Genomic DNA, 55379 nt, shown 5'->3' with positions numbered 1-55379 from the left:
TTTTACTTCCTTGTTTCTTTCTTTCAGATTTTCAACTAAATCCTTCATGTCAACACTTAACGGCACTCCTGTTATGATTCCTTTGCTTTCATTATTTCTTTTTTCACCCACTTTAACAACTGCTCTAATTTTGACTTTACACACCCATCCAAGCTTTTTTGCCTTTTCAACCTGACCTTCAGAATTACAGCCAATCAAAAGATTTCCATCTCTCAGTACTTTAGCATGTTTAATTTCCCCAACATGTGTCTTAAGTGCTATTGTTAGTTTAAGTGGATCAATCTTCTTGACTCCTTCTCCTTCATCAAATCTTATTATAATGTTCAGATTTTGTCTTTTTTGTTCTTCTTTTCCTTCCTCAATTCCTTCAGTATCAGTGTCTTCAGTGCTTTCCTCATTTCCTTTTTTCCTCTTTCTTTCAGCAGCTCGCTGCTTCTTTCCACCCTTTCCCACCAATTCCCACTCTTTATCTTCATTCCGACCACTCCTTCCTTCCTCGTCACTACACTCCATACTATTACAGTCACTTCTTTCCAAATCCAACGTCGTCATGTTCCGAATTAAGTCGCATTTAACACCGAAGTTCAGCGAATCAGTCCTCCTCCTCTCCGTCCCGCCAGCTGCTGCCCAGACCCAGCACCACGCCAGAGCCTCGGTCTCCAGTCCTCTCAGCTTAGATGTTTTTTGGTCCTCTCTTTGTCTGCCATTCTGCTCTCCTTCCCACCTGTTTTCCATTTCCTAATTTCCTCTGGCTGCGCTCTCCCAGCTGTCCCCACTCACCTGTGATTAAGTCACGGACGCCTCTTCTTCTGTATTTAAGCTCTTCCTTCTGCATTGTTCCTCACTGGCTTCTTCCTTGATTCTCAGTAATCTACTCTTCATTAACCTCTGGTATCTATCTATCCTGGCACTTTTTGCTGCTGACCAGTTTTCTTTTGTAAATTTAACCACTAGCCATGCATTCAATGAGGATCTGGTTGTCTTGTCTGCCTTAAACTAGCATAATATGAAAATAGCATTCACTAGTAGGCTTAGAATATTTATTGTTTAGTGCTGCAGGATCTAACATATCCTTACTGGTATAGTGATCTGCTCCTTGTAGATAATTGTAGGCATAGTTGAAAGATGACCTTCAGCGCTCACTGTTCAGATTTTTAATGGGGTGTGGTCTGGCTGCAAATCTTCCCAAACTGTTTGGGGAAACGATAGATGTACTGAAAGCTTGGCGGAGCTTCTGAGGTGTTATGGACATTGGCTCAAACCTTTGGAGGATGAGGCTTGGCTTTCCAGGATCTGTGTGTTTGTACCTTCTTAAATAGCTATGATTATCAAATAGTTTCCATACTCAAAAGTATAAGGACCTTCTAGCAGCACAGCCCAGTTTCTATCTTCACAAAATAGAATTGGAGATCAGAGCTGAACTTCTATAAAATGACTGGTGTACTAGTACCTGATTATAGCGCCAATAATTGCCCTATTATGGAAAATTACCAATCAAAGCCAACCCATGATTTAGCTGTAATTCCCAAATGGGCTGAAAATAAGTGGGAATCCCCCAAAAGGAGGGCTGGGGTCAGGAAGGCCTGGAGGTGTCTGCATCACATCAGGGAAGCCAAGCTTTCCTACTTATCAAATAAATTTAATCAACAGAGAGCACAGTGAGCCATCCAGGATAATCACTTATTGCATTACTGGCCTTTTAACTTGGACAAGATTCTGACTTTTGTGTGTGGGGTGGGGAGGAAAAGCACAAGCTCAACAAAATCTGTAATGAATAAAGGTAATTAACCAAACGGATGCATCGGGAGCAGCTTGCACAGTGCTGATGAGTTGATTCTACAGAGCTCAGCTGCAAACTTTATCTAAAAGCCCTCTGAAACACAAACAGCAGACTGACTGTGTGTTTAGTTGCTCTCTGTCTGGGGTAGTGACCTGATGAAGTAGTTATCACTAATTTCAGTAAATAGCTGGGTAACAGCTTAATTATGAACAGCTTGAAAGAAAACAGGGCAAAGGAACCAGTGCTGTGGTATCACCAGTCTGACTAGAGACTCTCTGATATACATGTGATTAACTTTAATAATCAAGATATCCTGTCCCAAGAACATATTTCAGCAAAGCAGTGGCTGGAAGACGGTTAGGAAGAGGGGAATATTTCTGCTCTAAGTAAATCTAAACATATAGATAAGAGAGTGGGTAAAAGTGATTTAAAGTGGGATTTTTAAAAAAAAAAACTCCCTTCATTTCCATATAACCCACTTACCATATGAGCCTCAGTTAAGGGTAATGAAGGAGTAAACTACTGACTTCCTCCTGTCTGGACATCAGGTTTTCCTGCACAAGAAAAACCGGGATCACAGATTTTAATCACAGACATGTCTCAGCTAGGGGCCTGTTATGGTGGGTGGGCTGCACGTCTTGTTTCTACATCTGTTATTAACTCCATCCACTGTGTGGGTGAACACATGCTAATTATGAGCTTGCACCAAATAATAGAGATCAAATTTACTGAAAGGTTTGTTGAGTGATTACACATTAGGTTTAAAACCAGTCCTTTATCATCTTTGCATGTATCAAACTAATTGCCATCATAACATGTTTCTAGCACAGTTTTACATAATATCTATTTTTATGCACATTTTAACAAAAATTCTGCCAGTCTGAAACTAAAGCATAAAGAATTTAGTGATGCTTTAAAAGCTTTAGCACAATGCCATATTGGTGTCTTTGAACAGATTTACATTATTTTAGCTGCCTTTAATACTGGCTGGTATTCATGCCTTTTGAATTTTTTTAAATCATTCTCTGGCATTGTTACTTGACATTTGCTGGTGTGTAATGGAGCTGTCTTCCATGGGATGCTTTAGAAGTAAATTCATACCCTCCTGGAGAAACTTTCCTTCACCATTTCGATTTGACAGCCTTCCATTTAGTCTAGTCATATTTCTGTTTGATCAGGAGTGATTATCACTTGCGTGTGAGTCGAATGATCTGTAAAAGCATCAGAACCTAAATAAATTGGAAAACGGTGTTTTCCAACGCTTTCAGAAAATACTACACATTCATCATACTATTATTTTGACTGTTTATCTACATACTTCATGAAAATACATAACTACTAAGAAAGCTACACCTATACCAATTTGCTAAGCACATGGGCTTTATGGGTAAAAAGTGGAAATACAAAGTGACAATGGGTACAAAATTGAAGAATCGACTTAGATCCGTATTTATGTGGCATAGTGGCTTAGCAACTCTCCAGTTCAAATTTGGTGTAGTAAAGCTATGAATATCCTCAAAAGTTAAAGAGCTTCTTTGCTATAAAGCTATCTTTGGTACATTGAAAACACTGGTGTACAGATATGCATTAGCTTCCACCCACTAATTTACATTTGAACAGTCCCAACTTTACGAAGTCCAACTTGTCTAATTTCATCAGCTGCCATGGACGAGGCGTTTAATTTTCTCTGCTCATAATGTGAGACTCCAGGGAGCCAGGAGGACCTGCCCTTCACTGATGACTGATTGGACATATTGTGACAGCCATGACAGTCCCCCCTCCCCAAATACTCTGAGGCAATAAAGCCGAGGAGGTGAGAGCGTGTCGCCAGCCTGACCCGCAGTGTGAACCCTCCCAACAGCGTGTCAGAGGTGACCTTCTGTGGGGTTCAAGGGCCAAGCTCCTAAAAACAATAACATCAAACTCGTGACAACCCACCCACCCACACACACACACACACACACACGCCTCCGAGCAACCTGATGCCCATCTGGAAACGCACTCAAAAGCGCAAGCGAGAAGAGATGTTCTGTTGAGATAAACTACAAAAGCAAAGTGAATCAAAATGCTTAACATCATATTCCTGTGATTTAACTAAATATGGATCTGCCTTGAGATGTTGACAGACAGCCTAATCTGCAGGATCCTTGAGGCTTGATGAAGAGGGCTGAAGGATCCTCTGAGGGTTATCAAGCCCCATCTGCCTGATTCCCACTCACTCCGGCTTTGTGCTCATTACGTCCTGCTTTTAGTAGTAATTCTGCCGGAAAGGAATCAGAAAACGTTGTTAGCAATTTCAAACTGTTCTTTGTCTATAATGTCACTGAGAATATATTATGAAGGATTTCTATGGAAAATTGTGTGAACTAGATGGCAACAGTGCATCACTGCAGTCCTTTGTGTGGTTTGAGCACCAAGCGGCCTTTAAAAAAATTCATTTCAAATTACTTGATGGCATCACAAACTTCTGAAGTCGGGGTAAATTTCTTCTGCTAAAGCATTTTGGTCTATAAATGTTTCCCTACATAACGGACTTAAGATCGGCTGTATAAGAAGTGTGTGGTTCAACAAATATAAATGTTTTCCACAAATTAGGAATCATGAATTTATCAGAAGGCAAACAGTAAAAGTTCATAAAGAAGGCCAATGAAAATGCACAGCTATAATCCTCTGATATAACTTACAGTATCTACTTTTATACGTAACCATTAAATACTGAGACTCCTTTTATAAGTCAGCTGTGTCTTTATAAAAGATGCTCATTAATGATTTGATTTTCACACATCATTAACACAATATTGTTTATATGGCAGTCATTAGAAAGTAAAGTAACTGTATGACGCTTTAGGGACTTTTGTTTTTAGAAAATGATCTCCTAAGAATTCATGTCTGGAGGAATATACATTTTTACAAATATGAAATAAGATTTTTTTTTTTTTAAGAGAAAGGCATTTCTTCACCTCTCAAACTGGAGTGTAGAAAGAAGGCAGGAGAGGCAATACAGTATTTAGCAGCTTTGTGTGCAGTCCTCACAACAGCTTTGATTCTCGTGATAAAAGCGGAGTCTTTTTTTCCACGCTCCGTTTGCCGCCAACCACCCGCTGTAAGTGCTGCTCGCTTTAATGTTTCTGAGAAAGCGATTACTACCGTCAGACACCGAAAATGACTTAAACTGAGGAAAAACAAAACTGAGATGGAAGGATTTTTGGAGTAATCTTGGCAGCAAATGGGAATTTCTAACCTTCACCCATCATAGTTACATGGGTTTAACGTTGTAAGTCATTACCTGCTTTCTTTTGTTGTTTGATAAGTTGCACCATAAGATTTGTATTTTAAACGAAAAACAACAAGTGTTCTCGCCACTTTAAATGGTATTTGTGAAATACTATGGTACTATTCCAACCCATACCATTGTTTGGTATACTATGCAACGTGAAACTATAACATGCCATGTTCAGCTACACTACAACATGCTATGCTATATTGTAGTATACTATATATTGTACCACACATAAAACAGTCCTGCTTCTCCAAAAACTTTGGATGTTTTCTGCACGTCATTAAAAGTAAATCAACTGTATGCAGCCCTCTTCTTTAATTCATAAAACATAAACATATCCATCTTCTATGCAAGTTTGTGCCTTGTAGGGTCTGGGGGGTTAGGATGCCAGTCCATTATAGAGGAGCACAGAGACAGAAAACAGACATCCATGCATGCACACTTCAGTAAACTTCATATTTTAATTCTTCTGAGGGGAAGATACATTTAGTTTCCTCTTGGCATGAAACATTTAAAGGGTATGGAGCTTTAGCAGATATTCTTACCCACCTGAAACTATCCTCTAATACAGTAAAGTTAGTGGTATTGTGTTTTCACACTTATGAGATGTGATTTAATTTGATCAAATACATTTTCTGTGTTTAAAAAAAAAGGGGGGGGGGGAATCTATTTACCTTGCCTAAATGATAAAACGTGCATTCAATTTGTACAAAAATAAGGGCTTTAAACATCTTTTCACAGTACAGAGAGATACTGTAGCACTAAGAGCAGACAACAATGCATCGGCAATCATGGCAATCCCAAACAGCGGGGCCATTAGCCAAGTGTGCGAGATATTCTGGAGGAAGTAACACTGCTGTGATTATTCGCTGATGTCTCACACCTTTCCACCAAACCTGTTTACTGCTCAGCATTGTTCCCCAAAGACACGACAATGGCCACTATCTGTTCGCTGGAGTGCCGGACATCTGTGAGAGAAAGAAATGTTCGCTTTCCCTCCACCACTTCATTTGTTGCCAAGCTGGGAACACATAAAGCACTGTTCTTTAGTTCTGCTGCTGCTCTGAAGTCAATAGACTCTCCTTGTTTATAGACTCATCACTTAATTGTGGTCATTCTCCGCTGTTTACTTGCGATGATTGCAGCTGTCAGGCCAGTGGAGAGAGAATACTCACTTCTAGACACTTCCAAGGGTTATAAAGGTTATCGCTATGTTATTTCAAATTGTTATTGTTTTCCAGTTGAGGTAAATGAACAAAGGGAGGCTTAACACTGTTACAAATGCGCCAAATAAATTAGCTTAAATTCACAACAGGACTTTCCTCGTGATGTTGTTTTTGAGTGGCTTTCTGAGGTATGATAGCCTCAAACAAAGCTACTCTAGCATGAGTGGAATGTATGCTAGCATTGCTCAGTGTGATGCAGATTTAGAAGTGTATGTGCCGAAGTAACTCTGTGATTACTTGGCATCTTCTCCTTAGGGGTGCTGTCTGTTTTGGAGGGTGTTGATTAGAAACTAGCTCCCAATTTGCAATTCAGGAAGATGCTATTCTCACTTTGGTATGCATGTGTTGTAGCTGTGTTACAGTGGGAAGGATTGTTGGAAATGATCTTCCACTTTAGGACAAGCCGGGGGTTTTTTGTTGTTGTTTCTACCTATCCTTTAGAGTTTCAGCTTCCACCTTTCCTGTATGGCTCTCCAGTGATTTTGGAAATGAAATGCCACAATATAGATAGATGTTGCTTGTGCTTTTTTGTCACATTTATATGTTGCAGATCATTAAACACATTTTAATATCAGACAAATGAGGTTTGGGTGAATACTCAATCTGTTTCTTAATGGTTTAATAAGAAAAGATCACAAAATAACAGGTCAGCATTTCCAGATATAGAGCAGATGTCAGGGATTCTCACAGTGCTGCCTGCAGACAAAGCAGGTGTATAATGACATATTCAGCTCCAAATTACAGTTGCACTTTATATCGTTCAATTACATCCAAAATTTCAGAAAGTGACCAGATTTAAAATGTATCTGTTACCTGACCCTCCTCCACTGTAGAATGCTGTTTAATGCAGTCAGGCACTTTGCAGTATTACAATCACTGGATGTATTGGAGGAGGCGTTTGGCCCCGGCCCTTGGTCTCAGTTTAGCCGTCTGTGCTAAAGAGGCTGCATGCTCCCACAATAACACCGCTGACGTCACTGGCCAACATCGGGACTTGTGATGCCTTCAGGCTCGAATGTCAGGCTCGGAATTTGGACTGCATGTATATTTAGCTTTAAATGAATAGAACTGACAAAATCAGACAAGTGGATTGTTTTTGATCTGCAGTTGGGGGAAACAAACGAAACCCATAATAATGAAAGGATAAAAGAATAAACAAATCTTCTCTCGGGAATCATCTGTGAAACACAAGTTAATGTTTAAAGTTTACTGCACATTGGTTTAAGTATTGTCAGTTTAAGTTGACACTTTGATACATATTTTCAATTTCCCAGGCAGACTTTGGTAAAATATAAACTGTGTCCTGGAATTGCTTATACATATATATATATATATATATATATATATATATATATATATATATATATATATATATATATATATATATATATATATATATCATGGAGCAATACATTAATCATTAAAGTATCTGCCAATCAGAAACAGCACATGAGGAGTGTTGTTGTGAAGTGAAGCACCTTTATTAAAGTTGAGTTTGTCCACGTTTAAGCTATAATATTTTCAGTTTAAATATAATTCATGAGTTTATGCATCAGTAACATGATTTCCGCTAATACCAAAGGACTAGAGAACTTTTCTGATCCAAACAAACAAGAGGAAGTTTCTTCAACTTCACCTTTGCTTTATAGGTTTTACTGCATGTTGCATCATTGCACAATCAGTCTGGCAGACAGAAAGATGACAGCTGGTAGCTTTCTCAGTCATTTCAGTAAACATCTGCAAGAAAACATGCTGGGGGAACATGCATTCTTTTGACCATGGAAATTTCTGTTAGAGCGACTGTGTAAACATTACAGGGACGTCAATAGATCCCCTTTAGATTGTTACATTTGTTTAAAACAATGATCAATAATTATCACTGCATGAGAAATTAAAAAAACCCTACACTAAAGCATTGTCAGCTGGCTTGAAACAGTTTGAGGTGAAAATGTGGGACCCTTTACTAAGATTTCCTGTTGACATGATATAATAAGATGGCATTATTTTAGGGATAAGACAATTAGTTAAAAATTTTATGAGATCCATGGCCCTCATGCTGTTGTTTGAAAGACAAATAAGAACAATCCCACTGAGCTGAAACACACATTTTAGGGATTTGCTGTGGATATTTGATAATAAAAGCTCAGGAAGGATGTATCAATCCATTTCACACTTGTCAAACATATAACCACCCAAAATCCTGACCTTTTGCAAATCACACACATTTATAACGGAATAAAATTTCCACTTCATTTGTTACAGTTTGATATGGAGATGTGTCATCTTTGACAGTTTTTTTCTTTAAGTTGTCAGCTTTGCTGCTTTGTCATTTTTTGGGTGATTTTTTGGTCTTTTTATATCTTGTTATTCAGTTCTCATCTCATTTAATTTATTTTCTAGTCATTTCTTCCTCTTGAGTTACTTTTTACCTTTCTGTTTTCTCTGCTATTACACTTTAGTAACTCAGTATAAGAAACTTGGTTACGCCCAATGAAAGAATTAATTTATTTATTTAGCCAGTTAGTGATTTATCATTTTAAACAGTTTTTAAGTTATTTACTGAATCCGCAGATTTACCTTCTGTAATCCACTGATAAAATTCTAAGCCTTTACATAGACTATATTCTTCTGTCTCTGATTTTTATCTAGTTTATGTCTTTGTGGAAAAAGAAACCATTGCAACATGAATTCCTTCTTTCTCACAGATCACAGAAAAACTATTGGTGTAGTTAAATTAAATTTGTTCGTATGTACATTTTTTTTTAGATTTTGTTGGTTTAATAACTAACACAGTTGCTTCAGGAATGGACCTCAGCATTTTCCTTTCTATATTTGAGGTTATTGATTTTACACCATGGAACTAGGCTTTCTACTTTGCAGCAGGTCAGTGATGGCAATGTTAAAATGGATAAGAAAAAGCCAAATGAAGGCCACTGATGCTCAAAAATCATCCAATGTGGCTGATTCGAGATAATTATTCTGAGGCCAAAATTCCTCCAGTCACCTTACAGCACAGGTGTCAAACTCCAGTCCTCGAGGGCCGCTGTCCTGCGGTTTTTAGATGTGCCACAAGTACAAAACACTGGAATGAAATTGTTTAATTACCTCCTCCTTGTGTAGATCAGTTCTCCAGAGCCTTAATGACCTAATTATTCTATTCAGGTGTGGTGCAGCAGAGGCACATCTAAAAGTTGCAGGACACCGGCCCTTGAGGACTGGAGTTCGACACCCCTGCCTTACAGAGTCATTTCCAGTATTGCAAATGCTACACTGCACCTCATGCTTTTAATAGTTTTTTAAAAAATTATTAATATTAAACTGCTTGATGATCCACACACTGGAAGGTGACAAAAAGCAACAACTGGACGAATGTATTGGGGGGGGACATATATTCTTTTCTCCACACAAAAAAACTTTAGACAAATTTTCAATTTTACATTTAAACTCAATGATTTTCATTGGTTACTGTGCTCCAGTCTTTGTGGAATCAGTAAAAGGTAAATTAAGTAAAATTCAGATGCATTTTCTAGAAAAAGACGGGGAAATTGTTACATTTCGAAAACTATTTATTACTGTAAGTCTTTATTTAAATTACGTATTTTCTCTACTTACTTGTTTAACATTTTGATATTCAATTAAACTTTAGCCACTCTCTAATGATTATTTAAACCGTGGTGACTAGTTTGTGCGGACACGTCAGTGCGATTTCCGACAGTCCGAGAACGCAGCCGGCAGAAAACTGCGAGAGAATCAGTGATTGAAGAGAGAGCAGAGCGGCGGTAGCGACGACGGCCATCTTAGAGCTACCGTGGTAACCGACACTCATCTCCTGGATTTTATTTTTTCTGTTCAGTATAAACGCTCCAGCCTGACTGACGAGGACCGAAGAAGGCTGTGTTTGACTTCCCCGCGGCTGAACTCCAAGTCAGGATGCGGTTCCGAGGGAATAAACAATTTGCATCCGCAGTCGGACTGGTCCTCGGACTATTATGCGCGGTGGAGGCGGCTAAAGGTAACTAAGCTGGGATTTATCTGAGCCCGTTGCGTCTCTGTGTGTCTTGTGTCTGTGTGAGCCTCTGACAGGCTCGCTTCTGCTTGGGGCTGGAGGCTGGCGGCTCCCCGGAGCCTTCTGGTTCCGTTCGGGAGCCGTGAAGGTGAACTTGCGGAGGTATAGCCGGGCTGACGGATGCCCGACCACTAACCTGCTCAGGGATGGTGGGTCCAGCGGATGAATGTGGCCGGTGGCAAGTGCATCCCGCGATAATAATAGACCAGCACAAACTCCAACACCAATAACGTTCATTATTATCAGTTTGTGACATTTAATCTTAAATCTCATCGGATAAAATAAAACGTACAAGACGACCCCTTTATGTCATCTCCATCTATTTCTATTTTTGGGTTCTCTCTTTTTTTAAATGAAGAATAAAACAAGCCTCACCCTCTCTGCAGAGTTTATAAATTATTATTCCCTTTTTGCAGGTACTGCATGTACTCCGCTTAATTTTTGTATATATATATATATATATATATATATATATAGATAGATAGATAGATTAAAAAAACAGTTCTTATTTTATTTGCAGCATTCATTTAGTATGATTGGGTTGTGGTCCCATCGCGATGTGTGTTGTTGGGTCCGCTACGCACTGCAGATCTTATTCACATGTCCTTGTTTTTGTATGTGGATGTAAATATTTATGAGCCGAGGAGCTCCAGCAGAAAGATCTGTGCCTACTTATGAGCAGAAACTGTACAAAGTCGAAGTGCTGCTGCTCCCTTCTTTTGCAGCATGTCTTTATTTGCTGCAGGGAGGTCCTCCACCCTCCTCCCTCCTTTTCCTCCCTGCTCCTCCCTTTTCAGAGATAAACCCCCCCCTTCCACCTCCACCGCATGAATTTATAGACTGTTTTTATCCTTAAACTCAAGGCACTGGATCTCCAGAGCGAGCTTCCTGATCCGGGGTGTGTGAGAGGCAGGTGTATGTTAGTCACTGGACGTTATCAGCAAGCCTGGGCAGCTACCATGCCAGCTATCCATTGTTGGGGCTTAAAATATTGTGGGAAAACTTGATTGTGCAAATTTGGAATTGGGTGTGAACTGGAGGAAATGATCCCTGAAAAGAAGGCTGTTCAATCAAGAGACATAAGGAGCTTCCTTTTATTTATTTATTTAAAAAAAACAAAAAAAACATACACGTATGTTTGAGCAATTTGCAAAGCACCATTATCTATGATTCAATGTTGATTATATTGTTTGATCTCCCTTTCTTGGGCTTCCATAATTTAGAGTGATGTCAGCCCGCCCGGGGAATACCGTCTTGTTTTACAAGTTTCATATCTTGTACTTAGTTGGACTTTGAATTCAGGTCAACTCCGGGAAGGGAAGATTTAACTACAAATAATATTTTCTGTCATTTATCATTTCTTTTTAAGAAAGCGAGACCAATCGATTGAAATCAGATTTGGTGCGAAAAAAATCGTATGACTTTATTTTTAAGCCATGTTAGGGCCACCATACTGCCTGTGACAACCACAGTGAAACAGTGGTAGATATGTTTTACATGTTTCAAAGCACCTTTGGAACCAATTATCAGATTGATTTCCAGTCGCATTTAACCCCAATTTTACTCTGTGCTGGAGAAATGTGTTGTGCGGTTAAACCGGTTATGACAGCAAATTAAATTCTCGCTGTTATGTGATTAACCTGTTCATTATCCTGCCAAATTTCTTCAGCCGCAAATCCATTGTTCAAGCTAATGATACTTTTCATAGAGTCACCAAGTTCATGAACAATTTGGAATGGAGTTGATCATTTGTAGTCTGGTTAAATAACCTAAAAAAACCTAGTGAAGCAGAGAATAATGTTTGAATTGATAGATTTTACTTCTTATCTCGACATCTAAAAGATAAAATTCAGAACCTTATGAAATGTGAGGTGCATTTACGTTAATTTACAATCAAATAATGTGTTTCATCTGCGATTAGCCATGTTAAAACTTGTGTTTTTGTCCTACTTTTTTCATTTTGGGTTTATTACTGACAGAAGATGATAAATCCGCCTTCACTTCCACTGGTCTTCTTAGTGTGAATGTCAGGTTGGAAAAAGATCGTTGGTTCATAGAGTAATGAAATAATGTGTATTTTCATTACACACTCATGAATTAAACGTGACCACACAGCGTGCTGCTGACACTTTACGCCTCGTGAAGAAAATACCAAACTGAATGGCTAAACTCAAAGGTAGCCATTAAGGGAGTGCTTTATCCATGCCTATTTAACGTTTTTTTTTTTCCAGTTTCCATGTGAAACGGCTGAGAATGCTCAGCAGTAACTTCATTCCCTTTGTCATCCATCAAAAGGCCAAGAACACCGGCAAATACTTAGTGCTGTGCAAAACGTGCCAGCATCCCAGTTTGTGTGTACAAAGTGCACCTGCTGCCTTCCCCTGCTCTTCTCAGGAAAGAAAACCTGTGGAGGGCTTATTTTTTTATTAACCAAAGGTTACCTGCCTATTTTGTGCGCCGCCTCATAACTTGTTGTCCGTCTATTTTTTTATTATTATTATTATTACCAGCCATCTGGCAGCGAGATGAAGAAGCCAAAAACTCCCGAGGGTTTGTTTCCCTTGTGGTTCTTGGTCTTGAAAGCTTGTTAAGAAGTGATTGGATGCCAGCTCTATATGAAACGGATTGAGCTAAAGGTTCAGTTCACATGTTTTGGTAAACATCAGAGTTTGTATTTAGAGTGTATGAATCATTTCACCGCCATCAAGAAAATGTCAGAGTGCAAATGAATTTGTCTCATGCTGTGCTGGTCAAAGTGTTCAAACTACCGTTCACTTCTCCTCCGGAGACACTTCTGGTCATTAAAGTGCTTCTTCCTTGTTTTCCAGATGTCACCCATGTCATTTATTTCTTTTTCTGTACCCACGAGCAGCTGCTGGGTTTGTCCACCATGTTCTCGACTCAAACGTTAGGTCTGCTGCAATGCCTGAGCTACTTCTGTGCAAACAATCGGACAAAGGGAACACTGGCTGCTGGGAAGTTTCGTGGCTCATTCATCACTGAATTAAGTTAATTCCAGTCAAACAAATCGGATGCCCTGCTTTGTGAGGCGTTAACATATGGGTTCTCCTCTCATGCCTGAAACGTATTAAAAACTCAAGTCAGATGCTTTAGTTTTCTTTCCAGGCCTCAACATGTGGGGTTTATTTAATCTTTATTGAATTCATTAATAAAACTAAGTATACTTCACTGCTTTATCAAAAATCGGCCAATGTTCCTTTGACTTTCTTTGGTTATCTTGACATTTGGCACGTTGAAGATTGAAAACAATACCTTTCAAATTAAGTGCTTCAGCACACCCTACAATTTTTGGTTTTCATGTACTTTCAGAAACTTTGTTTTATTTCAGTAAAAAAAAAAATTAAATAAAGGTTTTGAAAATGCAAACAATATAATTTTTTTCCCCCAGAGATCGTACTCTAAAGAAAACCATAAATAACCGTCGGCCATATAAAACTGGATCGGTGGTTCTCTGTAGATCACAATAAAGCTGAACCTTAATATTTCATATATGTATACTATGGTTTCCCCCAATGTATTATAAGCCTGGCGGGCCACAAGGCTTTACTTGTGCCCCCACCAGGCTTAGCATTGCCTATTTATTTACATTTTTTAAAATGTTTGCATTTTTAAGACTTTATGGTTGGTGTTCAGATATTAATCTTCCAATAACACAGGTGATATTTTCAAATTAACTGTCAACTTTAAACATTTTTTTAATCTCAAAAACACGACGGGCTGCTGGATGAATGATTTTCAAGCCCCTAACCACCGGACTTAGCAAGTTTTCTGAGGGAAACCTTGTTTAACTTTTACCAATTCTTTTATACACTAAACTAACCCTTACCCTAAATCAGCTGGAAAATCCCAGAAACAAATGATACATATATATATTTAAAAAAAGTCCACAGACCTGAACAACCCCTTCAGAAGTGAAGGGAGCTCAGGTTTCTTATGTGTTGCAGAAAGCCGTCACTTAAGCCCCGTTTAAGCCTCGGAAGCTATTGCTGATCTGTAAGTCATCGTTCCGTGTTGTGGCGATTAGAAATTGCATGAATACACACGACTGACAATGGCCGCATTGTTCGCTCCTCTCATGCCACTCCAATGACAATGTTGTGAGCTGTTATTCTGTATCAGTTTACATACTTGTTTTTCCTCTAAAATGACAATGTTAAATGTCAAGAGGATGATGGTTAAAGGGTTAGGCTATCTCCCTGAAGAACAGGTCTGCTAACATTAATATAAGCCAAATGAGGGAAATTGTAGTTTTTAAGAAAGGCATCATCGACACAAACTTGAACTTACTTAGGAAATTTGAAATATTTTGAAGCAGTGGGAATAATCAATGCTTTTTTTTGTAATTAGATCTTATTAAATACATCAATGCAGTGGAATCATTTTATTTTACTTTAATAACAGCCCGTGTCTACGTTGCATTTCTAGCAAAAACACACTCTTTGCAAAACTCAGCCATCTCAGGAGGTTGGGGTGGGGGCGAAGTCAAATGGAGTTCAGCAAGAAAACTGCACACAAAGCTGAATAACAGGTTTAAACTCAAGACCTTTTTCTGTGCGTTTTTGATGAAGCCTTTAGCAAAATATAATTGTATTTAAGAGAATGATAAAATGGTGCTGAGGATAACCTGATAGAACGACTGCCTACTAGGTTGTAGCTATATTCAAATGAAATTAAAGGATCTTTGGTTGTTTCAACAAGACCCTGTTAAATTTAGATGTATGTTTGTTCTGAATTTTATCCCAAATTGTGCTCGAAAAGTAGGACATGAATGTGTCGCATAAATTTGGTTGAAAGCTGGTAAAAACAATCATTGTTTCCCCTTTTTTAAAATTTGCTCTGAATCGCAGTTTATTTACCAGCAAACACTGCTGCTTCACATGTCAGGTCTAACATGTTTTCCAGCAGCGTTTTCTCTCAGTGAAAGGCTTCCAGGGCTGGACTCTTGACTGAGCAGCGTGCAACAGTGTGGTCACTGTTTGAGAGATCACAACTCAAGCCCCTCAAGAATGTGCGTATTAGATAATCCCCCAAGTGCTAAGATGCAGAGGCATTTTGATTTGCTAATTTGCCTGTGAGGGTCTGAGACCGCTGGACTCTTATTATTTGGGTCGGCGGTGACTTTCCGCTGGTTGGTGCCTTTACGAGCTGACTGGGGGCGGTGAACTGTTAAGAAAGGGTCATTTAGTTGTGAATATTAAGTTGGCCGGATGACTAGGAAGTTGTCAGTCACCAAGAAAAGCAGAATGCCTTAAGTTTATTGCCTACTTATGCTTGTTGTGGGAAAACATCAATGTGGAGGTGAAAAGTTTGGGGTGACTGATTTTTAATTTCAATGACATGAAAATATTTTAAAGCAGAAATTTTGCTCTTTTTTTTGGTAAATTCTTGCACTGTAAAATTGAATTTCTAACTCATGAATAAATAATGATATGTACATGTAAATTTTCCAGTACAAGTCTGGAATTTGACTTTCAGTATTTTTCAGGTCTGGATAAGTATGGAAAAATAAAATGTGAGTGGAAGAAGCAATTATATTTCCACACTTTATTCATGATTCCATTGTGTAAATCTTCCTTCCTTCTTTCTTTCCTGCTTTCCTTCCTTTCTTCCTTCTTCTGTTCTTACCTTCCTTTGCTCCTTTATTCATCCCTTTGGTCCTTCCTTCCTTCCCTCTTTCCTTCCTTGAGTCATCCCTTTGAGAAGATCTTTAAGAAGTCGTGTGTCATTTTTACATGTCTGTAAGTTATGTTATTTTTCTGTGAGTGAACAGTAACCAAATTCCCGATTGTACATCTTCTCTGTATGATTACCTTTCTCCCTGGAGTCCCGTTGTTTCCAGGGGAAAGAAAAGAGCCACAGCAGAGCTATTCACACTGGGGCGTATCACATCCACATTCAGGTTCCATGGGAAACAGGTAACCAGAGATCACGTCGTCTGCTGCAGGGCCGCTACCCTCCAGCAGCTGTATAGAGCTTCATCGTCTCACTCTTCCTCACTGCTGCTGTCGTGCAGCTCACACAGAGAGCTGGTTGAGTTACGTTTAACTCAACCAGCATCGTTTCCAAACCCCCCCGCCACCCATCAGCCCCCCTCTTCAGAAGAGCTCTGCGGTCATCCAGGGCGTGCTCGCGCCGTTGGGCGGCTGTGATTGCACAGAGGACAAACAAATGCCGTTGCCTGGCAGGGGAACTGAGAAGCTTTCCTGTCTGAGTTGTATGTTTTGGGAGTGTGGGCCCCTGAGGCCCCAGACCTTCCTTTATGGCTTCTTGGGCCTCTGAGAACAGTCCCAGGTCTGTGATGGAAGCGCCTCGCGACAGGTGAACTCAGGAACCTGCAAGGCAAGACAAACAGAGAAGTGTGCTCGCCGTTTGCAGATTGTTCATTGATTATTCCTGGTCCACTTCTCGGCATAATTGTAGTTTTTCAGTAACTCGGATTTGCATGCACTGCATACCTTCACCTTTTTGGCTGCGATGTCTATTCGTCTTTGCTGACTTAAAAAAGGCCTAGAGCTGTATTTGACAATGCCAAAAGGCAATGCGCTGTTTTTTCTGTTTTTTGTTGAAAGTACAGTTGTTTGCTGAAGCCTTTCTCCTGGTTATCAGTGTTCTTGAATACTTAGAATATTTTTTTTACTTTTTATTTTGCAGCAAAAATGTCCCAGACTCTCTCGGGTGCAGCACTTCAAAGTCTGGCGTTTCTGTCTGAGCACAGATAAACCCTCCCTCTTGAGTGTGCTGCTCCAGCTAATAAGACAAGTATGAACAACCAGGCAACAGACGGGCTTTATTTAGCCTCAAACGAAGAGACTGCCGGTCTACTCCAGAGAGCGTGCTGCCTTCAGTCAAGAATTTATAATTCTTTGTATTTATTAGCAATGCAGGTGATCAAACATTTACTTTAAAAAAAAACACTGAAACTGATGCAAGCTATTCAGTAGGCTAATTATTGTTTCTTTTTTAGGTAACTGTAGGGACACAAATTCTTCTATAGAGAAATATACCCAGTTGTAATATGCTTCTTTAGCACACCAATCACAAACTGCACACACATTTTCAAATTTATTGAAATTTATTGATACTTTAATTGGATAGCCAGTGGAGAAAATAATAAAACTAACATCTTTGACAATATGGATGATTGGAATTTATTTTAACAATAAATCAACATTTTTATCATGATAACAAATTTATCACAATAAATGATGAACAATACAATAAATGCCCATCCCTACTATAGAAAACTTTACAAAATTATTCACACTCCTTTCAATGTTGGTATTTTTTCCCTTCGTTTTTTTTTATCCTGTGCTTCTAATTGAGATTAATCACCATCCTGACCCTGCTGGTGAAACATGGTGGTGGCAGCTTCATCCTGCAGCGATGCTCTTCCCCAACAGGTCAGGCTTTGCTGATACGCTATTTCTATCAGTGTCTTCTTTTTAATTATAGTTTAAGATCGAACTAAATCTGTTAAGATCAGCACAAACAAATATTTAGTCCATCCCCCCACCAAATCATTGTCTCAATCCTAATATGTTTTGCGTTCTGGCTTTACTTGTGATGCGATCAGAGAAGATGATTTTCCTGGCTGCTGCCATAACACTGGTGCTTGATTTATGAAGCGGAGCTCCACACCGCAGCGCGGCCGCAACACGTGACTGCGCCATCATTATTACACAACAAGCCCTTTGAGGTTTGCTTGTATTATAAACCCTCATCTGATAATCGCAGGCCGCTGCTACAATGTGCTTTGTTATTCCTCCTGAGCAAACAGCAGCCTGTGGCCAGACGTATATGATGTATTTCCTTAATCAGGACGGGTATTCGGGGCTCGTGCGGCTAATGGATCTGTGAAAAACCTTTGGCAAATTCTCCAGATAAAGCCACGGTTAATTGTCTCTTAGGGAAACAGTCTTAGATTTTCTGCCACATGTTATCAGAGCTGCAGTTGCTGTTTAATGATTTCTTTTTCCTCCATGTCACAGAGACGCGCTGTCTGGAACAGCGATGTGGTGGCGGACTATTGAATCTCAGGATTACCAAGAGCTATTGTGTCTGTCCCGTTCTCCCAGGAAGTGTTTCACACGGTTTATAGGTCAAATTGTATAGGTCGGGGTTCAGTCTTTGTGTCCATGTGAATGTTTGTTACATTACTTCATTCACTGGGTTTGCCAAACCTAGCAGTTGTACTTGTTTTTTTTTTTTTAATAGTATTAAAGAAAATGTCATAGTTTTAAACAGAGCTTTTTAAAGTTAGTCTCATACCAACATAGAAAAACAGCCTTTTATTAGCGTAATAAAATCGAACTGCTGCCAAGTATTTTCTTTTTAAATGTTTCTTATTTAGATATGAAGAATGCAGAATGCTTTTGAAGCTCTCAGGAAAATCTATAATGTTGTGTCAGGAAAAAGTAAAGACTATTGAAATGGAGATGTGCTGAAGATTTAGATGAATGTTCTTTCAGACAAAAATAAAGCACCAAGATTTGCAGCGTTGTGATTGCAACAACCATCATAACTGCATTTTTATTACTTTGGCCTCATTTAGTCGTATTTCCCAGCTGAAATGTTTTGTCATTTATTCTGAGAAATAATTAGAGCTGCAATAGTAAGACTTCAGTACTTACAAACTAATTTGTGTGCAATTTGCATTAATTCAGTCAGTTAGTCTTTGAATCCTTATATAGCCCCTTCTTAACATTCACGTAGATCAAGATGCTTCACACAATCGAAACTCTAGCAAAGTTGCATAATATATGCAGATTTACTTATTTATGGTTGGACTTGGAAGTAATTAATCGTACTGTGAAAAGCCAGCTCAGGATATTTTTCTCATTAGACCTTTTAAAGAAAAGTTTCAGTAATCGGTAATTAAATCCAATAAACATTGACGCCAGTTGAACAAATTGCACTCAAGGTTTGCTTATAGAGACAATCATTTCTGACATAAAGGGATTACAGTGGACTGCTGGTATGTGGAGAGGTATGGGATCTGCAAATACTTGAGACCCCCACCTCAAACTCTTATAGCAGCTAATTCTTGTAGTTCAAAGACCAAATATACCTTAGTATACATTAATACACACATCTTAGAACTACCACTGAAGCTAATGTCAAACTTTAGCGCTTATGTTCTCAACCTTCTTCTATTATTTTCTCATTAAGCTCAAAAAGAAGAGCAGATAATTGGTTAACATATTTACAGACCAAGAAAAAAGTCAAACTTTTCAGTTTTGATTCATTTATTGAAGCATGAATATTCTAATGCTGTTCTAAGTGAGCTGCCAATCATTGCTCAGAGCCAATTATGGAAAACTTGGCAGCTTTTGACCATTGACTGATTGATTAGAGCATCAATGATCATAATAATATTCAAAGAAACTATATTTCTCAAGTTACGTAATGTACAGCAGGAATCTCATAAAAATTTGCTCTTTTATGAGAGCAAGGACCCTGTCCAGGTGTGCAGAGCGGGTCTGTAGGTGGTTTGGAACTACTGGTCAAAAGCAACCACTTTATCCTGCTGTTTATCCATACGTCTTCTCTCCAAAACATTTTTGGCCTCCAAAATGTAATGTTTATTATTTTCCTGTGCTTTCATATGCTTGTTCTATTATGAAACTGCATCTCTCCACATGTGCACAATAAAACCTTGGCAGGGGGCTCTACTGTTTTGTTTGCCGGTTCTTGTTCGACCTTTGGAGAGAATGAAGTGGCATTCCTTCATAGGATTAAATGTTATTGGCTTTGTTTGCTGTAACAGGATTGCATAGGACTCTGTTGCTGGGCTCAGTGGATGCTCAGCAGTCCACCATCTGTGCTCATACAGTCACAGCTTGAGATGTGAATTTTAATTCTCTTCAAGTTTTTATACTTTCCTAGTATGTACGATGTACTGATGTACCCAAGACACTATAGTGTCTGGTGTACTGGTTCAATGTTTTGGTAAATTCACCTTACCTGGATGTGTGGATATCAGAGATGTTTCTCCTCTCTGACCCACAGAGTGCAAGCTTAAGCTTTTCTATTGCAGAGTAATACTTTGCCTCTTATATTTCAGTAGTTTCCTAATCTTTACTTATCTGCTATTAAGGAGAATGAGGCTTTTTCTGAATGTTACTTACCTTTAACGCTTATTCAACAGAATTGCCTTGCAGGCATTGTTCACTTTGTTTATATCCACAAAGTGTTTTGTGGTAAATATAACTACAGCAGACTCTCAGGCTAACACGTTTTACTCATATTTTACTTTAAGATATTCCCTAAAAGCAGGATCTTCATACACAATGTTTGGCACCTAAGTAAGTTGAACATGGAACAGAGGAAAAAATAAATACCAACCCACTTATTAAATAGTCCTTTTATTTGTTGGCTGTCTCTGCTTTATTTTTTCAACATTTACCCTTTTAATTATTCCTGAACTGAAAATTGATGGCATGACCTGATAACAGAAATCAGAAATAAATGTTGATTTTAGCACAGCATTAAATAAAAGAAGTAGAGCGCAACAGGTTTGTTTTTACTGGGGATGGACCGATCATCTCGTATCATCTAGGTTTTTTTTTTTTTTTTTTTTTTTCACGGATACCAAATTTCTTTTATAGCACTAAAACAGCATGTAAACCAATTTCTGTAAACTTTGTTTCGATACAATATTTAAATATAGTAAGCATTCATCATAAAATAAATAATGTGTTGTAGATTTTTTGAAAGTGGTAGTAGTTTTAAAGCAAGCAGAAAATTAGAGAGTTATATTATTGCTATTTATGAATCTTAATCTGTCCCTAATTCCCAAAATTACATAATTAATCATGTCTGTCCTGTCCAGTCCATTTATTACGGCTTGTCTGTTCAGGCTCCATCAATCATTGGGTGTCATCAAATTAAAGAATAGTTCTTTAAACAGAAAGTTTTTAGTTTGGTGCATTTTTGAAGAACTTAACACATTCCAGGATTTCCATCAATTATCAGTAGTCTAAATTTTCAGATTTTGCTGATGACGGTATGATTGAGTTGCATTGAGTTTATAAGTTTAATTTCTGAGTGTGGAAATCCTCTAATTGAAATTTAATTCCCTCCCAGAGTGCATTGCTTCAAAACCACTTTCTCTAATCTTACTCCTTTATGGCTCCTAATGATTTCCCTCCTTGTACAACTATTCTCTCCCCTTTTTCTTGCATACAATAACATAAATAGATTTAAATGAACCAGATTAATGTGTTGCATCTTTGTTTTTATGTGTGAGCAGAAATAACACAAATAAACGTTATCTCTCTCTAGTGGAGGCTTGCAGGGAGGGGGGATGAAGCCGTCTTGTCAAAGGGGCTTTGTTGGTAATTTCACAACGATGACTTTCATGCTTTAAAAGAAATGTTATGCAATTCTTGCTGCATGCATACGAATCAGACAGACTTGAATTTCACCAGCAATGCACAGCGACATTGTAGCAGAGCTTTTGAATTTGCCATTGGTTGTGTGGGTTTGCCTCTTTTGTTTTCACGCTGACACTTGCTTGCATTCTTCCACAGTTTGCCATCTGTGAATGTATCTGGACCGACTCTTGTTTCAGTGGATCTGGGCTGCCAATCTGGGTCGCCATTGTTGGGAGCAAGTCACGTGTGTCAGGCTTTTCGCTTGTCTTGCAGGGCAAACTTGATGGTCTTTGAGTTTCCCTTATTTAGGAGCCTTTCTTCAAAATATGTCTGTCCATCCATCCGTCATACTGCAAGTCCTGCTTATCTTGTTTTTTCCCCCTCTGTATCAGATTGAAATACTTTACTAAAATACCTAGTAACACTCTTTACAAGCAGTCCTGGTTCACCGAACCTTAGCGATGACAGCCATGACACGAGCGGCTCTTGGTCGAGCAACAGGCCCACATGTGACCCAGCTCAGAGTAACTGTGACTCTGTGGAAGCTAAAGCTGATTATTGCGGCAGTCTGTCCCGGCGGCCCGCCTAAAGAGATCCACTTCACTTCAGGTCACGAGTCACTTAGCGAAGCCATTTATTGGACTTGGTCATTTCCAAATCACTCGTAAGCACATCGAGGTTTTCATATCGAGCGCTGCTTTTGGAGGATGGGATTTAACCGGGCATGCCGAAAAATAAAGTCATATCATTTTGGTTTGACTGGTAGAGTCTTTCAGAAGTCTTTCTTTTGCATAGTTTGTCCATTTTAGTCACTAATATTTGTTGCAGGAGTTTTAATTTTATGATGTATAAAAACATGTTGTAATAAAGATACTTGCCTGGCTGGCAGTAGCTGTAAAAACCACTTTCCTTCACTGAGGCCTTCATAATACTATTTAACTGTCAATTGTAGATGTTGCATATCTATTCAAGTAGGTTGTAATTACTTTTTACTGATTGTGCAATCAGCGATGATTACTCTACATTATGTGATGATACACCAGCAGCCGATCCAAGTATTGCAGAAGAATATTTAATCTTGTCTTTAAACATGTGCATCCTTTGCCATTTTTGATGTTAGACTCCAGCATTTTAAGTTTCAAGCATTTTAAGTATGAAACTTAAAAAGCTATTTGATCTTGCAGAGTATTTGTTTTAGTGAGTTTAATGCTAAAAAAAAAAAAGAGAAAACGCCAAATTCAGACTTTTGTGCTAGCAGAATGGGGATAACAAATGTCTGGGTTTTTAATGCAGACATTTTAAATCTCTGCATTAAAAAATGTTAATACAGACATTTTTTTATATGTCTGCATTAACTACATACATGTATAAGTTTAATGTTTCACACTCCCAAAAGCAAAAGGCTTGAGTTAATTTATTTAGTCTGACAGCCTCAGTAAGCTGGTTATTTGACCTGCTTCTTTGTTTCTGCTAATAAATGTCTGATAAAACTCAAAAGGTATAATAATTAATGTTTAAATGTTCTGGGACAAATCTTTACAGCTTGTTTATTTTTTTTTCTACAGACAGAACCGGTATTTGAAACGAGGCTTTCAGTAGCTTGCTTTGATTCTTCGAAAAACAAACGGAAAAAATCTATAATGGGGGGAAAAACAACATTATGATGATTGATGTGCCACTCATTTATTAAAGCTCAATAGTTTAATTGTGATTTTCCTAAAAATTGTGAATTTAAAAAAGAGAATAATTTAAAAAGAGTGCCTTGCAATGGGACCTTGAAAACACATTTCATTATGTCACTTAATCAAAAATAATTAACTCCTGGAGACATTTTAACTTCAGATGGATTATGTCACGGTGCAGCATCCCACGTAACATTTGGCAAGCATTGTGCTGCGGTCGATCATTTCCTGCCATTGATTGTGTAGGCTGCAGCGGCAGGTTATTGTTGTTGTCTATTTGGTGCATGCATGGATGGCTGAGTCAGACTGAATCATTTGTATGGGCAATTGTATGCTGCATTAATTGGATAGGCATAGTGAGCATTCATTTGTGGCTTAAAAATCAATAAGGACAGCATTTTTTTAATGTGCCTGAACCGTCATTGAAAAGTTTTATCCTAAAGAGCAAAGGAGGTGTCATTCCTGATAGAAGTTTTTGCTGAGATGATGTTGATCTGGATGTATGAAAAAGAAAAATATTTTCTTTCTAGCTCTCATTTGTAGGTAAAGAAATAGTTTGTTTGGTTAAATCAAACAGATATAAGCTTAAAAATTATTATGGGTACAACAACATTGCTAAAATCTTTAAAACATTTATTATTTATTTGTTTATTTATTTGATTTGTGACATAGGACTACAAAGTTTGCAAAAACAAGTCTGAAAAGTCTCCATGTACTGCTAACAATCTTTGCTAAGTGGAACACTGACATGATACCAGCTCCTGTTTTGATATGCCTCATTGATCATGTGATCAGTGAATTGGGTCCAGAAAAATTTCACAGAAATAGTTTTGGAAAATAAGTCTGTTACTTTGGAAACTGCTATTCTTTGTGTTCAGAGTTACAGCAACATGCTGTACTCAGTTCTGTCTTACATGCCTGAGAAACTCGCATCAGAGCTGCAGCAGCCAACAAGGCCTGTTTTTTTCCACTGTGAAGGTCAAATTAAAACATTAAAGCGCCTCAATTTTTCCCCTGTTTGGTCAACCTCAGAAATACTACAAGTTTGCACATTTTTCAGTGGATTACATTTTATTTCTCAAATCCTGCAATTCCGTTCATGTCTTCTGCATCACGGTGAACGAAGTATGGAAAAATGTTTGTATTTACAGACATTCAAAAATGATTCATACATCCATCCATTGGTTTGTTTATCCATCCATTCGTCCGTCTGTCCATCCAGTAGTTTTTGTAGGTTCTATATTTAAAGCCTACCTACTGTTTCCTTGCAAACAATTTCTTGTCAACTTTTACTTTTTTTTAATTAGAAAATGTGGTAAAAAGGCCTCTAGAAATATAAATATAAAAAAGTCTTCATAAGCCACACAATATATAAATTATTCAACAACAATGTCATAAATGCATGTTCTCCTAATGTGGTGCAGCCTGGTTTAGCTCAGTCGTTATATCTCTGCTTCTCAGTCTGTTGTCTCCAAGTGTTAGCATCACTTCTGCAGATCAGTAGCACTTTAACGCCATTGTTCCCTCTCGTGGTGGAGGCAGGGCATATTGACTGTAAGAGAGCTGCCTTCCTCCTGTTTTCTTATCCGGCCCAAATATGTCACTCACTGCAGCTTTTCCTGCTGAGTCCTGTCTGCAGCAGGGAGGCTTCCTATGTAGACAAGTGGACAGAACCCCAAACCTGACCTTGTCTTCATCATCTACTTGTTTGGTCTGCTGCAGCTAGCTAAATGAAAACAGTGAATCTGTCTTTTGAATGTTAAATATGTGGGGGGAAAAAACCCCTCTCAGTTACTATTATCATTGAAATAATCTGGTCTCCTTTCTGGAGGCTGTAAGGTAATACGGAAGAGGGTAGATGTAACACAGAAAGGGATTTAATTCTTCTGCAGCTCCTCATCAGCACTCTGGTTTTTGCTGCAGGTTGTCTCTCCACGTCTAAAAATAACATTAAAAGCATCCCTAAACTCATTAAAAATGCATCCATGCTGCATGGCAGGATGGAGGAGATAAAAGTCATTCCAGCATAGGAGGAAACTGGTAAAAACATTTTTAAAAAAAGTCGCCACCAAAAAAATCTGAATATGTCCACTTCCACCGAAGTGCAAGCTATGATCAGCTTGTTATCTGTCGTCGTCGTTTGTCGGCTGATGTTTTCTCTCTCTGCTTCCTCGCAGTCAATAAGCACAAGCCGTGGATCGAGACGACGTACCATGGGATTGTGACGGAGAACGATGACAAAGTTATTCTGGACCCCCCTCTAATTGCGCTGGACAAAGACGCTCCTTTACGCTACGCAGGTGAGAGAGAAAGCTTAACGCTGCTGCCGCTCGTTCGCCAGCTCATGACCAACCCTGCTGTTGAGATCACCTTCAGGTCGTAAAATGAAAGAGAAAGCAATATTATGCAAAACAACTGTGTGACTCATAGATGTAGATAGTTGATATATATTATTAAAGGCTGACGATGAATTATTCATTTGTCAAATTCATTATTTCTTCCCAAATAAGACAGAAAGACAGCTGTTCTTAACATGGAAGCAGATCCTCTGATCTATTCTGAGCGCCAGGCTTTGAAATCACAAAAGCATCATTGTTAATGTATGAAGGTCTTCCACCCTTCTGTGTGTTTTAATATGTTTTAATTCTTCCCATTATGAATGAATCTGAGATAAACTGTTTAATTTTTTTTATTATTATTTTTTTTTACATTTAAAACAGCAGCTGACTCAGCATGAGGAGGTCAGGAACCGTTAAATCTTACCTTGTTGCTTTAATTATGGTTTCGTTCTCTGCGGTGGTACACACATGTGACTCAACCATAAGATTTTTATGACTTGCCTTTCATACTGATGGACATCTGGCTGCCATATCCGCAAGATTGTCCCTTTTGATTTATCAGATCAAAATTGTTTTTTAAGTGTTTTTTTTTTTTTTTTATTCTTCCCAGAGGGGAGCCACAATTTATGAGTTTAATGTTATGAGAAAAACATTTCCTCCTGGTGTCTTTAATCACATCAGCATTGGCTTTTGGTCAGGGCCTTAAAGCAGCAGATGAGTTGCACGGTCTTTTATCTGCTTTATTGCTCCTCATGTGATCATTTTAATCCAGGATTACTCGTCTTGAATTCCCGTGAGGACTTCAGCTTCCACATTTTCAACCAAAACAGACGACATAAGCGAAGAGGAAGGTGACGGCCCCGCTAAAGCGGACCTCCGCACTGTCGCTGTTTTTACCAATAAGCCTGCAAAAACAGAATAAAACGCTTCATTCTCTGCATGATGATTGTCTCCTTTCACAGCCAAATTAGTGCTGAATACACAGCTTGGTGCACCCACCTCTTTCAACGGGGGCTCCCCTTTTGATGAGCGGCGTTTATGAACGGACTGTGTGTCCCTGTGAACTGTCTCTGTCTCTCTCTGCCTCTTTGGAGGCAGAGCGAGCAGTCTGGCTTCACGTGGCAGCAGGGGTGATCTGCTCCATCACGCCAGATTCCCTCTATCTGTGCCAACTAAGAGGGTTCCCCGTTAAGCCGACCCACAGGCCGCTCAGAGGCCCAATCAAATACACGCCTTTAAGTCAGATCAGAGTGAATAAATTCATGTTTGCAGTAAGAGAGTTGCGGTTTAAGTTAGCATGTGCTACAGTGCCTTTTAAAAGTATCCGTAGCCCTTGAGTTTTTCCACGTTTTGTTAGGTTATAAGCACATATTTAAATTTAATTTACTGGGATTTCATGTGATAGAAGGATGCAAAAAAGTGCATAATTGTGTAGCAGAAAGTAAAGATTTTTAAATTTTTCCACGGATACAAATCTGAAAAGTTTGCTTTATTTAGGATCCACATTTAGCAACAGCAGTCCTGGTGCTATTTTCCTTCCTCATGATTTGCTTCAATAAAATAGTTTCTAAAGGTTGCATAAAAAAAAACTAAACAAAACAAACAACATGGCAGAATAAATATATTTCTCGGTCAACTGTAGTATCATTCAGTTTATAACTTGGGACTTACATTGTTTGCAGTTTACTAGAATATTGTTTCACCTGTGCTTTAAATTTACTTTTACTGAACATAAAAGTTGACATTAATAAGACATTTGCCTTATTAATGTATTTATTTAGCATTTGCGAATAAATTTTAAATTTGAGATAACTCTGGATAAAATATGGCTTCCCCTGATCCCTGCTTCTGAAGCACACGAAGGGCTAAAAAATCCCTGAAGAGAACTTACAGGAGGCCTTCACAGAAGCCTCCAGAGAGTTTGTATGAAATGTTGCTTATAATATGGCGAAACCCATCTGTAAAGAAGATAAATGATTCACCCAAAGCCTGAGAGTGTGATTATACAGTCTCTGGAAAGTGGGATTCTTATCTGTAACCTTATTGTCATCTCCAGGAAAAAAAAACTTGTGTGCTTTTAAAATGTACTTTTTTTTTAAATTCGGAGAGAGCCTTCTCCTTATCATGATCTTTTCTGATGTTGGTTGTGTAAGTGTACAGCTCAAGAATGTCTCTTCTTTTCCTCAACGTGTCTTCTAACTTTCTTCCTATCTGGGTTTATCTCCTCTCCCCTCCCCTCCATGTAGAGAGTTTTGAGGTGACCCTCACCGAAGAAGGTGATCGTGGGCTTTTTTTTCTTCTGCCTTGTGCTTATTTTTAATTTTAATTTTTTTTTACGATTAACCCACTAACATAGAAAGCAGCATCCACACGTTTTACACAGAAACTCCTATCATGCTCTGTAATTGACCTCCTCGTTTGTTTTTCGCTGGTTCTTTCCCCCCTCTCCCCTCCTCACCTTGACTATTTTTTTTAAAGAGCTGAAACAGCTGGATGAAAAGTGTGATGTGGGGACTGACTGCTCTTAGAAATATCTGTGCATGAGACATCCATTGCAGTTTGCAGACCCTAACAGTGTATCAGCTGTCACCTCGAGCACAAAAACCACCTTTGAAAACAGGAGTTCTCTTGTCTTTTTGGCGCCATTTCGTCCAGCAAGTTCAATTAAAATAACCTTGGCAGCTTTTAAAATGTCTATTGAAGCTAAATCCTACAGCTGAATTTGACTCCAATAAAAGATAAAAATACACACAGATTTCCTGAAGGTGCTACATGTGCTCATCATTGGGCTTTTCCTCTTACAAGTATTTGAGAGCAACTCCTGCAGATTTCTGTGAATTTGCTGAGATTGTTAACCGATGCAAACTCTCTCTCTTTCTCTTCGCTGCAAAGCTTCTGTATTTTGCATCCCTCGCCTCAGTGGATCTCTTTTGAGTTTAATTCTCTGCCACTAATCCCAACCATTAGCATGGCTGCAGTCATTTGATGTGGATGTCAGGCAAGTTGATATTTCTAACCCCAGTTCTCATCCAGTGCTTTTTGTTTTGGATCCTTTTATCGTGCTGGTTTAGTTTCCGTATGGTTTCTGGGTTTGTTTTGCAGTTGTTTTTGGATGAGAGGCAGGCAGAATTACACAGGAAGACTTTCTTTAAATGGTTCAAACTACTTACTGGAAGTGTTATTCTTTTCTGTCACAGATTTTATTGGTGGGTGGAGGGGGTTGATTGATGAATTGGTGTTTTATCACCTTTATGTTTAATTTTTTTAAAATTTTATATGCCTTTATCTTTGTATTCACTTTTTTTTAAAGCTCTGTTTCACGACTTCTGTTTGTTACAACATCCTGAGTGCTCCTGTGAAATGCCTGTCCACGTTTTTTTCAGTTTCCGCCTGCATGACTGGATGCACTGGTTTTCAAGTGGCTTGGAAATTAAAACGAAGTTATCTCAAATGTCCCACACCCTCACCCCAACTACTCACCCACATGATGTGCGGTTTGGCTTCCTCCACAGACTCCATGCACTTCTCTACCTACAACCCTTCGGTTCCCAAAATTTGTGGCTGTTTGTTTATTTTTGCGTGGATATTTTTTTCACAATTAACGCTATTTATTTATTTATTTATTTTTTTTTTTTCATTTTATCTAAAATTTGATGTCGCATCTCTCATCGACTGTTCTGAGCAAACTCCCTTTTGACTCCCGACGTATTCAGGTGAGATTTGCGGCTTCAGGATCCACGGGCAGAACGTCCCCTTCGAGGCAGTGGTCCTGGACAAGTCCACTGGCGAGGGGGTCATCAGGGCCAAGGAGAAGCTCGACTGTGAGCTGCAGAAGGAGCACACCTTCACCATCCAGGCCTACGACTGTGGAGAGGGTCCTGATGGCGCCAACATGAAGAAATCACACAAGTGAGTCAAGCTTGGCCAGCTTGATCCCTGATTTGATTTATTGCACAGTCTGTTTATAGACTTCAACATTCACAGATTTAGTGCATTATTACATGCAGTAACTGTATAAATATACACAAAGGCATTTTTACTCACTACTTTACACGCTATTGGATGTTGCTTGCAAAGCAGCCAATCAAGGAGCCAGATTTATCTTCTTATTGATGGGATGGACCAATAAAAGCAAAGATAAGGAAGACCGTAGATTTTGGCTCCTGCGGTCACGCTAACACTATGTCCACTGCTCGTATTAATATATACCAAGGTATATTTAGTCTGTCAAATAGTGAAATAGTTGTTGCTTATTTTGTGATCTTTTACCTTTTTGTTTGCAAATGTAGTGCTTCATTATGCTGCCGATGGATAGCTTTATACTGTTTTTTTGGCTTTGACATTTGATCAATTACCGTAAACTGTATTAAGTTGTAATAACAATTTTTATGTAACTTTTTACAGGATGAAAGTAATAAGAAATAATTAGTAGAATTACAGAATTGCTTGAAAGAAATTATAATTATAAAGAGATTCTCCAGAGTGAGCCTTTTCTGACTAAACAGAGGATAAATCAGCAGGTAACATCTTGCTGCTTGACGTGAAGCCAGCCGGTACGCTTGCGGGTCTTTTAGTAGCAGTAGAAGCCGGGTAATAAAGTTCAATCCACAATAGAAAATAATTAATTTTATCTGCTCTTCACTACAACTCCTCTCTTAGAAACAACTTAAACAGAAACTGAAAATTTAATTTGTTGTATTCAATTTGAGCGAAACTCCTGGTAAACACATGAATAGATCTTTTAAATTCCTTTGCATAGTGAGATGCTTCTACTGAAATCCTTGTTGCTGATTAAACATGCCAACCGTGTTCCTGCTCCTCTCAGGGCGACCGTCCACATCCAGGTGAACGACATCAACGAGTATTCCCCAGTGTTCAAGGAGAAGACGTACAAAGCCACCGTGATCGAGGGGAAGAAATACGACAACATCCTGAAGGTGGAGGCGGTGGATGCCGACTGCTCCTTCCAGTTCAGCCAAATCTGCAGCTACGAAATTGTCACGCCCGATGTTCCCTTCACCATCGACAAAGACGGTGAGGACCTTGAAGGAGCGTGCCTTTGTCTTTCCCCTCTTGGAAAACGGATCAGCGCGCAGCCGAGATAATGGATTGTATTGACAGGGATCAAGGTGTCCATTGATTTGTGTACAAACTGACGCCACAAGGGTTTCATTTAAAATTCAGCACAAGCAATGGCAGCCTTCTGCAAATATCATCCAGGGTGGTTGGTATTTTCTCATTATGTCTGTTTCTCGTATTTCTTTGTTGAAAAAATAACACAAAAGAATCAATAGATAAGAAGGAACTAAAGACAGTTCAAAATGGCACCTCAACAACGGTGGCCATCCATCTTCTTCTCTTCCTTTATGTCAACGATTTATTTTTGGACTGTTTGTGAGGGTCTTATATTTGTTACATCTTTATAGTTTAGAAAAATGCCAGTTTCATCAGAAAAATGGTCAAAACTTGAGTTTTATTCCCCTTTGTTGTTGCCTTATCAGGCTTTATTAAGAACACTGAGAAGCTGAGCTATGGCAAAGAGCACATGTACAAGTTGACCGTGACCGCCTACGACTGCGGGAAGAACCGAGCTTCTGAAGATGTGTTGGTCAAAATCAGCATAAAGCCCACCTGCAGACCCAGCTGGCAAGGTATGAAAGTCACCCTTTCCATACTATTTTACAACTCTACACAGATTATCACTCCTTTAATCTCTCAATTCTCCTTTTCTCTTGGTTTTCAGGCTTCAATAAGAGGACTGAATATGAACCAGGGCACCGGTAGCCTGGCTCTTTTCCCCAGCATGCACCTGGAGACCTGCGATGTGCCCATCACCTCCGTCCGGGCCAGTATTGAACTGGAAACCAACCACATCGGAAAGGGCTGTGACCGTGACACGTACTCTGAGAAGTCACTGCACAAACTGTGTGGTAAATAAATAAACGCTCCGCTGGAAATGTTAATAATTTGCACTCAAAGCTGGACTTCTTTTTCTTGAGCTTTTCTACATTTTACAAACGCAGAGTTGTGAGGTGGAAAGAAAATTATGCAAAAATGAGAGTAGAATATGTCGCCCTCCTGTAGTCTCAATAAAATAAATCCAGTTTCCTTCCAAAGTCACCTAATTAGCAATTCCAAAGTGCAGAGCACGTCTTTTTTCACCAAGATGAGAATAAAACATATTTCACAATCTATCCTAAAAGACCCAGAAACCAATTATATCAGTCTGTTGCTCAGTGTCGATTTGGGGAAAAGGGCAAAGATCTGATCAGATGAGAGTGACTCACATTCAGTTGTCAGGGATACCCAACAAGACTTGCAGAATAATTACAGAGAAAGATGATCATTGAGGAAGGTAGAATACATATGTATGTCTTTTTTTCCCCCAGATTTTCATTTCAAAAATGGTGAGAGCCATGTTTCCTTTCCCTCCTCTTTACAGTTGTGTAAAATTTTGTGTTGAGCAAGCGCATAAAATACACTCTAGTCATGTGACAACATGCAAACAGACTTTAGGGGGGTGAATATTTTTGTTAGGCATTGTTTTTCACCTCTATCACTCATTTAATCCGCCTTTCCATCTGTTCCCTTATAAAAACATGAACCATAACATGTTAAAGTTGCATGTTTTCAAGTTAAAGCATAAGTACACAAAACAGAATCCAGTGTAGATACGTAAATCTGCTTCTGCCTTCGTCGTATCTTAGGAGCCAGCTCCGGCACCGTGGAGCTCCTTCCTGCTCCGAGCAGCTCTGCCAACTGGACGGTGGGACTGCCCACTGATAATGGACACGATAGTGACCAGGTGTTTGAGTTCAACGGCACCCAGGCCATCAAGGTGCCCGATGGTTTGGTGAACACCAACCTGAAGGAGCCCTTCACCATCTCTGTGTGGATGAGGCACGGACCCGGCTCCCACGAAAAGGAGACAATCCTCTGCAACTCAGACAAAACAGGTAGAGGTCTATGATAATCTGATACGCTGCAGAAAAACGGCATCGCTCTGATCAGATTAACAAAAGTCAGCGTTGTTCTTCAGGTGATAGAAGGCCAACGTTGTAATTATCTTTATGTGTCTTTGAAGGTTCAGACCTGATCTAGCTGACTCTAGATCGTTCCTCTTTAGGTCAGTGCATCTGAAAGCTGAGTATCTGAGGTCAAACCTGTGACAAGTTCCCTCGGCATCTCATTACCTGCCACACACACTTGGTCTGCTAGTTCATGGGATTAAAATAGCCATCGTATCTCTGGCTCAGACTTGCGCCACAGTTATAATCAGTGTTTGTGTTGCGCCAACTGGGTCGTGCAAGCCCTCACTCTCACCTCTGCTCACTGACTGCGCTTCCTGTTATTTTAGAGACTATATGATCAGTCACAGGCTGCCTTGATCCTATTTTCTGTAAAGTCTCTGGTGTGATCAGTGAGCAGGCGGCCGTGGCGGCTCGTCAACTTCGGTTCGGCTGCTTATATAAGAAGGATTACATCAGAACGGCTGCGTCCCGGACAGGACGCTCTGAGGCTCGTGATGTCAGCGCACCATCCGTGACCTCTCTTTAGCACCGAGTCACGAAAGCATGAATCCTGCTCTTATGGGTCACCACACGTTAAATCTTGGTGCTCTAATGAGAACAAAGTAATGTTAGTTTTTTTAAATTATTATTAATTTAAGATGTCAAATTTTCAGGAGATTAAATGAAGAGTAGGGTCTAAACCTGATCTTTTTCCTCTTTCTTCCTACCTGCAGATATGAACAGACATCACTACTCCCTCTACGTTCACAACTGCAGGCTAATCCTTCTCCTCCGCCAGGATCCGTCCGAGGCGGAGAACTACAAACCAGCAGAGTTCCACTGGAAACTCGACCAGGTCAGCCGCCACTTCTCAAACCGAGCCCTGTTTGTGCTCGTACAGCTTTTCAACTCTTTTATTTTATTTTTTTTTACTGTCATGTTTACAGGTGTGTGACAAAGAGTGGCATCATTATGTGCTCAACGTGGAGTTCCCTACTGTTTCTCTGTTTGTGGATGGGACGGCCTTCGAGCCCTTCATGGTCACAGAGGACTACCCACTGCACCCCTCTAAGATCGAGACTCAGCTCACAGTTGGCGCCTGCTGGCAAGGTAGACACTCTGATTCCCTTCAAGTTATTTAATAAGCATTCACAGTTTATTTCAGAGGTTTTCAACACAATCCTGTAGACCCACTGTCCTGGAGATGCACCTCTGTGTCTTATCAGTGACAGTCATTGAAGATCCTGGTTTACATAGAGTGAAACAGACAAATTTATATGACATAATACTATGATATAAATAGAATTTTGAATTGAATTTCAGTTCGAGGTGTGAATACTTTCAGAAAGCACTGTATGATGGTGAAATAAATAAAAAAATATCTAGCAGTACTCTTTACAGTCTGTTTTGCGTTTTGTTTAGTCACTAAATGTTGTTTTTACTCTTCCTGGGAATCTCTACTGATGCGGCATGATCTTTTTATTCTGTAGCATCTGTAGTCTCTCCTGCAAAAATCCTCAACCTTCCTTCCTCTCTCTTTCCCTGCTCTCTCGTTTTCCATCCAATTACAGAAAACTCGGGACATGACAATGACACTGAGGCGGGCCCTGAGACCACCTCAGGTTGCTTAAGTCTTTCCCTTCCTCCTCAGACATGTCCATGTGTCCAGAACGTCCCGCCATGCTAACAGCTTAACTGCATCTTCACGCCATTTTAACTAGAATGACAGGAACATTCTAGATGCAAAGATTGTTGTTTGCTTGTTTATCGACCCTCTTTACAGCATGATGGGCTGTGTATAAGTTTTGTTATGCCGTCCTACCTGTTATGTTGTTTTTTTTTCATTTTCTTCACCACCTTTTTAATGATTTATTTAGATCTTCAGCAGTCAGGAGGTTTGTCCTCTATTTCAGCCAATACTCTGTCTCCAGCAGAACAGAAATAGGAACATAAAGAGCACAAAAACAACTCCGATCCGACTGCGTGTTTTCGTCCATACCGTCAAGTGTGACCTTGTCGAAACTCCTGCATATCAGATAACAAACCTGCAGTTGACTAAAAATACACACATGGCTGAAGGTTTGTTTGACCTTGGGATGTACGGTTTGGGGCTAACGCTGCAGTAATTAAAGCCCAGTATTATATATTATATTTGTCAATATCAACATTTTCCCGTCTTGAAGTTCTGGCGTTTGTCACGATTTGCTGAGAAAAGCAGATAATTTTATTTTTATTTTCCTCTCCTTTATGTCTTTTTGTTGTTGTAATATCTTTATCCACAGTACTTTCGTAGCTCCACTTCATTGATTTAAATGTTGCATGTGCTGAAGGCATACATAAGCTCATCCATCATCTGCCTGTCTCATCCTCCAGGCCTCGGGCCTTTAAGGGGGGCATATACTAACTTGCATGAACTTCATTCATGCCAGCTTTGCTCATTGAGACAGCACGCTTCCATAGTCAGCTCTGAAACATTGAAATCCCCTCTTTAGTAACTCACTTATTTTCGTGTCGTTACTTTCTGAACCAGGCGGGAATGCCCGAATGGCTCAGTTTTTCCGAGGAAACCTTGCAGGCCTGATCATCCGCTCCGGCAAGCTGGAGAACAAGAAGGTGATCGACTGTTTGTACACCTGCAAAGAAGGCCTGGATGTGCAGCTGCCTGAGGAAGTAGCTTCAGCGGTGAAGGTGAGGGAGCAGAGTGGCTCGTGCAGGCTGGTCAGTTGCTTTTAAAGACATACCACACGGATCGTAGCTGTTTTATTTTGTAGTGACTTTTTTTGCCCACCGCACTGATTTATTTATTTTTTTGTAATATCTTACATAGTATATGTAATTTGTTAGAATATAATACAGGAAGATACCAGAACTGCTGTGAGCAGAGCAGAGGCAAACCCTTACTGTGTGAGAGTACTCTGTACTCTGTTCAGCCTTCCTGTTATCTGCCAGAAGTCTTGCTCTCTTCCACATTTTGCAGCATGAATAAATGACAAACACTTTGAAAATTGTTTCCCTTTAAAGAACTTTGTACATGTTTGTTCTTCCTCTGACACTATTTTAAGCACCACAACTGTAATTGACACAGCTAAGAAGCAGGTCTTCTTCTGTTAGTAACAACTTCCACACTGAAGGCTGTTCTTCTGTCACAAGATGCCTTTCTATGTGAATTATAAAAGAAGGAAGTGACTAGAAGGGTTTAATGATGCTGAAAAGCAGACTGATGAGGGTTAAATAAATTTTTAATTGTCTCATAAGTAACCTTTACAACTATGTGTCTGCACATTGTTGTAAAGGCGAATCCGTAGGCGTAATGGTTCAACTTCCAGGGATTTTACACTTGAAGATCTGTTTTAGGTAAATAAATAAACTTTTGGGTTCAGTTATTTAAACTCCTACTTCATTTCCTTCACTTAGGTTGATTTTAACCCCAACCAGTCCTCTCTGACAGTTGAAGGCGACGACATCGGCGCCTTTGACAAAGTCATGCAGCACATCTCCTACTTAAACTCCCGCCAGTTCCCAACCCCAGGCATTAGGCACCTTCGCATCTCCACCACTGTCAAGTAAGTAACAGAAGCAAAACGTAATTTATCTCAGAAGCCTGTGAGTGGGCAGCATGTACACTAAATTAGAGAACAGGGACTCTTTCATTTACGACCGTAATTTTAGGGTATTTGTCAACTCTTCGCCAGGTGTTTGAATGAGGACGCCTGCGTGGCGGTGCCAGACGCTGAAGGCTACGTGATGGTGCTGCAGCCTGAGGAGCCGAAGATCAGCCTGAGCGGCATCGACCACTTCGCTCGCAGCGCCGCTGAATTCGAGAGCCAGGAAGGCGTGACTCTGTTCCCCGAGCTTCGCATTGTCAGCACCATCACCCGGGAAATGGAGGCCGACGCAGAGTCTGAAGCAGCAGAAGGCACTGACGATGACCCCACAGGTAAGGGACGACTGGACCTTTAGACAAGACCTTACAGTTTAGAAAATTAGTAAAATGTTTAGTCGAAGTAAAAAGAAAGCAGTCAGACATGTTTTTAACCAGAGTGTTGGTGTAACTTCAGCTGTCTGTATATTTATTTATTATATGGAGTGGATGTCTTGGTCCGAGCTTTAATTTTCAGTTGTTGCTGATATGTTTTCTTCTTGAATAAATAATCTGAAAGGCTCTGCAGGAATGATTTATAACAGTGTAGAGATACTGTAGCTGGCAATAACTTTGCCTGGAGGATGAGGGAACTGTACAGACGCAATGAGACGGAATCAGAGCTAAGTTGTTTATTTCTGGGCGTGGTAAGCAACCAGCCGTGCCATCTGTCGGGCTTCCACATGGGTTAAGACGAGGAAGGACAATAGACATGCTCCAGAGCCGACACAGACACACAGAGGTACAATGTGCTGTTGTGAGCAGTGCGCCATATGGGACAAAAGGGGCTTAGCAAGATCTGTTGCTCTTACTTGCTTTAATCTGACCTAACTCTCATGACCGGACAGCAAACAAGGTCACAGTTGATGTTAAAAATCATTTAATTTTAGTTGCCGGAGAAATTAATTTGTTGCAACTAAAGTTATACTGCATATTCAAGCTTTGAATCTAGACAAATTAATATCAGATGGCAGGTTCTTACCTTTTATGCCACTCTTAAATAATATAGAAACATTTATAACTAGCTTTTGCCTTGTTTTACTGTGAAATATGCTTCAAATACTGTAGGAAATTCAGTTTGACATCCATCATAAAACAATCTTGCACACATTTTTCATCATAAACATTTCTTTAGATTTAGCATCACAGCTCAGATGAACAATTGATGCTGCAGATACAAAACCCACACTTGTGCTACTTAACGTCCCAGCAATTACCTAATTATAGTACTTCATCTAATGCCACACAACGCAGACACTCAGTTTGTGCTGATGAAGATTCTCTCTTTCTTCCCAGTATGGTCAGTTTGTGATTAGGTATTTCAAGTTGCTCATTTACCATTGCCTGTTTAAGCAGCTAAAACAAGTTATTGCAACTGACCAGCATTTCTTACTTGTAGAAGCAGGTGACTGTTGCTACTCATTTTCTAAAGAAACCTAAAAACCCAACTAAAACGTAGCAGTATCAGGTCTTATTAATGTGGTTTTTTTTTTTTCTTTTTTGCTGGGTTTCTTTCAGTTCAAGAGACAGTTGTGTCAGAGGAGATCATGCACAATTTGGACTCGTGTGAAGTGTCTGTGGTGGGAGATGAGCTGGACGGCGAGCATGAGAGCCTGGAGGTGGACGTCTCTCAGCTGCAGCAGCGCGCCCTGGAGATGAGCTCATCTAACCTGGGGCTCGTCATAACTGGTATACAACACCATAGAAAGATACAGATAGATGGCCTCCACTGAAATTACGCATTTATTTACTTGAGGTTCTCTGTGTGTCTTCCAGGTGTGAACACTATGGCCAACTATGAGCAAGTCCTGCACCTCATCCGCTACAAGAACTGGCACACCGAAGCTCTCTTTGACAGGAAATTCAAGCTGGTCTGCTCTGAACTCAACGGTCGCTACATCAGCAACGACTTCAAGGTTGAGGTAGGAACACTCCTGACAACACATCACCATCGTTTTTATGAATTACTGACACCTCAAAAAGCACTGTTTGAAAGGAGAAGTTTACAGGCGAGGCCTCCCTTCTTTTTAGGTTAATGTGATCCACACATCCAATCCTGTAGAGCACGCCAACAACGCCATGGTGCAGCCCAACTTCATCAATCCTGTCCATCATGCCTCTGTCGATCTGTCTGGTCACAACCTGGTCAACGCTCACCAGGCTTCGGGTACTGAAATCTGTGGAACATTTGGATGTTTTTTGGCTTGTTTTAATCATGCTAACACTGTCTTTGTGTTATGTTGTACAAAACCTGATAAAACTGTGTTTTAGCTACAAGTATCTTACCAGTTTTAATAGGCAGATGGTATTGATGCCAAGTGTTGAAATCAAATCTGTTTAATTAAAGCTCTAGAAATGATCCGGTCTGTTAAAAGGCCGGCGCTGCTGCAGATGGATTACTGCGTATTTAGCCAAAGTAGGGCGTCTGAAACACGAGTTGTTTTTTTTCCCTTTTAGATTCATTTTATGGCGTTGGTTTAAGGATTACACTTGAGCTCAAGTCTGTGACATCTGTACCGGCCATGTTTGGAGCTCGACCTTGTATTCTAGTCTCTGGTATCTGACAAACACTCCCGGTCCAGAACAGAGATCCTATCTGGATCACGTTAGGGAAAGTGGAGCAGTTTGTTGGGAGACTGGAAAAGCTATTTAAAGAAAACACACACACACACCTTGAGCTCCTTCATGTGCAGCTCTGACACACCGTGGTTGCTGCTGTCCTTGAAATGTTCTTGCGCCTTCCTGCGTAAAACCGGAATCCTTCTATCAATTTCCCCCTGCTGCTTTCTGATCCGGGCTGTTTTCTCTGCAGTGGTTCCCAGCGCTGCCACCATTGTCATTGTGGTGTGTGTGAGCTTCCTGGTGTTCATGATAATCCTGGGCGTGTTCCGCATCCGAGCTGCACACCAGCGCTCCATGAGAGACCAGGAGAGCGGCAAGGAGAACGAGATGGACTGGGACGACTCGGCCCTCACCATCACAGTTAACCCCATGGAGGTAGAAAAAAAAGAAAAAGATGCAAAATGAGATGAAATATTTCACAACGAAAGATTGTTCAGCTTTAGACTTGATTAGTGATCCTGTGTGATGCAGTGACTGTGTCCTAGAAGCCGTGATGGAGGGACATTGTTGCAGAACTTGCATTTGAAATAGGAATGAATCAATTATTTTTGTGGGTTTTTTTCACTGTTTATGGCTTTTATTTTAGCCAAGAGAAAGAGGTTTGTTGTCCCATGTAAGCCACCATTATAAATCTCAGTATTTTGGCAGGGATAAATATGTGAAAAAATGAAATTAGATCACTTTTTGAACAAAGCATAGCTAAAGGAAGCCCTTTTTTGAATAAGGAAACAAACAAAGGATGCATGTTTTGAATTTCTATACATTCTGTCTTGTATAGCACATTTCAACTATACAAGAGAGTGCTTTACATCATAGAAACACAAAAATACAAAGTTATAAACGACACCATGCAGTCAACAGTTGCAAAAACCAGTAAACATTACATTTTGATGAGGGCCATCACTAACCGAAAATAAAACTTAGAAATCATCAGATTTGAAGCACTTGCTTAGCCAAGAACAAGATGGCTGCTGTGAGTTCTCCCACCATAATTGTTTCTGACTCCCGACAGATTTTATATGTAGTGCTGACATTGATGCTGCGCGTCACCTCTTTTTATCACGCACACATTCATTTTAAAAACAGCTGCGTGGGTTTGCGATGGACATGTTTTGTGAAAGGGGCCGGAGGCGACGTAATCCACGTAAACGGCAGAGCAGAACAGAAACTAAACACACAGAAACCAGAAACTTGAAAACAGATGAACAACAAACCGGACCACAGCTCAACGTGAGGATGACTGAAATGCAAAGAGGAGACAAAGAAACTCACGACTAGGCAGAGGCAGAAAACAAGAGGTAAAGAAAGTACCAGACTAACAAAATGAGAAACTCTCAAGCTAAGATCAATAACTGTAAATGCATGAAGCTTAACCATAAAACAGTGTTGACAAAAATTGATGTTCACAACCCCTTTAGGTCCAAACTGGCTGAACTGTTTTGAAAAAAAAAAAAAAGAATTGGTACAAATTTGAGTGTCTATATCAGCCAAACTTTTGGAGGCATCCTCTAAAAGCCCCAGGGCACCTCAATACAAATGCACTGATTTTTAAGTTCTTCACAATTATGAACTACTCTTTGTTGATCTATTCTATAGCATTAGTAACATCAACAGATAGTTTTAAAATGTTGTAACATTCTATAAGATAATTTTCTAGTGTTAAATGAAATAGAAATATCTTGGACTGGATGACGCAGTGTCATATATGCATAATATAAATCATAGTTGGCCACGAATGACTGAATAGTGACTGTGTTTGTCTGATTTTCAAGCAACTATATTCAAAATGAAATGTACATTTTTACACTAAATCCCAAAAAGCAGCACCAAAAAAGTGGCGATCAATTTTGCAGTGTTACAAGCACCTCTATATCACCTTTCAATTAGACATTACAACAAAACTGGGTGTAAAATACCCTTATTAAGTAAGGGTGCACCAAAAAATCGTCCCTGATTTCCTCAACTTTGGGAGATGATTGGTGGATCCTCACATGTGAAGCCGACCTGATCCACCGATCCCATCTTCCTCAATAAAAATCTAAAAATAATCTACTGTTGCTCCGCTGTGAGAGACATTTGACTGACAGACCCACCAGGTTATTTACGTCTGCAGTTATCAATAGTCACCCCACCGTTTCCAACTCTTACTATGTTTAGCAACAATTCAGACAAAAGAAAATTGGTGTTGGCCAAAATTGGAATTGGAAGGTCAGGCTTTTTAAAGATTTTTAATCTGTGATCGGCGAGAAAACAGCAGTCAGTGCACCCCTACTGTTAGTAGTCAGGGAGGGGCAAGTTGTTTGAAAACTGCTATTAAAGCTGCAATCCATTCGCTATATTCGTTTTTGCACTCATTTGCCATCTCTTCTCCTCTAAGATCTCGAATTAGCTGTCAGGCCAACCCTGCATTTTATGATGATGGTAGCTGAGGGATGAGAGGAGATCATTAGTAGAAAAATGCAAAACAACTACCAGTGCTACGTAGACCACAGACGAGCACCTTTATGTGCAAACAAACACGTTTGGGACGTATTTTGCCCGTTTTTTGGGTTTTTTTTGCATTAGTAACCAAACTTCCCCTCCCCTTTTTTCCTGCACCCTGTGATGCAGACGTACGAGGACCAACACAGCAGCGAGGAGGAGGAGGAAGAGGAGGAAGAGAGCGAGGACGGGGAGGAGGAAGACGACATCACAAGCGCTGAGTCAGAGAGCAGCGAGGACGAGGAGGGCGGTGAGCCAGAAGACCAGCAGGGGACCAGCAGACAGCAGCAGCTGGAGTGGGACGACTCCACCCTCACCTACTGAGACACACCAAGCCCCCCACACATGCTCTGACACACACACACACATAACCAAGCCACAGTCACCGCTTTACGCACCCCTCCATGCAGTTTCATGTCTAGGAGCCATGATATATATATATATAAAAAAAAAAATTAAAAAAATAAAAACGACGACAAAAGAATAAATAAAGTATAGAAGAGTCCTTCAGCGTATAGGGTCAAGGCTTTCCTGTTGTTATCTTCGTGGTGGTACTCAGTGTAGTGTAGTCATCACCGGATTGCTGATTTTTACTTTATGTTTTTTATTTATTATACTTTTTAATTCCCTGGAAAACTTGGCCTACATTTCTTCTGGAGTGTGTGAGGAAGCCAGCCCTGCACTTTATGTTCTCAGTCAGGCTTTCGCGCGGAGATCCTTTTAGATTTCCCGATCTATGTCCTGTGGCTTAACGCTTTTAGGGTCGCTTGCCATGACTTCGGTTTTCTTGATTGTAGTCCACAGTGGAGCAGTTTTATCGAAGTAGCCTGCAATCTCTCTTTCTCGCTCTCTTTTTTTTTTTATTTTTCTTATTTTAGTGCATGAGGAAAACTTGGGAAGTCTTACGTGTAGAGAAATGAATTGCTTTTTAAAAGGTTTTTTGTAAATATAAAAACAATGTAATTAGTCGATGTGTTTAGTGAAAGCCCGCTCAGCAGGGCTCGATATCTTAAAAAAAAAAAAAAAGAAAAACACGCCGTATGTAATGTAGAATATTTGTGTCACCGCAGGCTGTAGCATGTCGCTGAATTTCCGCTGAAGCTGTTCCACCGTGCTTTTCCCAAAAGTCTGCCTCGTGATGAGAAACCCAGGACTGTTAACGCGGAGGTTTTCGTGACAAGGTGGTGTCCGTTTTTTGACGTTTTCTTTCGATCGTTTTTCGCGAGAAGTGAAACCGGTTCCTGTACTTTTCTCGTGAGCAGGAGGATTTGACAGGTTTTCGCTCCGTTACTATCGACGACCAAAAGCGCCACAATCTGAAAAATAAATCATTTCTCAAACCTTTTTATGCAATACTGACTTAATAAGCAAAATTTGGATTGACATACAAAGAGTAATGTCAATAAATTACTGATTACAGAATTAAATGTGTAAATTATTGATTTTAAATTTCATAACATATTAAAATCAGACAAGAATTTTATAATTTTATTTAATTGTTTCAGATTTTCTGTCATCATGAAATAACTTACTGTTGTAAAAGATACCCTAACATCTGATTGGTTGGCCCGTACCACAGTTTCAGCCTGACACAATGAATCAGAGTCAGATTTTTTAATATTTTTTAAAATTTAACTTCCTGTCAGTTGCTTTTAAACATCCAACTCAAAGCTATTTTGTATCATAACTGATGCATCAGGCGTTTGTGTTTGTTTATTTGTTCTAATGCCTTAAAACCAATTGCCACCGCAGGACTTTGAAATATTTCAATAAATTCTGAAATACTTCTTATTTTTAACATTGTGAATTTAGATATTAATCAACCAGCTCCACAGTTAATTATGCTTCACATAACATTGTAATATTTAAATAATAACAGCTAAATCACTTCCTTTGTCTAATGTTACTGAAACGATTAAGACATATAAATATTTAATAAATGACTTATTTATTAAATTGTGGTGTTTTTGGCCCATCAATGCGTCACGCTTTGCTCCGCGTGCACAGGTGGCAATGCTCGACTCCTGGCGTTCACCTCATTTCGTTCCCGGTAGAACTCGTCGTTGTACAGAAGGAATCTTTTTATTTTATTTTTCAGATCAGCTGCGCTTGTTTCACAACATTTGGTACTTCTGCAGACGGCAGGAAAGCAAGGCTGCCAGATTTTGAAACGTGGGTCCCGAACTTCCTGCAAGTGAGGAGTTTGGACCAGCAGAGATTTGCCTCTGCACCTCCACCGAGGTTCGGTGGTGGTGGTTGGATTGTTTTTCAGAGAGAAAAATGAATCTTTGCTCCACGGTACGGCTGTTTAATCCTAAAATGATCACAGGTTTATTCGGTGCATTTTGAACCTATTCTCCTGCTCCGACCCACATCACGGATTTTGCTCTATTTCAGCAGGAAAACACTTTAAAAATGACTTCTTCTTTTTTTTCACAATAGACCACTAGACTTTATTGTTCATGGAACCACACTGGTAGAGTTGTTCCTACATATTTGTTTACATTTGGTAAACTTAATTTTCCTGCTGGAGTTTAGTATAAAAGCTCATACGATCGATTGGGAAAATGTGACCAGCCTGTCTCCTCTCAGACACTGTTGTCCGTCACTGTTGTGTACATACATATATATATAAATATATTTGTCTTACAAAACCAGAAGATGACGATCCTTTGCGCTTTACTCTAGTGTGAGGGTACTAAAACCTGCATTAATTACTAGCAGATTTGGGGCATTGCATGGCGCAGAAGTGGCGTTTACAAAAAGCATTGTGGCTGGATTTTGGTTATTTTTCCTTTTTCTTTTTTTTTTGTTTTGCATGAGTCTGTTTTCAGAGGCCAAATCTGATTTTCTTTATGGGGACAGAGCTTTCTTTTAAAGAGTTGGTTTTTTTGTGTTTTTTTTCTAATCTCCATTTAATTGCTTAACGACCAGTCTCCCTTCCACGACGACACGTAAAGCACGGGGCCAGGTCTGAGCCAGCTGAGGTGGGGAGTGCCTTTTCGCCATCGTTGCAAAATTAGCAGGTCTAACAGAAAAATAAAAACAACAAAAAAAAAACACATTTATCCACTTTCTTTTATTTGTGGCATTTTTTTTATTGTTTCATGCTAGATTTCTTACAAAGCTGAGAAGATGGGGTTTTTTCAGCTTGTAGTGACTGTAGTCCACCGCTAGTTTTATTGAAACTACAAACATTCTACATTAGATGTCATGTGTCCTTATTGATGTGTAGAGAAAGTAGATCCATATTGTATCTTCTATAGATATTGTACTGAATCCACCTTTAAATGATGTACAGTCCATGAAGAAATCGCTTTGGCAGCATAATGTGGGCGTACTAATAAATTTTGCTGTCTGTGTACAGTGGAAGGTGATTTTTTTTTTTTCTTTCTTTTTTTGAACCGTGTCCCATCGCCAGAGTTGTTGAGAAGTGATTCTGAGGGCAGCATGAATTTTACGCAATCGCAGTAAGGCCTGCCATCTCCAAAACTCGCATCCTCATCGTGTCAGACAGTTCAAAGTCCAGTTCAAAAGTCAGTAATGCTTTTAACACAAGCCTCCGCCATGACTCCAACCCCCTTAATCCGAGTCACTTCTTGCCATAAAACGCAGCCAGGCCGTAGCGCCCCTACTAGGAATCAACTTTGCATGAGCCACACGTCTGTGAATGTCCCGTGTGGGGTTGAGACGGAGAAAGGAGTCTGTGACGCACTACTGATTCTCGAGATTGTCTTGTTTCACACATCCATCACCCTCCAGACCAGATTGTTGTTTTTCATTTTATTTTTTTGCTGTTTCTTTTAAAATGTTGCTCAAATGGACAAACGGTTGTGATGTCTGCATAAAAATGTTGGATGCTTCCTTTGTTGCTTGTTGGAGCCGCTCTCACTTTCCTAGCAGCCGGTAGGCGGGTTGTAGCCAAGTCGACGCTCGCTCTTAAACAAAATAAAGGATGAACTGATGGGATGTAAACACTTCCTGTCCTTGTTTTTTTTTTTTTTTCTTCTTTGAGTTGTTACAATAACTGTGCCACTGTTTAAAATGCATTTCTGGGATGGAATAACACACCCTGCATGCAGAACGTCTGGAGCAATAATGCCCTCTGGTGTTGAGTAAAAATTGTGCAACTTTTTTTTTTAAGATCACAGGTTAATAAAATTTAAACGCTGCTAACATGAACATTACTGAAGATTTATGGAGCGTGTCTAAAAGCCAGGAAGCCAAACCATAACAGGACATACATCAACACACACACACTCTAATAAATAAGGTCAATTTAGAGATAATTAACCTAACAGTTATAGTTAGGTTAAGGAGGAGGAATAAAAATAAACCCATTGAACTTTACCGCATGATGCATACCCTCCCACAGCCGCTGGATACAAGAATTAACTACAGCTAACATTTAAAAACTGATGTTTAATGTATTGATTCCATCGTAATGATTGTGTGTGAAACTAATATTTTTTTTGTCCTCCTGTAACATACTGATGCTGTTCTAGCAGCACTGAAATGAGAGTTTTGCTCAGTTTAGTCACTAAAATCTCCACAGAAAAACACTAGATTGGTTCTAATTAAGGTGATCAAGGGCTTTTTCCAAAATGTATTTTAATATACGGTTTAAAAAAAAAGAAGTGTTATTCTAAATACAATCAATATTCATCACGGATGTACCGGTATACTTTCTGGAAGTAAATTATGATACTTGTAATTTTAAATCTGAAATGCACAAGACTTCACACATGATCAATATAAAGACCATTCTTACTGGACCTGTTGAGGAGCGGCTCTGTACAATCAGAAGTCACATTATGCTTCTTACAGCAAACAATAGACATCATGCGAAGTCCAGGTCAGAAGGTTTTCGTACCAATCTTATAGCTTGGGCCTTTTGGAGATTAATTTACGCCAATCTTTCCAGCATAGGACAATCGTACAACACTGAGCTCTGTGGTTTTTTTTTTTTTAAAAACAAGAAACAGCTGTGTAAGTTTGTTATTGTTGCTTTGTCAGTAATACAAACAGGGTTCAAAACTGTGCATACAGGTAATGGCTGAAATATAAGTATACAACCCCAACTGTTTTTAGATAAGTTCCCATTAGCAACTAATATCTCATCCATGTGTTTTTCAGCATCTGTTAAAAGACTTTTGGTGAAACTATATTTTATTCATTTTCTTGGTAGAATTGGTAGTTTATGTAACTTGCCCGGTTCCTGGCATCACATTTCAAAAAGCTTTGAAAAGCTATTCAAACACATCCAGTTTGGATTTGTTTTTTAGGAACATTCTCTCGTTTGAACAAGCTGTTTCCAAGTTTCAACCGTCTCCCCTGCTGATTTCAAGTAAATTTAATAGTAGTCATCCTCCTTATTCATTGTTCCACTTTGGGCAAATATCTAGACCCCAGCACGATGCTACCAACACCGTGCTTAGCACTTGCCTCACCTTGATTCCTACTAAACGCTCTTCTTGTCACAATAAAGTCAAACTGATGATCCCAATTCTTGTGTTTAACCACGGTTAAAAATAATAATAAGAAATCAAATAATCATTAAAAGACCACAAGTAATGATTGTCATTCTAGCTTGAATGATGAAGTTCAAGCCTTGAGGCAGCTTTATAAAGGCTCAGGATGATCATTTTTTATCCAAACAACTTCAGTTTAATTAAAACCTTAAGAGTCTATGAACTTTCAGGTTGTAAAACAGCACACAGCAAACCAACACTACAAATCACAGCACCGTCGTCTTCTACATTCATTTGCATGTATTCGTACCGACTATATTACAATTTTACAGACTTGGACAAATAACTGAAATTTACAAAAGTTAAGAAGTATAAAACAATACTATTACATTTTTTTTGCATCTATAGAAACACTAAAAAGTGCACAAATTTTTTTTGCAAAACTTGATTAATTGGCACACTTCTTTTTTCTTTCTTTTTTTTTTTAATAAGAACAACAAAGAGTTATAACTGTAATTTTGTAAACAATCTATGCTTGGGTTTTCACCCCAGAACTGGCTAAGGCCATAATTTTGTCTTCCGACCCTGAAAGAAAAGGAAAGAAATACAAGATGAGCGTTGGTAATTGAACAAACCGAACAATAAGTTAATAAAGATTTCCATAAAGTGTTTCTGCTCACCCAGGTTTGCAGTGACTTTTTCAAACTGACTCAGAGTCGCCGTCGCGTTTTCAGCCAGGAATGTGTCATCCTCTGGAGTGAGCTGTTAGGAAAAAAAATACATCTACAATGTCACAACCCTTTAAAAAAAAAAAAAAAAAAAGATCAGTCTGTCAACATCATAGCTGCCACATGACTAAAATAAACTGCAACGGGAATTTTGCATGGAAACATTAGCAGAAGCCACCGAATCAGACTGCGCAGTGCGGGGTTCGTCACCTTCTCTCCCAGCTTCCTCAGGGCCGTGAGGATTTCCATTTTCTGCTGCGTGTGCACGTCCCGAGACATTTTCCCCACCATCACGTCTCGGTCCATCTGCCCAGAATGTCGCACAAAGGTCGGACAAATTTCGGGCAGAGCCATGGAAAAGAAAAACACGATGCAGTGAGTGACGTGAGCCAAACGCTAATCAGTCAAAAGATTTAACAGCACGAATGATTCTAACAAAGCTCCATGAAGACTGACAGAGGAATGGGTTCACGACGATAAGAAAGAGCAAGCAGGTTTTGAGGCAATACATTCAAAACCGAATTTAGGTCTTTTACAGCCTTTTTGACGCCAACATCAATATAACGACGCAGGCTTGGCCATGTAATCACGGATCTGATCTGGGCTTTGGTTGTCTGCTGTTCGGTGGAGCAATGGAGTCTATCGGCTCTTCAGCACTGGAGGACACAAAGCGGTGAGAGGTGCATTTATTGGTAAAACCAGGAGAGAACTGAGCAGCAAAAGAAATGTTTAGGAGGTTTAACAATTTGACAAAAAGGAACAAAACCAATTCTGAAAATGCTGCAGTCAACCCTTGAATATACTAAATGTGACTGACAAAACATTCTGACCATTTCTCAGGCTGTGACTGATCGGTGCATGTTTGAAAGTGTAACTCAAACCTCGGCGAGTCGAGTCCTCAGCTGTCCTGGCTGCTTCTTTGCAAAAAGTCGGATCACCTCGGGGGTTTTGAATGCTTGGCTGATGGCAGCTTGGATTGCCTGATGAAGATAAAGACTAAAACAATGAGATAGTGGGACAAATTTAGAAATACATTTTCATTTTTATGAGACAATCTCAAATTTAACCACAGGATCTTATAATTTTATGTGCCAACAACTAGGTAGCTGAAAGCAAATTATGCAACTTCTGAGTCATTATTGTCAGATACTCTCATAATTAGGGAATAGCTAAGTCAAAATATTGACTTCTAATACTATGATTTTATATTACAATTGTTAATCTCATTCTAACTAATTCATTTGATTATTCCTTCATGTTTGATCTGCGAATGGTACAAACTAGCCATTAACCTCCACAACTAGCATTCGAATTACCAGGTAATAAAAACAATAAAAGGTATTTTCTATTATATACGAGTGTTGATTATCATCCAGGACATATAAGTGCTTGAGTAAAGGCAACTGGACTTTTTCTCCTGTTTCTTAAAGATGTTTCATCTCTTATTCAAAGGGCTTCTTCAGTTCAGAACTGCATGGGTTAGGTTATTGTTTTCATCAAATTAAAATTAATTAGCGCTTTAGAAAGCACTGTCATACCGCCAAGTTTAAACTTTTTCCAAGAGTAAATTGAGATTTTATGCAACAGCATCACAGATTTTACAGCATACATGTGAAGGCCAAATTCTAGACAAACATATAGAAGCTCTTTAATAACAGTAAAAAAAAAAAGATTCCCTGTGGATTTCCTGTTTGAAACTTTAGGAGAAACGCCTTCATGTTAAGTTAAGAGTGTTTAAATATTGTTTGATTTTATGTGTCAAATGCCCATGACATAAGATACAATTTTTTTCATCACGGAGTGGGAGTATTACTTCTACAAAGTAATAAGTACTTATTAATAAATGTCCCTACCAGCTGCATCCCACTAAGTTCATCCACCAGTGTCATGTCTCCTGTCATTATCTTCTTCAGTGAGTCATTGAATTCCTCCAGCTGTTCCAGTGTCTCTTTCTTTGTCTCCTCATATTCCTCCTCGTCCAGGTCCTCTCTAGAAAAAAAACAAAAAAAACAAAGAAATGATAAGGACCTTATAGAAGATGAAAGGTTAATGAGTTTATTGATTGGTTTATAGTGCACCTGCATTCCTCCAGGTCCTGAAGCTGCTGCATCAGTCTGTCAAGCTGTTCCTCCATGTTCTGCTTCAGTTTGCTGGTTTCGGACTTACCCCGTGATGCCATTCTGTTAAAATTATGTTTCCAAACTCTGGGTAACAGATTTAAGGAAGCAAATTAACAAGCAACAGATCAGACTGGCTGACATTAGTCAGTAAGTCCCAAACAGACTGAACTGGATGCCTGGTGAAGCTTGTATTCACCGTGGCTGCTATCTTTGGTCACTATTCCTGATTATTTTACACAATAAATCCGAAGGCTCAGATAAACATTGATACTAACAGCAAGCTAGCATGCTAAAGCAAAGCATCTCACCGTGAGTTGTCTTTGTAATAACCAGTTATAAACAGGTGGTAGGAACGAAGGACGTTCGCTTCAGGCTAATGGGAAGAACCATAAAATAGCGAACAGAACCACCGCATAAAAACCCATATAAAAAAAATGACTACTTTAGTAAAAAGACTGTTTACTGTTTGTCTCGAGTCGCATAAGTCTTGAGGATTTGTGACCATGAACGTAACTTCAGAACGTGGGTGCGGCTCTCGTAAATTCTGTCCAATCAGATTTGTCTATCTTTACGTAGCCCTCGACGTCAGCTACGTACAGGAAACAGCTGACATCCGCTAATAGGAGAGCGAAACAGAAACTGCATTATTTTATAATAGGTACGAAAACGTACTATTTCTTTTGAACACTGACTGTTATTTTTCGTTTGTCTTCTTAAAAATAATGTTGGTTACCTCCATGTTACTAACTTATAGAGCTAACAATCTAAATTACGATGGGAAATTCAACTTTAACGAGACTAACACATGTTAGCTCTAGTTATAGCTCTGCTATTTTAGCCTCTCAGCATAACAAACCTCCAGTATTTTCTCTTGGTTTTTTTTTGTTTGTTTGTTTGTGCCTGGGTTTAAAGGGACTACGTTAAATCACATCTGAGTAGTGTCAGCTGCTGTGTTTGTTGCAGGGCAAATCCTGCACCAGTATGAGTAATGGAGAATCCCAGTACATCCAAAGTGGTTCTGCTGGCCTGCGGCTCCTTCAACCCCATCACTAACATGCACCTGAGGATGTTTGAGCTGGCCAGAGATCACCTGGAAGACACAGGTTGAAGCCATTTAAGATTACATCCTTTGTTTTAGTGTTAATGAGTTTTTTTTTAGTGTCAAAAATGGATCTTAAAATGAACTTGGAGCCCGTGAAGAAAGGGAGAAATTTGTGATGTGCTTCTACCGTCTTCTGCCTGACAGAACAATCCTGCAGCATCATCTTTAACTAAGTGGGAAGTGGAGTATTGTTGCTAAGATCAACAAATAGTAAAAAATAACAACTCTCGGACATTATGATTTTCCGTATTTCTTCATAGATCCTTTCCAAGCAGTCGGGCATATTTTTAAAAAAAAGTACACCCTAGTGATGTTAAATTCATACAAAATGCCCACAATTGTAGAATTTAAAGTGAAGGGCTGCTTTCGTTTTACATGACTTACTATACAGCAGAAGACAAGGTTGTGGTTAAAATATCTACAAATGCATTTAATGCTGTCTAGCGCTGAAGGCCTCTTTTAAGCACTGAAATCCTTACGCAGTACTAAAGTGTTAATTTTAAACTTTAAAAAGTGTTTTTGAAGAGTTGGAAACTGCATAAATTATCGTTTGTGTTACTTCATTTTGCACAGTAGTAAATAATGCACTTTTAAACTTGGTGCAAAGTGGAGGAAAAGACACCTGGTCTATTTGAGGCTGCCCTGCAATTTTGCAATATTTCTTCATAACTCATTATTGTTTCTATTCTTTAATCATCTCAAATCATCTCCTAACTGTGGTTTAAACACCAAAACCATATCTCCTTTGTGTTTAAGGTCAGTACAGTGTCATAAAAGGAATCATCTCCCCGGTGGGCGATGCCTATAAGAAGAAGGGTTTGATTGAGGCCAGCCACCGGGTGGAGATGGCCAGACTGGCCACAGAAAGCTCAGAGTGGATCACAGTGGACTCCTGGGAGAGCCAGCAGTCAGACTGGGTGGAGACGGCTAAAGTTATCCGGTAAGTTTAAAGTTCACAAAACATTTTTTCTCTTGGATTTTTTTTTTCATCGTCTGACTCTGTTTTAGCTATTTTACATCTATCTGTGCTGACAGCTGGCCTTTAAGCATATTCACATTAGATGTAGTGACGCAGGAGAGTATGGCTTAATTTGAAACTTTGGTAAAGTCTTCCAAAGGTTTGATATCATTTTTATTGTATCTGAGTTATTCAGACTTTAGACCTTTTAATTATTTCTTTATGCAAGAGTTGAACACTTCCTGTTTCAGACTCTATGAAATGTTTCTCAAGTCAGCTTTCTTGCTTGGAAAAAAAAAGCTAATTTAAAAATAAAGGTTATGAGGAAGTGGAAAATGTGACAGATTGAATTTATAAGTGCAAAATAAAAAAATTAATTGGACTGTTGTGACAAAATGTATGTGGAGTAATGTTGATACCTTTAAGTAGGCTCAGAATTAGTTGGAAGTTAGGCTGCATGTAAACAGTGTCGCATGTTTACAGTGCGACACACTGTAGACATGCAAATATTTATATTTGTAAATATGCAAATATAAAGTGCATATTTACAGATGCACTTGAAAATGCATTTCATTTGTACATTAAAGAAAGGGTGATGTGATTATAACGGTGCTTTGTCCACTAGATGGCAATATTAGGTCTGTGTGATATGGAGACATCCAGGGCAGGAGCCTGGAAGTGCAGCTATGTGAGCAGAGCTGCTATAATAAAACTTCTTGAGCAAAAGAGAACTCATTATTTTCAAACATGAACTTAACAGATAAGACGGAAGATTTTAATATATTTTCTAGATTTGTACAATACTCTCCCCTAATTATTTTCCTGTATTTTTGGATATTTTTATTAACACATTTCGAAGCTGGATTTTGTTCTCATTACCATTTGGAGCAGTGAGACACGATCACCCGGGTATCAAATTTACAGTACTTTATTAGGGTCTACATAGTTTGACGGCAGCTGCAGCACACTCTAAACTATTACATTAATAGTTAACTGATCCTTTGTCTTGTTACTTCTCAGAGATTCTGACTCTCTCCTTTAGTAAATATAAAATAGCATAGAAGCTAATTGCTGGGCCTAAGGGCTTCTTTCATTCAGTCATTAAACATTTCCTTCAGTTTTAGTTGCAATGCTGAACAAGATATTTAGGAATTCGTGAAATTGCGACTGGGGAATATTTTTGCTCAGAGAATATTTTTTGGCTCATAGATCAAAAAGACCAGCCTGTAACCTGCAAGATGTTTTCATAGAATAATAACAGATGTAGATTTTTGTCTTAAAACACATATGGATTGAAGGGATTTGAACAGCTGCTTTTGACTATGTAGCTGTTTTAGTCTTTATTCGTACAGGCATCACTATGAAGAGCTGCTCGCTAGAGAACATAACAGGGACAACTGTGGACACCGTCAAGTATACGAAGAAGAGACGTATAGAGGAGAATTATATAGCGAGTTCAGTTCATCACAGGAAAAGAGGTAAGCTATGAATATATGTAAGGTTATGTAAGTAAATAGATGTTGTGTTTTTGGCGTTCTTGCTTATCTACAGCTTACTGCGTTCTGCTGAAGTGAAGGAATGCAGTTTTTTTTAGGGTGTGGGCACTCTGTCTCATGGTCTGGACGACAGCCAGTCACAACCAACAAAGTGAATTGTTAGAGTGAAGCAGCGTGAAAATTGCCTCTGGGCCAAAAGGTGGTATTTACAGATGCACTTGAAATTAAAGCAAAACTGCGTCACACAAGAGCAAAACAATAGCTGGTCATGTGAGCAATGGTGTCATGAGCTTGTCGTTATCATTAATTAAACTTAACCTGCATTTAAAAAGCATTAAAGGTTGTAAACAGGTTTTATAAAAGGTTTTGTCCTTTGTCAGCAAAACTAAACCAAAATTAAACATCTTTCATTTACATTTGTATTTACTTACTTTGTTTTTATTCATTTTAACATCAATAGGCACACATATTGATGTTATTACAAAGCAACACCTCCAAAGAAACTGTGTGATAAATCCCATTTCATGGTCTGAAACAGGAAGTGTTCAACTCTTGCATAAAGAAGGTATTATAAAAAGTTTTTCTCCAGCTGTGGAGAAGTATGCAAACCAAAACGTATACAAAAACTTTTGTTTTTCCAACATTATTTCCTGTCTTAATATCTACATGTTTTGTCTATCCATCCATTTATTTGTTTAACAATCATCCATCTATCTAATGATCGATCTGCATTTCGTTCTTACTGAACTATTTTTAAAATGGTCTAGAAACAGACTGGGAACTGTGGAAAATTCAGTCCTTTGATTCTACAGAATCTTAGTTTTATGTCGAAGTTGTCTTCTCATAGATCTTTGAACAGGTGTTGCTACACCCCATCTGAGCTCCTTCAGAGCTGACCTCCTTGTCCCTGTGCTCAGATGGCCCTCAGCTGATGCTGCTGTGTGGAGCAGACGTCCTCGAATCCTTTGGAATCCCCAATCTGTGGAAGCAGGAGGACGTCGCGGAGATCGTGGGTCGGTACGGGCTGGTTTGCATCACCCGCAGCGGCGGCGACCCACACAAGTTCATCAACCAGTCGGACGAGCTGTGGAAGTATCGCAAGAACATTCCACATCGTCCACGAATGGGTGATGAACGATATCTCAGCGACTCACTGTGCGCCGGGCGCTGCGTCGAGGCCGAAGCGTCAGATACCTGCTGCCCGAGAGCGTCATCCACTACATTCAGGAACACGGCCTCTACAGCGCCGAGAGCGAGCAGAAAAACGCTGATGTGGTTCTGGCACCTTTTCAGAAATACTCTGATGCCTCTACAAGCGGATAGCTTACTGACATGTATATGAAAAGACAGAAACCGGTTGTGAAGCTGAAACAAGTCGCACATTTTATTGATGCTCTCAATAGTGCCTGCTCCACAGATTGTAGTAATTGAATAATTATAGTTTCATTTTTGCATTGTCAAATAAAGCAGCTGAGCTAAGGTTCAACTACAAATAAACAGTTTTATACTTTTGATATTTTGTACAAAAATTGATCCGATAATTTTTATTGAATAAAAATATACTTGAATGATTCTGACACTGCTTTAACTCTGTCACCTCATATATTTTCACTCATGAACTGGAACTTTCCATCTGCACTCCCCCTTCCCCTTTTAAGAAGCCAAAGTCTCTCTGGAAACACTTTTTGTTGGACTAAGCAATTTGTGCCACATTAATAATAAACAGGTTTCTTTAATTTTAACCTGGGGAGTTCCCTCTTTATTCTTGTTGTTCTAATGCGGCAGAGATTGAAAACTGATAATTATTCAGGGTCCTAGTTTTCGTGTACTCCCTATTTTTTTCTCCTCTACTTTTGCATAAGGCAAAGGTACTTTGTTTGCATACCACCATTCATGCACACGCTCATTAAAAGCCATTTGCAGGAAAATTACATAAATGAAGAAAGGTGGGTAAAAAAAATCAGGTAAACACAAAAAAATGC

At 39.3% G+C, this 55379-nt stretch overlaps 3 protein-coding genes across 4 annotated transcripts; 2 read left to right on the top strand and 1 right to left on the bottom strand.

Moving 5' to 3' along the window:
* The first annotated feature begins 10038 nt into the window (after positions 1-10038).
* clstn1 (calsyntenin 1) lies at positions 10039-45499 on the top strand. The gene is given in 20 exon segments (XM_032572381.1): positions 10039-10298; positions 25608-25730; positions 28016-28045; positions 29483-29678; positions 30595-30803; positions 31271-31420; positions 31513-31541; positions 31543-31699; positions 32477-32725; positions 33514-33635; positions 33727-33889; positions 34351-34401; positions 35310-35467; positions 36194-36342; positions 36472-36716; positions 37938-38108; positions 38196-38341; positions 38451-38586; positions 39232-39416; positions 41652-45499. Coding segments are annotated over 20 exon segments (2946 nt in total). The 5' UTR covers positions 10039-10216; the 3' UTR covers positions 41847-45499.
* Positions 45500-46471: 972 nt separating this feature from the next.
* Positions 46472-50347, bottom strand: lzic (leucine zipper and CTNNBIP1 domain containing). 2 transcript variants are annotated; one of them, XM_032572413.1, is made up of 7 exons: positions 50150-50347; positions 49800-49901; positions 49575-49710; positions 48603-48701; positions 47932-48027; positions 47674-47755; positions 46472-47578 (listed from the first exon to the last, which is right to left on the bottom strand). In XM_032572413.1, exons 2-7 carry the CDS (start codon positions 49898-49900, stop codon positions 47523-47525), a joined length of 570 nt encoding a protein of 189 aa, XP_032428304.1. In that variant the 5' UTR covers position 49901; positions 50150-50347; the 3' UTR covers positions 46472-47522. The 2 variants fall into 2 exon arrangements, with proteins under 2 accessions (XP_032428304.1, XP_032428294.1); XM_032572403.1 differs by having other exon boundaries at positions 49800-49925; positions 50150-50346.
* Positions 50348-50407: 60 nt separating this feature from the next.
* On the top strand, positions 50408-55137 carry nmnat1 (nicotinamide nucleotide adenylyltransferase 1). The gene is given in 8 exon segments (XM_032572392.1): positions 50408-50499; positions 50805-50944; positions 51700-51883; positions 53254-53272; positions 53274-53379; positions 54315-54505; positions 54507-54551; positions 54553-55137. Coding segments are annotated over 7 exon segments (828 nt in total). The 5' UTR covers positions 50408-50499; positions 50805-50829; the 3' UTR covers positions 54721-55137.
* The last annotated feature ends 242 nt before the right edge of the window (positions 55138-55379 follow it).

The sequence above is a fragment of the Xiphophorus hellerii genome, chromosome 1, assembly GCF_003331165.1.
Source record: "Xiphophorus hellerii strain 12219 chromosome 1, Xiphophorus_hellerii-4.1, whole genome shotgun sequence".
NCBI classification, from domain to species: Eukaryota; Metazoa; Chordata; class Actinopteri; order Cyprinodontiformes; family Poeciliidae; genus Xiphophorus; species Xiphophorus hellerii.
This window is presented reverse-complemented; position numbering and strand designations above follow the sequence as displayed.

Excerpts from the sequence above, each read along its gene's own strand:
- lzic (XM_032572413.1), bottom strand. The coding sequence starts at position 49,900 with ATGGCATCACGGGGTAAGTCCGAAACCAGCAAACTGAAGCAGAACATG. Across the intron at positions 49,711-49,799 it reads CAGGACCTGGAGGAATGCAG|AGAGGACCTGGACGAGGAGG; the intron begins GTGCACTATAAA and ends TTTTTTTTCTAG. Across the intron at positions 47,579-47,673 it reads AAAAGTCACTGCAAACCTGG|GGTCGGAAGACAAAATTATG; the intron begins GTGAGCAGAAAC and ends CTTTTCTTTCAG.